The 70,873-nt window shown below is 42.9% G+C and overlaps 3 protein-coding genes and 1 long non-coding RNA gene across 5 annotated transcripts; 3 read left to right on the top strand and 1 right to left on the bottom strand.

Moving 5' to 3' along the window:
* Positions 1–4,671: 4,671 nt before the first annotated feature.
* Positions 4,672–9,063, top strand: LOC129651225 (keratin, type I microfibrillar 48 kDa, component 8C-1-like). 2 transcript variants are annotated; one of them, XM_055579926.1, is made up of 7 exons: positions 4,672–5,034; positions 5,138–5,220; positions 5,734–5,890; positions 7,376–7,537; positions 7,632–7,757; positions 7,929–8,149; positions 8,597–9,063. In XM_055579926.1, the coding sequence occupies exons 1-7, from the start codon at positions 4,687–4,689 to the stop codon at positions 8,673–8,675; spliced, it is 1,176 nt and encodes a 391-aa protein (XP_055435901.1). In that variant the 5' UTR covers positions 4,672–4,686; the 3' UTR covers positions 8,676–9,063. The 2 variants fall into 2 exon arrangements, with proteins under 2 accessions (XP_055435901.1, XP_055435900.1); XM_055579925.1 differs by having other exon boundaries at positions 4,687–5,034; positions 7,632–7,761; positions 7,933–8,149.
* Positions 9,064–16,759: 7,696 nt separating this feature from the next.
* LOC129651227 (uncharacterized) lies at positions 16,760–24,492 on the bottom strand. The gene is made up of 5 exons (XR_008714074.1): positions 24,190–24,492; positions 23,751–23,907; positions 18,890–18,979; positions 17,952–18,076; positions 16,760–16,996 (listed from the first exon to the last, which is right to left on the bottom strand). It is a non-coding gene; the product is annotated as an uncharacterized LOC129651227 (long non-coding RNA).
* LOC129651226 (keratin, type I microfibrillar 48 kDa, component 8C-1-like) lies at positions 20,934–27,366 on the top strand. The gene is made up of 7 exons (XM_055579927.1): positions 20,934–21,281; positions 23,022–23,104; positions 24,374–24,530; positions 25,386–25,547; positions 25,642–25,767; positions 25,939–26,159; positions 26,937–27,366. Exons 1-7 carry the CDS (start codon positions 20,934–20,936, stop codon positions 27,055–27,057), a joined length of 1,218 nt encoding a protein of 405 aa, XP_055435902.1. The 3' UTR covers positions 27,058–27,366.
* Positions 27,367–44,001: 16,635 nt separating this feature from the next.
* On the top strand, positions 44,002–49,688 carry LOC129651228 (keratin, type I microfibrillar, 47.6 kDa). The gene is made up of 7 exons (XM_055579928.1): positions 44,002–44,349; positions 45,340–45,422; positions 46,899–47,055; positions 48,208–48,369; positions 48,464–48,589; positions 48,761–48,981; positions 49,200–49,688. The coding sequence occupies exons 1-7, from the start codon at positions 44,002–44,004 to the stop codon at positions 49,315–49,317; spliced, it is 1,215 nt and encodes a 404-aa protein (XP_055435903.1). The 3' UTR covers positions 49,318–49,688.
* Positions 49,689–70,873: the final 21,185 nt, after the last annotated feature.

Here is a 70,873-nt window from a genome sequence, read left to right on the forward strand (position 1 = left end):
CTTTGGGATAGAGGTAAGGCACTTTCCCCCATCTTCATATCTGATGTTAAAGCCATGGTTTCAGTCCTCATTGGGGTCTGAGGCTGCTGTCAGGAAGATCAGGGCTGTCTAGGAGTGCTCAGCAGTTTCCTTTATACAAGCCCATCACATTACTTCCAGGATTCATGCCTCATCGCAAGCTTGTAGGATTGTCATTTTTTGACCCCTAGTTTACTGAGGAGCAAAGCAGTATGCAGTAAGTCTAGGTATGTCTTCCTGTCTGTACTCAGAACTGGCCTCAGAATTCATGATCTTGTTTCTGTGTTTTCTCCTAGTTCTTGTGCTTTGACACATCTTGATCTCTAAACAGTGTCTCATCTCTGATTTACAACAAGGTAAATCGGGCTGGGCAAACTTGAGACTACATACTTGTGTCATTTGCGCAAGTTAAATCTATCCCTAATATCTTAGATTCTTCATCTCTGTTATCAATGACAGTAATAGAATCCAAACACCCAGTGTTTTGGGTGAGGATGGAATACTATGTGTGAAGTGTCCTAGAAGACCATCGGACTAGAAAGATATCTATTGCTATTCATTTCCAGCCTACATCACTATCTGGTCCTCAGTTTTCTCCTTCATAAGTTCAGGTCTTTCTGGCTTCAGATTCTTTGATTCTAGAAAACAGAACTTACTTCTGAGGTGAACGTTTACAGGGTAAGGCAGGTAGACTTTCTCCCAGATTCTAAATTGCCTAGGTCATGCCATTGTGCATTTTCATTTGCTTAGATGTTAAGAAAAGGCAATCTGATTTTCAATCTGGACAGATCAATCAATTGTGCAAAAGGATAGAAATTTCTCTTGGGAAAAAGTAAATGAGTGTAACTTGGTTATTTACCAAGTTCAGGAAGGTATTATAGAGTGTAGCGGGGTATAAGGACTGCTTGAGCAGAGAGGCCTTTGGAGGACTGATGAGGTAAGGGGAGTGAGGAAGAAGCCCCCAGCAGGGACCAGAAACAAAAACTATAAAGACAGGGATCATCAACGGAAATGAATCTAAGGTTTCTTTCCTCTCACAAAACCAGAGAAGCTTCTGTGCCAAATGTTCACACTGTGTTTAGGTATTCAGGCTCAGGAGTTAGACATCTGAATAGTTCAAATCCCTGCTCTGCTACTTATAGGCTTTGTCTTAGGAAAATTCTGAGCCTTTCTCGTTCTGTTACCTTATCTGTAAAATAGGAATAATTTTATAGGCCAATCTTACTGGGTTTTTGGGATGATGAAATGAGAAATGTGCCATAGCACTTAGCACCAGTTTGGCACATAATAAGTAAATTCGTGTGTGTGTGTGTGTGTGTGTGCTCAGTTGTGTCCGACTCTTTGCAACTCCATGGACTGTAGCCCTCCAGGCTCCTCTGTCTATGGAATTTTCCAGGCAAGAACACTGGAGTGGGTTGCCATTTCCTACTCCAGGGGATCTTCTGACCTGGGGATTGAACCTGCATCTCCTGCATTGGCAAGTGGATTCTTCACTACTGCACCACCTGGGAAGCTCTAAGTATTCATGAAATGGTAGCATCATCGTCACCATCGTCATCATCAGGGGCAGCAGTAACACTATCATTATTTTATGAATGCTCACAGAGAGCTGTAAGGCTGGAGGATTCCCAGAGGATGAGAAGAGCCTATTTCAATGCAAACACCAGAAAGGAGGCTTGTTGGCAATATCGCCCCATGTGGAGAACTCTTCCTCCTCAAGAATCACCCCAAGTGAGGTAAACAAACCTAGAAGATGAGGAAGTTAGCAGACAAAGTAGGGACAATAGACCATCTGTCAACTTCTTAATCTAGCCACTAAATTAATGTTCATATTTGCATTTTTGTTGATTAACTCATGAATATAGTCCTGTGCCTCTACTATTTGTGAGATGAGTAAGGTTTGATCAGCACTGGGTTGGCTTGGACAACCTGCCCAGGTGTCTGCTCAACAAAATTGAATGTTCACAAAATTCTTCACCTGAGCCATTTGAGCCAACAGTAGGAAGGAGGAAGGTTACAGAAGTAACTGTCATCACCCCCACTCATATTCACACACAACGTCTTAGTTACCTTTCACAATGAACCCATGAGGTGGGCAGCATTATCGTTACTTCAAATTAAGAGATGAAGAAAACAAGAGTCAAAAAAGGGATCCACTTCTCTGAGCTCATACTGTCAGGAAGGATGTGCACCCAGCTCATTTAGCTTCAAATGTGGTCCTTTCTGCTCTTCAACACTGCTTTTAAAATCTGGACACATTCTTTTAAAGTGTCTTATATTGTATTCCCTGGTGGTTCAGAGGTTAAAGCGTCTGCCTCCAATGCGGGAGACCTGGGTTCAATCCCTGGGTTTGGAAGATCCCCTGGAGAAGGAAATGGTAACCCACTCCAGAATTCTTGCCTGGAGAATCCCATGGATGGAGAAGCCTGGTAGGCTACAGTCCATGGGGTCACAAAGAGATGGACACGACTGAGCGACTTCACTTTCACTTTTCATATTGTGTTCCACGAATAATCTTTTGGGACTTCTTTCTGAACCATGATTTTGTTCCTTTATGGAACAAAGGACAGCCAGAGAGGGACAGGGAATAGAAGGTGATCTGGGGAAGGCTAATTTATTAATATTTGTTACTTGGCAATAAGGGAGACTCCCTAGGGCTGGGAAGGGGTCAAAGGGTATCTGAACCCAGAGCTGATGGAGAGCTGTGTACTCATCAGGGTGGTGCCCTCTTCTTAGGGATGAGAGTCACCTGCATTCTCATGGGCTCTGACTGTCTGAGAGCATCTCAGGCTGGAAAAGTCATATCTCTAGGGGTATTCAGTGCTCTCAAAGGAGTAAGTCTATAGCAAGGAAGAGAAATTTCTAGAGGCTTTGAGATAAAGTTGCTCTGGATACAAAGATACCTCTGAGTGCCTGATTCTGGTTTTACTTTCTTATTGAGTCTGAAGTAGTCTGCTTTGTATTTATGCTTCGACACTGACCCTTGAACTCTCACTCTGTGGAATATTTCCGTCATAATTTTTCTTCTAGGTATTTCTTCCCATTCTCACTTTTAGGGAGATTATGGCTTCAGCGCAGGTTGGTTGACGTTTTTTTGTAAAGGGCCAGATAGTAAATATTTTAGGTTTTGCAGTCTAAATGGTATTTGTTGCAACTACTCAACTTTCATGTAGCACAAAGGCCGCCACAGACAACACCTAAATGAAAAGGCCTGGCTGTGTCCCAACAAAACTTGATTTACAAAAAAGAGGCTGCCGGCTGACCTGTGGGCTGTAGTCTGCAGCTTCAGTGCCATTCCCATCTGTCCAGAGGTTTCATTTTCTAACCATGAACACTCAATTATTTTCTTTATTTAAAATAATTTTATTTATTTATTTTTGGCTGCGCTGGGTGTTGGTTGCTGCGTGTGAGCTTTCTCTGCTTGTGGCGGAGCACAGGCTCCAGGCGCACTGGCTTCGGTAGTTGTTGCGGTACACAGACTCAGTAGTTGTGGTGCGCGGGGTTAGTTGCTCCAGGACATGTGGGATCTTCCCTGACCAGGAATGAAATTCATGCCCCCTGCATTGGCTGGAGGATTCTTAACAGCTGGACCACCAGGGAAGTCCCTTATTTCTTTCTTTTTTAAAAATTTTATTGAAGTACAGTTGATGTACAATATTGTGTTAGTTTCAGGTGTATAGCCGAGTGATTCAGTCACGCATATACATATACGTATTCTTTCTCAGTAGCTCAGACGGTAAAGAATCCCTGTAATGCAGGAGACCTGGGTTTGATCCCTGGGTCAGGAAGATTCCCTGGTGAGGGGAATGGCATCCTACTCCAGTGTTCTTCCCTGGAGAACTCCATGGACAGAGGAGCCTGGGGGGCTGCAGTCCATGGGGTCACAAAGAGTTGGACATGATTGAGTGACTTAGCACAATACACAGCACATTCTGTTTCCGTTTTTTTTCCTGTATAGGTTATTACGGAGTACTGAGTAGAGTCCTCTGTGCTTTACAGGAGGTCCTTCTTGGTTATCTATGTTACATATAATGCTCAATTATTTTCAGTCTCTTCGGGTATTGACAAATTCCCTAAGCCCCAATAAATACTCTCCCTGAGTAAGGCTCAGAATCCTCATAGTTAATACAGAACAAGCTTCTGCTCTAAGGATGGGTTGAACTGAACAGTGAAGCATGGGTAGACTTGATAGAAGCTGGCTGGCCATTGAAAAGACTATTCACTCCACACTCTCTTTCCAAGGAGTCCAATGGCAGAAATTCATGGGCGAGGAGTTCCTGATTCTTAAGCAACTCCACCCCATGTCCCTGACTGTCCTCCCCTCTGAGTAATGGGGAGAGCCACTTGGGGCCATGATGATTCTACCTCCTTTGAAGCCATCTGATGAAACTCTGATATCACCAGCCATGAGCACCCTGGAGGAGCCTGTTATGACACAAGCTGAATGGAATAATTTTATGAGTTGAGGGGGGACTCTTGGGAGGCACCTAAGTAGCGTATTTTGGAGAGAAAAATTAGCCAAAGCATTAGGAAAGGAAACTATGCGGAGTGCCAAGACCCCACCCACCATTATGGGTATAAAAGGACCACAGAGAAAGGAGAGACTCAAACCTCATCCACTTCCACCTCCATCAGTTCACCTGCCCTTCCATCACCTCTCCCAGCACCATGCCTTACAGCTGCTGCCTGCCCACCTTGAGCTACCGTTCCAGCTGCTCCTCCCGGCCCTGTGTGCCCCACAGCTGCCGTGGTACCACCCTTCCTGGGGCCTGCAACATCCCTGCCAATGTGGGCAGCTGCAACTGGTTCTGCGAGGGCTCCTTCAATGGCAATGAGAAGGAGACCATGCAGTTCCTGAACGACCGGCTGGCCAGCTACCTGGAGAAGGTGCGGCAGCTGGAGCGGGACAATGCAGAGCTGGAGAGACGCATCCTGGAGAGGAGCCAGCAGCAGGAGCCCCTCTTGTGCCCCAACTACCAGTCTTACTTCCGGACCATCGAGGAGCTCCAGCAGAAGGTGAGGGGCTGGGCTGTGAGGGTGCACAGCAGCAGCTTCCTGTCTTTGAGCAATAAAATGTTCTCAAGTTCAAATGGTCCTCACCATGGAATCTTGTTTTCAGATCCTATCCGCCAAGTCTGAGAACTCCAGGCTGGTGATACAGATCGACAATGCCAAGCTAGCCTCTGATGACTTCAGGACCAAGTACGTTGAGATTTTGGGGCCAGGTGACCTCCAAGGCCCCTGTGTGGGCCTAACATTGTCTGGAAGAGAAGAGAAAGCCATTTCTCCCTTTTTATTTCTCCTGGCATTTTTTTTTAAGGCCAGCTAGGTAAAATCATTGGCAAACAGAGATCTGGACTCATGTGCTATTTGAGCTTCAGTTTATATCACTCTTTCTGAAAGGCCTTCAACCCCACAAATTCAGAGACTGTAGTGAATTGTTCTTGGTGGAGTTGATTGATTGGGTGGTATATCAACCAACAAAATTGACAGGAGAGAGAGTCCACCTCATGAGTCCCCTGAGTGCTTTCTGGTGTTAGGGTGAGTCTAAGGCTTCTCCATCCTGTTTATGTAGATTTTGAAGAAAGCATGGATGCAAAGAGGCAGAAAACTGTCAGCGCAAAGACAGCTAGGCCAATCCCATGAACACAAGACATGGGGCAGGGAGCAGGGCTTCTGCCCGGCTCATTCTCCCACTCTGGTCTGTGCGTGCAGGTACGAGACAGAGCGTTCCTTGCGGCAGCTGGTGGAGTCAGACATAAACAGCCTGCGTAGGATCCTGGATGAGCTGACCCTGTGCAAGGCCGACCTGGAGGCTCAGGTGGAGTCCCTGAAGGAGGAGCTGCTCTGCCTCAAGAAGAACCATGAGGAGGTGAGAGGAAAAGAAACCATAGACTTCAGGGATAGGCCTTTAGCATTGGGAGTCAGGAGGCAACTGCTGTCAGGCCTCCTGGGCTGGGACTCTTCCCTAAAGAACTCAAGGTCAGCTCCGGGAATGGCGATGCTATCTCCATAGAGAGCAGGGGTGAGGTGAGCTGTGAGGAGTGGATGGTGTTGGAGATGCTGGGAAAGGACTTATATTCATTGAGGTCTCCTCTCTGCTGGTCCTGAATTTGGTGGTAGAGATAGAGGGGGAGAGAAAAAGGAATAACACGCTCACTAGTCTTAAGGCTGTGGAAATGATCATGTAAAAACACAGTGCATCATACAGGTAGAAGGAAATAAGTATTATATGAAGTATAAATATAAAACAGCTGCTATCATGACATCATTATTTCCTTGCTATTATTCACCCTATTAGAAAACAAAATCACTTAATTCCACAATTGTGTGTTTCTAGCTGAGTACTCCGAATGGAGAAAATAACACATGTCATTTTCCTGGTGTGCCTCTGTGCTTACAGTGGAAAGCTCTGTCACATTTCATCCTTAGTGGATGTCACCTTTGTTCCTTGTGGGTTCAATGTCTTACAAAGTGCTCGTCACATGACTTTGACATTTTGCTTTTGCACTGATAGTCTCTCCTATCACTGCTCCATGGGAACACACGTTGGTCAGGTGAAATTCTGGGAAGGAATTGGAAATACCCATTGAGGGCGGGAGTGTTGCACGGAGGTTGACTGTGATCCTGGGTGGGCATCTTGGATGGTCAGGGAGATAGTTGGACGTCAAGGAAGTTTTAAATTCTGATTCTGATCTTATTCTACCATTTTAGGCTCAAGCCCTTAGTGATGACCCACTGCTTTTAAACAGTAAAAACACATTTTTGCTACATGTCTTCCAGGATAGGCATGTAGAATGGGAAGTTTAGATTTATCTTTTGCTTGTCAAACTTGCCCAATGGGTATTTTATTACAGAAGCTTTTGTTACATAGAGACAATCTTTATATGTACATGCTGTATGAGCCTCAGGTTCTGGGAACAATTTGATCTGCCTGAAGGGAGATTGGGAAGTCTTCTCAGAGGCAAATCAGAGGAAAGAGGAGGATTTCAGCACTTTGGTCTAAGGGAAGAGACTGAGCAAAGACACAGATGTGGCAGAGCGTGGCATACCTGGGGAGTATGGCTGGGAAAGCAGTATCTACGGGGATGTAATGGGAAAGAGGTGGGAAGGACCTGCATGTGTGAACGAGTTTGGATTTAGGCTTACAGGAAAGGTGAGCTTGTTTCAGTGTTGGGGGAACGGAATGGATGTGATGCCTGTTTGGGTTTATTCCTACGCCTTATCTGTGTCAGTTTAGGGGAATGATCAGAATATTCCTTTCAGTGCGTTTTGGGCAGGGTTGTGCTCACTTCCCTGCAGCAGGAAGATTGCAGATCCATTTCTGTGGGTTCATTTCTTCTCCTCCCTCCCTCAGGAAGCCAATTCACTGCGGAGCCAGCTGGGAGATCGCCTCAATGTGGAGGTGGACGCCGCCCCGACTGTGGACCTCAACCGTGTGCTCAATGAGACCAGGGCTCAGTATGAGGCCTTGGTGGAGACCAACCGCAGGGACGTGGAGGAATGGTACATCAGGCAGGTGAGTATCTCGGCACGTGGTCTCTTAGGACCCTCAGCCCCTTGGGGCCCTTCAGGCAGGGTCTGATCCTGCCTTCTGCCCTTTGGTGTTTCAGACTGAGGAGCTGAACAAACAGGTGGTGTCCAGCTCAGAGCAGCTGCAGTCCTACCAGGCGGAGATCATCGAGCTGAGACGCACGGTCAATGCCCTGGAGGTGGAGCTTCAGGCCCAGCACAACCTGGTGGGTATTGATGAGACTCCTGGTGAGGAGGTGAGGTTGGGGAGTCAGGGGCACTGGGATGCCCTCCGGACCACCCTCTCCTGAACTCTTGGAGCTGGTGACTTGTTTGGAAGCAACAGAGAAGCCCCTGAAGGAGCAGCTCTGTGACTTTCCTCCCCTTCCCTCTGACAGAGAGACTCCCTGGAGAACACCCTGACGGAGACGGAGGCCCGCTACAGCTCCCAGCTGGCCCAGGTGCAGTGCCTGATCGGCAACGTGGAGTCACAGCTGGCGGAGATCAGGAGTGACCTGGAGCGGCAGAACCAGGAGTACCAGGTGCTGCTGGACGTGCGGGCCCGGCTGGAGTGTGAGATCAACACGTACCGGGGGCTGCTGGACAGCGAGGACTGCAAGTGAGTAGGGAGAGAAGGGATCCTGGGAAAATGTGTGGTGGGTCTACAAGACACTGGGCATGCCCATGTTGGCCATGTTTTCAGTTCATCAAAGAGCACACATTCATGGAGTGTCTCCTTTGTGATGGTTAGGCAAATGTGAAAGGTCAAAGGTGAAAGGCATTCATTCCCTGCCTCCGGGAGCTAACAGTGGAGGGGTGGTGGTAGAAACTGTTACAGTAGCAGCTGTTGGGTAAGGGAGACTGTGTTGAGTTCTGTGAGATCTCAAGAGCATTCGATAACAATTGTCCCCCTCTGCACATGGCAGAGAGGGAGAGAGATTTGGTAACAATCAAAGTTGATTGCAACTAACTTCAACCACTGAGAAATCAGATGTATCTCATAAAGTACCTTAGCACTCTTGCCAATCTTCTCCGCAACCCATTCTAAATCTCTGTGTTCTTCCAGGCTCCCCTGCAACCCATGTGCCACCACCAATGCTAGTAGCATCTCCTGTAGGTCCTCCTCTCAAAATCGTTGCTGTTAATGAAAAAACCTGCCTCCTCTTTGAAGACGACAATGAAGCCTAGAACAAGCACAGGAACGATCACCAGGTCCTGCCTTGGCTGGAGCTCAGTTACCATTTAGATACCTTGTCAAGCCAGCTCTGAAATTTCTACACGTGGACATGCTCTCCACGAGCCAAGACACACCTCATCTGCTTCCGATGTCTGGAAAACTCCCTCCTGCTGAAGGTCAAGTCTCTGTCTCTGAAGACAGTCCAGCAATCTGAGCTCCAGGTTTTACTTTAGGGTGTTTCCTCTAGGTATTGTGTTTCCTGCTTCCTGCTTTCCTAGCTTCTTTGATATTCTCTGGAATGCAAGGAAGCTACTTCATTTACTTCCCAATAAACTTTATTTCTCTGGCATAGTAAATGTGTTTCTCATACATATGCATGCATTGTAAAGTACTTGTTATGGCTGTTTCATAAGAATGACCCTTCATTAGGAGGATGAAATGAGTTCAGTGACTGTCCTAGTCATATGCTCCACTGGTAAATACAGAGGGAGAGAGAAGGCTGTCCTCCTGGGAGGCTCCCACCCAGGAAGACTATGCAGAAAAACTGGCTTTTAAAACTCATGCTTTTTTTTTTTTTTTCTTTTCTGGCCATGGCTGCAATTGTGAGCATCTTCTCCAAACCTTACACCTCTCTCCCACTCTCATCCCCATCACTCTGGAATTCTCTGTTTACATTTCTCTCTAACTCTGAAGACTAGCTCCCGTGGAGACCGTTCAAGAGGAGCTCTCCTCTCGTCTCAGCCTCTTGGCTGCACACGTCACTAGTGTAGATGCCTACGCTTTCCTTAGAATGTACCTTCAATGATTGCCATCACCCCGCACATTCTGGGTCCTCTTGTTAGACCTCTGTTTGTTCTCTGTCTTCTGATTAGCCTGCCTTCCTCTTTCTGTCTCAAGTGGAGGAAATGCCTGGATTTGTGAGTCTGCGTTTCTCCTTCTACATCTCTGCTCATGGAGAACTCACACCTCTATGCTGACCACTCCAAAATCTTGCACCTCAGCTTGAGTTCCAAGTCTTCACACATAGGACAGTTTCACTTGGTATCAGGCCATCACATCGCATTTAATAGGACGAAAACTTGTCTTTGTCCAACTGGTCCATCTTGTTACCCACTTGTTATACTCAACACTTTGTAATCTAAGGACCCTTTAATGCAGATGGGTGTATCTCTTTACCTCCCTCTCTTCAAAGTTATTCTTTCCACTAGCTCTTTGCTCATATCTGGAATGTTCTTCCATAACCTTGTTATCATTTCATTGCCTACCATTTCAAGAAAGGCCAGTGTTCATTAAGTCTCCCTACAACAAACATGAATCCTACCCCACCCGCACTTGCCTCCTCTCTGAATATTCAACACTTTCAATTCTATTGGCCACTGTCTCAATGATTCATTCATTTTGATGCTGACTGACACAGCCCCCAACAACCGTCTGTTGTGTAGTGCTATGTGTGGTACTGCAGACACACAAATAAGTGAACCCCAATCCTAGACCCCAGTGTGTTTATAGTCTAGAGTGGGTAAGACAAAGAGACAAACATCATACAGACAAATGTAAGTGTGGCTCCATAGTTCAAAAAGATACCTGCACTCCAATGGATACTGCAGCAGTATTTTTCAATAGCAAACTAAATGTCCATAACAGAGGAATGGATAAAAAGATGTGTTGCATATGTACAATGGAATATTACTCAGTCACAAAAATGATAGAAACTGTGTCATTTGCAGAGACATGGATGGGCCAAGAGAATGTCATTCAGAGTGAAATAAGTCAGGAAGTGAAAAACAAATATCATATATTAACACTTATATGTGGAATATAGAAAAATGGTATAGATTAACTTGTTTGCAAAGTAGAAATAAAGACAGAGACATAGAGAACAAATGTATGGATACCAAAGGGGGAAGGGGTGGGTGAGATGAATTGGGGCCAACATATATACACTGCTGCTGCTGCTGCTAAGTCACTTCAGTTGTGTCCGACTCTGTGTGACCCCATAGATGGCAGCCCACCAGACTCCCCCATCCCTGGGATTCTCCAGGCAAGAACACTGGAGTGGGTTGCCATTGCCTTCTCCAATGCATGAAAGTGAAAAGTGAAAGTGAAGTCGCTCAGTCGTGTCCGACTCTTTGCGAGCCCATGGACTCCAGCCTATCAGGCTCCTCCGTCCATGGGATTTTCCAGGCAAGAGTACTGGAGTGGGGTGCTATCGCCTTCTCCGCATATATACACTACTATATATAAAACAGATAACTAGTGAGAACCTACTATATAGCACAGGGAACTCTACTCAGTGCTCAGTGGTGACCTAAATAAGAAGGGAATCCAAGGAAGAGGGGCTATATGCATACACGTGGCTGATTCATTTTGCCTTACAGCAGAAGCTGACACAACATTGTAAAGCAACATTGTTGCTTTACAACAATTTTATTGTTGTTATTCAACAATAAAATTTCTCATAAAATGTGGCTCAAGAAAGGTGTAAATAAAAATGATGAATTTCCAAGATGTGAGAGTGTTAAGAGACTCTAAGAAAGTAGCACTCAATCAAAGCTTTGAAAACCCAAACATTGTTCACATAAATTTCACCTGCCTGCATCGTTGATTGTAGGTCCTTCAAGAGAGAGTATCTTCACCTAATTGAAGCCTAGTGTAAACCATGGAGCACTGTAAGTGGAATAAATAAAGAACAGTAACACTAATGAGGGTTCGTGAGAAGGTTATTAAAACTTTATGTAATGCCCACAGTTGCAACTTCAATCAACTATTACTGTATGATATTAGCATAATTCTGAAATAGAGTTTGATGGGATATGGTTAGACAGATGAATGTGTGCAAGTCTAAGAAGAGGGAAAGTTTTTTAAGCATGAACTTTGCCTGATAGGGAGATTAGAGAGCCTGAGGTGTGTTTAGAACCTGACATACCATTTTCTATCTTGGAGCAGAGGATTAATGTGGTTTAGCAGAAGATGATACTGCAAATTAGTTAGGGAGGGCCATATCTAACCGTTCTTTGAATGGTTACCTATAAGATTTGCTATTGAGGAAGGTTGACATAGGATCTATAGGGAAGCTATGTATAGGATGGATTGTAATGGGTCCTAGAAGTTTGTGAAAAAGAAGGAAGATCAATTGGGAGGGTGGTGAGAGAAAATGAGAACTGAGATGGTTGGTGGTGGGGGGGAGTAATGGGGCAAGTGGTGGGGTGGATTTCAGAGGCACATGGAAGCCAATTGCAGGTAGAGAAACAATGGAGAGAAAAGGAAAGAAACAGTACTGATTGACTATCTGGCAGTACTGATTGACTATCTAGTATGGTCAACATGAATAAAGTTTTTGAGGCTTAGAAAGTGAAGTAACAGTGGTTCTCCAGGAGAGACAGCTGGAAAAGGATGACTAGACTTGGGAGAGATGTCAGAGAGTTACCTAAATAAAGATGATAATAGAGCTGTGGGAGTTGTTTAGATTGTCAAGGAGAAGATCTTGGAGTAGGAAAGAACCTTGAGGATCATTGTAGAGGATGACAGAACAGGCCTGGAGTTCTCCAAAGTCCTTGACCTGAGATTTGCCTTGGTTTAGCTTGCCAACATCCTCTGGATCATGGAAAAAGCAAGAGAGTTCCAGAAAAACATCTATTTCTGCTTTATTGACTATGCCAAAGCCTTTGACTGTGTGGATCACAATAAACTGTGGAAAATTCTGAAAGAGATGGGAATACCAGACCACCTGATCTGCCTCTTGAGAAATTTGTATGCAGGTCAGGAAGCAACAGTAAGAACTGGACATGGAACAACAGACTGGTTCCAAATAGGAAAAGGAGTTCGTCAAGGCTGTATATTGTCACCCTGTTTATTTAACTTATATGCAGACTACATCATGAGAAACGCTGGACTGGAAGAAACACAAGCTGGAATCAAGATTGCCGGGAGAAATATCAATAGCCTCAGATATACAGATGACACCACCCTTATGGCAGAAAGTGAAGAGGAACTAAAAAGCCTCTTGATGAAAGTGCAAGTGGAGAGTGAGAAAGTTGGCTTAAAGCTCAACATTCAGAAAACGAAGATCATGGCATCAGGTCCCACCACTTCATGGGAAATAGATGGGGAAACAGTGGAAACAGTGTCAGACTTTATTTTTCTGGGCTCCAAAATCACTGCAGATGGTGACTGCAGCCATGAAATTAAAAGACACTTACTCCTTGGAAGGAAAGTTATGACCAACCTAGATAGCATATTCAAAAGCAGAGACATTACTTTGCCAACAAAGGTCTGGCTAGTCAAGGCTATGGTTTTTACTGTGGTCATGTATGGATGTGAGAGTTGGACTGTGAAGAAGGCTGAGCGCCAAAGAATTGATGCTTTTGAACTGTGGTGTTGGAGAAGACTCTTGAGAGTCCCTTGGACTGCAAGGAGATCCAACCAGTCCATTCTGAAGGAGATCAGCCCTGGGATTTCTTTGGAAGGAATGATGCTAAAGCTGAAACTCCAGTACTTTGGCCACCTCATGTGAAGAGTTGACTCATTGGAAAAGACTCTGATGCTGGGAGGGATTGGGGGCAGGAGGAGAAGGGGATGACAGAGGATGAGATGGCTGGATGGCATCACTGACTCGATGGACTTGAGTCTGAGTGAACTCCGGGAGTTGGTGATGGACAGGGAGGCCTGGCATGCTGCGATTCATGGGGTCGCAAAGAGTCGGACACGACTGAGAGACTGATCTGATCTGAGCTGAGTCTTTGAGGAGAGGGAGGCTACAGGCCATGGGATCGCAAGAGTCGGACACGACTTAGTGACTAAGCTACCACTGAGGAGATAGATGATATCTCATTATAAGCAGTTGGAGAGGGAGGTGGGGATGCAACTGAAGAAGCACAGAAGTCTAAAGAAGTCAGTTTCGACAAGGGCATGATCAATAGCATCTGGGGCAAGGAATACGGATATTCAGACAAATCCACCGGGTACAGTAACAGGGAGATCACTGGTGGGTATATGGAGAGATGGTTGGACTCTGGGTGAAGGAGTCATATTTCAAGGCTCTTTCACATCTGTCTTAGATCACCAACTCCATAGTGAACTTAATGCAAGAATTCAACTCAGTGCATTCATAGTAAACATGAATTTTACCTTGCTTTTTTCTCTGTGTTCTTTGATAAATGTTTTAGCACCTGCTCTTCCCTTTGAGGGCTTCCCTGGTGGCTCAGCCAGTAAAGAATCTGCCTGCAATGTGAAAGCCCTGGGTTCAATCTCTGGGTTGTAAAGATCCCCTGGAGAAGGGAATGGCTATCCATTTCAGTATTCTGACCTGGAGAAGTCCATGGGGTCACATGGAATAGTCCATGGGGTCACAAACAGTCAGATACGACTGAGCAACTTTGATTTCTTTTTGAGGGGCAGAGCAGTCACATAATCAGGCTTTCATTTCTTTTCTGAATGGGGCCTGAATCCAGCTCACCCAGAAGATTAAAACCATTGAGATTACATTGTCCTGGATTGTTTCACATTTTTTTAACTTTTTTTTTTTTAATTTTAGACTGGTAGAGTTAAAAACATAGGGAATAATTTTGCATTTTTCTAATTTGGCTTGTCTTTTAGGACCTCCCTGGACTCCATTCCTATTGAGAATCCAGGACTGAGTGTAAGAGAAATAATGCGTGCTCTGGAGAGGCTTTGTGGAGTGGTCCCTGAATCCTCTCTGAAGTGTCTATATCTCTCTTTGCTCAGCTCATTTTGCTCCTGAGGTGATTCATCCTCCAGGTCCTCTGCTACTTGTCCCTCAATAGAAATCCTGTGTGAGTATCTTCTCAGAGCCAAATCTGCTGGCTTAGTTCCTATATAACCATCAAAATTTCTCTCCTCAATGCAGTGAGGCTGGATAATTAGTAAATTGGTAACATGGCACCCCACTCCAGTACTCTTGCCTGGAAAATCCCATGGACAGGGGAGCCTAGTAGGCTGCAGTCCATGGGGTCTCTAAGAGTCGGACACGACTGAGCGACTTCACTTTCACTTTTCACTTTCATGCATTGGAGAAGAAATGACAACCCACTCCAGTGTTCTTGCCTGGAGAATCCCAGGGACAGGGGAGCCTGGTGGGCTGCGGTCTATGGGGTCACACAGAGTTGGACATGTAGCAGCAGTAGCAGCAGCCTTTATGGAACAGTCTGTGGAAGCCTTACATCCTGTTCTTATAAGCACCTCTAATTTGGGCTGATTTGGGTGGGCTGGTGTTGTTATTGGACACTGTTTCTGATTTTCTTGTCACTCAGTGAGCGATACTTCATCACTCTTTGGCATAAGTCAATCCCCCTGATCTGTGTGCACCCAGTGATTCCACTCCTGGCCTCTCCTTGCTATATGTAAACATTAAAATTAGGTAATTTATTTTAATCGGAGAATAATTACTTTAAAATGTTTGTGGGTTAGTCACTCAGTCGAGTCCAACTCTTTGTGACCCCATGGTCTGTAGTGCACAAGGCTCCTCTGTCCATGGGATTCTCCAGGAGAGAATACTGGAGTGGGCTGCCATTTCTGTCTCCAGGGGATCTTTCTGGCCCAGGAATTTAAGCCAGATCTCCCTCATTGCAGGCAGATTCTTTACTGGCTGAGTCACTAGGGAAGCCCTTTACTTTAAAATGTTGTGATGGTTTTTGCCATACTTCAGCATGAATTGGCTGTAGGAATACAGGTGTCCCCTCCCTCCTGAATCCCACCCCCACCTCCCTTCCCACCCTATCCCTCTTGGTCAGTAAGTGGTCCAATGTTACTTCACATCTCCCACAGAATACATTTTACATTTCTGGTGGTGAGAACTTCAGGTGCAGTGCCTGGCCATCAGGTGAGAAGGTTTTGGGAAGGAGGAGAGAGGCTTCTGATGCCTTTAAATTCCTGCCAAAGGGAGGATGCCTCAGCACATCTGCCCTGACTCTACTCCATGGTTAAGAGTTTGCGTGTGATCTCTCCCACAGAAATAGCCTTGGCTTCCATAATAAATAGTATCCTTCAACCTCAACTGCAATTTGCTCACATCTGGAGACCAGAAGCCTTACCATGGCGTCTGCCACAATTACATGAGCAGGTGTAAAACCTTTCTGTTTGTTAGCGGTTGATTTGCTCATCATTTTTATTGAAGGATCATTGACTAGGGACAAGGTCATTACTAACGCAAAGGTAAGAATTCACAGAACACAGTAAGTAGAAAAAATAAAAGGCAATTGCCTTCCAGAATTTCTGGGAAGTGAATTAAAACTTGGCTGTTTTCTTAATAGATACAGGTCCTCTCAACCATCATCTAATGACCACTATGTAGTGATCATAGTTACTTCTATGCAAGATGTGAGATGGTTGCCTTTTATAAACATTGCCCTCCACTTTTGAAGATACAGGATACTTACTTCTGGATTATTCCATCCTAACAGAGGTGAAAGCTACAGTAAAGGTTATAGGGATCCCCATGGACATATTTACCAGTCTACAACACACTATTCCTTTCCTATTCCTTAAAAAGTGCTGTTGTCTAGATTTTTATCTTTTGAAGCTTGGGGTATTGAAGAAGGGGAGAAAGAGAAAAGTTAATGAATTCAGTTATTCCCTGATGGCTCAGAGATAAAGAATTTGCCTGCAATGCAGAAGACTTGGGCTTGATTCCTGAGTCAGGAAGATTCTCTGGAGAAGGAAATGGCAGCCCACTCCAGTATCCTTGCCTGGGAAATCCCATGGACCGTGGAGCCTGGAGGGCTATAGTTCATAGGATTGCAAAAGAATTGGACAAGACTGAGTGACTAAATAACAACAAAACAAAAAATTGGCTTTATGTTATCAGATCTTGTCCAGGAATGCTTCAGTCAATTTGCTAGTGATTTTGAACTAACACACCTGTTCCACATCTCCCTAAAGGTAGAGATTCAGGCAGGAGGAGCATATTGTGGATTGTGAATGTGGACAAGGATATAATTACCTTCAAAATGAAACCGCTAGGTGGCATTTCAGGGGGCTCCGAAGAGCTCCGGTCCTTGATGTCTTAGCCCAGAAAGAATTCACCAAGAAGCAAACTGATAGATAAGAAGTGATTTATTAGAATAGGATACTTGTGAGGCTTACGAGTGGGTGGACGAGAGGGTGCTGCCCCGAGAACTTAGAGGGCTACCATTTTACAATCAGAGGAAAAAATGAAGAGGGGGAAAAGACTACTTTCTTCCTCATTCTTGAGTAGACATCGTGCTTCCAACATCAGCTCTTCCTCCAAGTTGGGTTGGGGGGTTTTCTTGTCTCTACATGGTCAAGCCAGAACTGTCATGGTACAATGGAAAATTATTTCAGGTTTCAGTATAATGAGGATCTTTACTTTGAAATATCACTTTTCCATAATTTTTTCATCTATGTAGAGAGCATATCCTAGGAGTCATTAATTTACTGAGCTCACTGGGCAGAATGTGGCTCTCATGACACCACTGTTTTGTTGTTTTGGGTCATGTCTCATGCTTCTGCTGCACGGTTTTTTTTGTTGCTAAGCATGCCTGCTGTTTTATGGTTAAGCAAACCTGCTTTCTTGAGTAATCATCAACTTACAGGGTTTACTACACTCTTTCTTTACTTATAATTCTGTAGTGGGATGAACTATATAATTACCTACTTTGTCCCTATCAAAAACATACTTTCTGGAAGAATACAAGTTTATTCCGATGCTGCTGTCTTTTATGAATACATAGTTGAAGTTCCACATTGGAAATGACTTTCAGAATCACCCAAGAAAACATACATTATAATTTCATAGTCACAATGTGTATCTCACCCACTGAAGATGCTATTCAGTTTGGTTTTTATCCAACTCACTGGACTGGGTCCCAAAATAACCACACTCTCTTGGAGATAAAGACTTGCTTTCAGTGAGGATAACCAAAAGAAAGAGCCTAGTGAGAGCAAGTTAGAAGAAGGGGTGATCTGAGTAAGGCTATATGGGAAGAATTAGCACATAGCTACTAAAAGGAACTTTAGCTACTAAAGGTAGCTACTTTAAGGCATATTTTTCATATCTTGAGCACTGATAGATTGAACATAAAACCCTCATGTTTCATATCTCCATCTGGAATAGCAAAAGGGTAGAATATGTTTGCCAAAATGTACAGATGGTCTTGAAATACCAATAAAGCATGTAATTTAAATCTAAGTGGGGCACATTGTTTACTTAACAAAAACCAGTCCTATTTAGGGGCTTCCCAGGTGGCACCAGTGGTAAAGAACCTACCTGCAATGCAAGAGTGCCGGTTCAGTCCCTGGGTTGGGAAGATCCCCTGGAGAAGGAAATGGCAACGCACTCCAGCATTCTTGCCTGGGAAATCCCATGGACAGAGAAGCATGGCAGACTGCAGTCTATGGGTGACAAAGAGTCAAACATGACTGAACACACATGTATTAGTCCTATTTAAGTCATTCTCTAGTGCCTTCTTTGAGCAGGCCTTTATCTTAAAAGACTCTTGTGTGTTAATTGATCAGGTACTTTGGTTCAGAGGATGAAGAATGTCATATACCTTATATTGCAGTCAACAAGACATCAGACACTGCAGCCACTTCCTGAGGGGATTCAGGATGGAGAAAAACAAGATACCGTCCCAAAATGTTGTTCAGTTCCTCTCAGTTGTGTCTGACTCTTTGCGACCCCATGGACTGTAGCATGCCAGGCTTGCCTGTCCTTCAGTATCTCCTAGAGTTTGATCAAACTCATGTCCATTGAGTTGATGATGCCATCCAACCATCTCATTCTCTGTCACCCCCTTCTCCTCCTGCCCTCAGTCTTTCCTAGCATCAGAGTCTTTTCCAGTGAATTGGCTCTTTGGATCAGGTGGCCAAAGTATTGGAACTTCAGCTTCAGCATCAGTCCTTCTAATGAGTATTCAGGGTTGATTTCCTTTAGGATTGGCTGGTTTGATCTCTTTGCTGTCCAAGGAGCTCTCAAGAGTTGTCTCCAGCAGCACAGTTCGAAAGCATCAATTCTTCAGATAGCTGAGGTGTATATCAAAGGAATGATTTCACTGTGCCCAGACTCTTACATCTTCCCATACGTAGAAAAGTGCTAAATTCATTCACTTGAGATATTTGGTTTTCTTTAATTAACAATTATCCTTTGATAGTCTGACTACCTGGTTTTTATTGCAAAACTCCCATACATCCTGGATCCTCCCTTACCTCTTTGAAGCAGTCTCTCAGAGCTCTCTGAGAGGCTGTCTTCTGGGCTTAAGCCCTCAGGAAGTCCACTGGATAAAACATAATTATCAACTGAAAAAAAAGAAAGCATGTAACTTAATGTGATGACTTTTTAAGAGTCACGTCCTTTGGAAAGGGCTTCCCAGGTGGCGCTAGTGGTAAAGAACCCACCTACCAATGCAGATATAAGAGATTTGAGTTTGACCCCAGGTTGGGAAGATCCCCTGGAGGAGGGCATGACAACACACTCCAGTATTCTTGCTTGAAGAATCCTATGGACAGAGGAGCCTGGTGGGCTATAGTCCATAGGGCCGAAAAGAGTAGGACACAACTGAAGTGACTTGGCACACATAGCTTGCACATCATTTGGAAAACTGGGATCAGGCATTTTGACATTGAACCCAGTAAACCTCCCTTTCCCCCCAAGCCTTAGTGGGTATTACATTTTCTTTTAGTAGACTTCCTTCCACTAGAGTAGAAGTGACCTTTGGTTCTTTGATAGAGAACAGACTTTTAATTCTTGGTCAATTATAATTTAGGAGGTGATATTGCCTAGTAGTGCATTCAATTGCACTCGATCATTTTGTGCATCATTGCATCTCAGTAGTGAAAAGATTGGAAGAGGGAGATAGTGTGAAGGAGAGAGCAAGGCCATTGGAATCAGCGAAGTGGGGGTTGTAATGCTGGTTCCACACGCAAGAGCTCTGTGACCTTGAACAACCTCTCAAGGGTTTGGTGTCCTCATTTGCAAACCCTGCAGTGTTATGTGTGGACTTAAAGAGACAGTATAAATAAGGTGCTCAGCACAGTGGGTTCTCAGTAAGCAGAAGCCATTCGAACAACATGAGAAATGGATATTTCCTGCCCTATCAGTAAACAAAGGGTGTCATAATCTTCAATGATTGCTGCCACCACTGTTGGTGAGCTGGTGAACCCTGAAGGAACTCAGGAAAGAAAGAATACCTGCCATCTAGCCATCAGACTGCAGCCATTCCCCTCGATGAGCCATGAGGAAACTCAGGATGTGAAATCATAGGATACTGGCCCCAGAGAGCTGGGATGCATATCAAAGGAATGATTTCTGTGAGCCCAGACTCTTGCACCTTCTCATACACAGGAAACTACTAAATTCCCTAACTTGGGATATCTGGTTTTCCTTTAACAATAATCTTTTGATGTTCAGACTACCTGTCCTTTGTTGCAAAATTTATGTATAACCTGGCTCCCTGCCTTGCCTCCTCAAAGCAGTTCTCTCAGAGTTACCTGAGATGGTGTATCCCAGGCTTGAAGTCCTAAAAATTCCTGCTGAATAAAACATAACCCTCAACTTTTAGGTTCTGAGTATTTTTTAAGTCAACAAATGTCATACTATGTACAAGCACAGAGTAAAATCTTCCTGAAGAGTAGGTGCTCCCAAGATGTTCTTAATGTCCTGTGAACATTGAGTAATAACAGAAATGGAGCCTGGGGGCTTCCTGAAGCCCCCTAGGAAGAGGGTAGAATTACCTCCACCTGGCAAAGGGGCTTTGGACAAGATGGCCTCATAATCCTTTCCGATCTCAGCTTCCAGGATTCCCTACTGAATAGTCTGCTTTTTCTCACAGAGTCGCTACTGAGCATGACGTAGATGAGCCACTGACCTTTCCTTGTGTAGGAGAAGAAGTGCCCCCAACTCTGGAGGACAGGACATAGCTATCACTAACTCCATAGCCCATGAGCAAGTGCTGCTGTTGGCAAGATATGGGTGGGTCACTTTGAAGCTTTTCCTTAACCAACCAGCATGATTGTTGATGAGTCCTGACTTAGCAAGAAGCCCGAGTAAAACATTTTATGAGGTAAAGGACTCGCGTGAGGTGGCTAAATAACATGGAAAAATTGGTAGACAGGGTAAAAGAGGGTAACGCTAAGCGTGGCTACCACACCCACCGCTGGCAGAATATAAAGAGCTGGAGAAGACCAGGGCTTACACCGCAGAAAGGAACCAGGCTTAGAAACGAACCTTCAGAGCTCTGCTCCCTCCAGCACCATGTCTTACAGCTGCTGCCTGCCCAACCTGAGCTTCCGCTCCAGCTGCTCCTCCCGGCCCTGCGTGCCCCCCAGCTGCTGTGGTACCACCCTGCCCGGGGCCTGCAACATCCCCGCCAATGTGGGCAGCTGCAACTGGTTCTGCGAGGGCTCCTTCAATGGCAACGAGAAGGAGACCATGCAGTTCCTGAACGACCGGCTGGCCAGCTACCTGGAGAAGGTGCGGCAGCTGGAGCGGGACAATGCGGAGCTGGAGAGCCGCATCCTGGAGCGGAGCCAGCAGCAGGAGCCCCTCGTGTGCCCCAACTACCAGTCCTACTTCCGGACCATCGAGGAGCTCCAGCAGAAGGTGAGAGGGTGGGCACTGCCAACTGATGAGCTGCCAGTTGAAGAACTAATTATCTAAATTTGACAGACCCACTTCCAAGTGGATTTAAGTTTGGTCAAACCTAATGTTGAAAATGATGAGGACAGAGACGTAGAAGTCACTGGCTTACATAAGACACATCACGTCATCCTAGAGAATCGATGTGGGATGCCCCAGAAAGGAGAGATACAGACAGGGGAGAGGGTAAGGCATTAGACCAAAGTCATAGCAACCTAACACTGCTTCTTGTTTAAAACCAGACTGACTGATGCTTTAGTCTTATTATGGTATTCTGGTCTTGTTTTCCGAGCCTATAGCATTAAAAGGGGCTTCCCAGGTAACTCTAGTGGTAGAGAACCGGCCTGCCAATGCAGGAGATGTAAGAGACGCGGGCTGGATCCCTGGGTTGGGAAGATTCCTTGGAGAAGGAAATGGCAACCCATTCCAGTATTCTTTCCTGGAAAATTCCATGGACAGAGGAGCCTGGCAGGCTATAGTCCATAGGGTTCCAAAGAGTTGGACACAACTGAAACGACTTTAGCATGCAAGCATGCAGCATGCATAGCATTAAAACATAATAATATGCACCTGAATTATTTCTTGGAGCTAGGAATTTCCTGCATGAATCCTTAGATATTTAAAGATATAACAAGAGAGTGTGTCTATAACAAAGTAAAAGAGCCACCAGCTCCAAAATCCTCCCTAGTGTACACAGAGCGGGCATGCATACACATGAGAATTCAGGGCCAAAAATATGGGAGTAGAAGTGGAATAAGTACAGAGTGAGTGTAGAAGTGGGGCTTAATGCATCGTGTAGGTCAGGGAGGGCTTCTCAGAAGAGGCACTATCTGGGCATGGTTTGAAGGATGAAGAGGAGTTTATATTCAATTGCACAAGCTCTTGATTCTCTGACAGAATTAACTGTCCACCATTCAATAGTTCTGGCAAAGTGAGTGTCAGAAAGGTGGTGTGGGATTTGAAGACCGTGTACTGATTTCTGCACATTTAGTGAGAATGAGGCACAGTGCTGGAACAAGGGATAAAGTACTGAGTGAGACAGTCTCTTTCCTTCAGGAGCTCACAGTGTAATAGGGGAGATAGGAAACAAATAACCACAGTGAAGGTGAGGAGATGTGTAACTGGCTAGGTGCAAGTTATGGTGGGAGCACCGGGAAGAAGTGACTCCTGCAGGAACTGGGGAAGGAAGGGGAATGTGGCTTACGTAGGGGGTCTTGCTAGGTGGGTGAAGGCATCCAGGCATTCCAGGTAGAGGCAGAAGCTTTGTGCAAAAGCTTTGTCCAGGGCAATGTGAGGGGAGAGTGGAGAGTGGTCAGCAGGGCTGGAATGGTGGTGTGTGAGCATAGGATAACCAACTTGTCTTTGTTTGCTTGGGTTTTTTGGGGGTTTAGCACCCCACCTCCCACTAAGCAAACAGGAACACTATGAGAGATTTGGTTCCCAGTATGTTCAGTTCCTGTGGGAAACAAGAGGCAGACCAAGAAGAGAAGAATTTATGACAAAAGGCGCATTTTCTCTTGACTGTTTTAGTTTTGAAATGATCAGTTCTATTAATGAATCCTCCCCTTATCCTCAACCTGAGAATATGAGAAGACTTGAAGCTTTTTGGAAGGAATATCTGTTTGAAAGAAAATAGTTTTTAATTTTAAGTTATGAGACATTCATTCTTACTACAACTGATTTCACAATTAATCCTGTGCCCAGATCCTGGCCAACAAGGCAGAGAATGCTAGGCTGGTGGTGCAGATCGACAACGCCAAGCTGGCTGCAGATGACTTCAGGACCAAGTAAGATTTCTCTAATGATCAGACCAATTTAGTAATGGACAGGCTGAGTTGCAAAGTGATGAACTGTCCTGGAAGCATGCAAGCAGAAGCTGTCTGCGATCATAGTGGGAGGTTTCTTGCATTCAGTGAGTTAGGTTAAATGCCAGTCTCCTCACTGGAAGCAAGCATTCTGTGTTTTAAATTTAGTTTGAAGGAGCTCAAGCAGCCATCTATTCACTTTTTCAACTTAACATCTGGATCAACTTTAAAAGAATATTCCACACAAGTCTCTTAATACAGTTGAGTTATGATCAGCCCATTGGAAAAAGTTAAATGACACAATGGGAGCCAAAATTCATTTCAGAGAATCCATCAGTTTTTCTAGGTATGACCATTATAATCATCAAGAATCCATTGCATTTTTATGAGACTTTATAGTTTGCAATGTGATTCTACCTATATCATTTTTTCATCTTTGGGCCAACCTGACACATGTTTTTTTTTGGGGGGGGGTGGAGCAAGATGAAATAGGAAAAAATAGCCTTATTGCTTTGCCTAGGGGGCCACAGAGGGCTAATGTCCTTAAAACTGTGTGTCCCTGACATGTCAGCTTGGTTCCCATTTTACAAATGAGGAAATTGAGGTTGAGAGAGATTAAAGAGCTTACCACTGTCCTCATGGCAGGGCTGAATCTCACTGCCTTCTAATCCAGTGCTGCTCTCATGATACCAGGTTGCTTCTCAGGGTGGTTGGTAAGGATGGTGAGGAGGTCCATAGCGGGCTAGTGAAGTCACCAACTCACTTGAGAACGGAGGATGACAGGGCTTAGTTGTTAGCAGCCGGTGATGGGGAATCAGAACAAATGAAGTTAAAGGTAGATTTAAACTATACAGTGGCTTCCCTGGTGGGTCAATGGTAAAGAATCTGCCTGCAAAGCAGGAGATGTGGGTTTGATAATCCCTAGGTCAGGGAGATCCCCTGGAGAAGGAAATGGCACCCCCACTCCAGAATTCCGGCCTGGGAGCCAGGCCTGGGTTGCAAAAGAGTCAGACATGACTTAGTGACTAAACAACAACAAAAACTATACAGGGGTGCCCCACCAGTACCTTCTCTGTTGGTCTCAGGGAGGAAATAGTCTTTTCACTTTGTGCAGTGGTCTTTTTCCCTTTCAAAAGACTGCAAAAATTCCAAATATTTCACAATGTAATGAATTAGACCAGGTGAGCCAAGTAAAGCCTAGGAAAAAGTCTTCCTCTTTGACCTCCTTTGACTGCTGGTTGTGTGTGCAAGGTACCAGACAGAGCTGGGCTTGCGGCAGCTGGTGGAGTCAGACATCAATGGCCTGCGTAGGATCCTGGATGAACTGACCCTGTGCAAGTCCGACCTGGAGGCCCAGGTGGAGTCCCTGAAGGAGGAGCTGATCTGCCTCAAGCAGAACCATGAGCAGGTAAGAGAGTCCCAGCCCCTGACATTCCTATACTGAGAGTCCTGTAACTGCCCTGAGCAGGGTAATATAGGTCTTTAGGTCTTTGCTTCTAGCAAAGCACATTTTGCTGGATGTTCAAAACACCCTTGGTGGGTTGTTGGGGAAGCTTACTTCTTTTACCTAAAAGGGTGTGGTCATCTAATCTATTTCCATTTGGGGCTAGAGCTTTAAAATACTTTCTACTGCTTGATAAGATTGGTTGTCTTCTGAATAGATTGTCTTCCCATTAATGACTTAGACTGAAAGGATATAGCAAACTTCTTTGTTTTATGTGTCACCTAGATAGTAGAACCCAAGCTAAAATAAATGGATGGAAGGATGGATGGATAGATAGGAAAACAGAAGAAATGAAGGCACTGAAATAGTGGTTGATTCAGACCTCATGGTTGAATGTAACACTAGGATATCAGAAACATGTCTCAAACATTAGATGTTTAGATGAAGAGGAAAAAACCCCTCATGGACAGGGTGTGATGATAAGAAGACATGAAGTAAATGGGACCAGTTAAGCCTAGTTTCTTTAAGTAGCATTTAAGTGGCAACAATTATAAACCAGTTATCATGCCAGGTTTATCACTGAGCAAAGGAAAAGTAAAAAAGAAATGGTAGAATCTTGGAGTGGGAAGAAACATTAGCAATCAAGCAGCCTCATGATACAGATGTGGAGACTCAGACAGGAGGCCTGACTCACAGGAAGTAACTTCATTGAGTTTTACATCAATATGTGTCCTGAATTCTAATGCAATCTTTCCACCACAAGATAATTCATATATAGATTTCTTTCTATGAGTTCATTCTTTCCCCTTCCTCCATCAGGAAGTCAACACCCTGCGGAGCCAGCTGGGAGACCGCCTCAATGTGGAGGTGGATGCCGCCCCCACTGTGGACCTCAACCGTGTGCTCAACGAGACCAGGGCTCAGTATGAGGCCTTGGTGGAGACCAACCGCAGGGACGTGGAGGAATGGTACATCAGGCAGGTGAGCATCTCGGCACATGGTCTCTCAGGACCCTCAGCCCCTTGGGGCCCTTCAGGCAGGGTCTGATCCTGCCTTCTGCCCTTTGGTGTTTCAGACTGAGGAGCTGAACAAGCAGGTGGTGTCCAGCTCAGAGCAGCTGCAGTCCTGCCAGGCGGAGATCATCGAGCTGAGACGCACGGTCAATGCCCTGGAGGTGGAGCTTCAGGCCCAGCACAACCTGGTGGGTATTGATGAGACTCCTGGTGAGGAGATGAGGCTGGGGAGTCAGGGACACTGGGATGCCCTCTGGACCACCCTCTCCTGAACTCTTGGAGCTTGTGACTTGTTTGGAAGCAATGGAGAAGCCCCTGAAGGAGCAGCTCTGTGACTTTCCTCCCCTTCCCTCTGACAGAGAGACTCCCTGGAGAACACCCTGACGGAGACGGAGGCCCGCTACAGCTCCCAGCTGGCCCAGGTGCAGTGCCTGATCGGCAACGTGGAGTCACAGCTGGCGGAGATCAGGAGTGACCTGGAGCGGCAGAACCAGGAGTACCAGGTGCTGCTGGACGTGCGGGCCCGGCTGGAGTGTGAGATCAACACGTACCGTGGGCTGCTGGACAGCGAGGACTGCAAGTGAGTACTGAGCAGGTGGTACCCCTGCATGGTACATGCACAGTCTTACCAAAGGACAAAACGGGGGCTTCCCCGGGTCAAGTTTCAGATGCCAATATGTCTGCAAAGACTAGAGTTTAATACTGCAGCAGTGGGAAGTGAAGGGTGTTTGCTGCTGTCACTACCAGGCCTAAAGGTATTTTCTGCTCCAAAAGATACTCCTGAGCCTTGACTGTTTCCCCCACTGGTGAGCTTTTGGAAGCTGATGGGTAAATAAAGCTTTGTACCTTCAGCAAAAGGGAAAACAAACCTGTAACCACCATCACATGTACTTGAATAATGCTTTTGGATTTAATCCCCAGTTTCACACCTATTGTTTCATGGACCCTGGCTGGGATTCCCCTGAGACAGGCAGAGTGGGGATCTGAGGATCTGGGAATCTGGGGATCAGGGCAACCACCTTATGGATGAGCATTTGAGTATCAAAAAGGGGAGGTTACTCAAACACTTCTAGGGTCCAGCACTTTTCGCCTGAGAATTTTCATGAACACGATCTGTGCAGTAGATATTATCAATCTATCTCACAGGTGAGGAGGGATGAAGGGCCTTCCCCACAACTTCAGGCTTAAAGATCTGGTTTCATCTCAAGGCTTATTTAGGAGTGATCCGAATAAGACTTGGCTTCCTAAGAATCAGACAATGGCTTCTATTTGTTCCCTGTCTCCTTGGGTTGAACTCCCTCCTTTATTTTTGTTATTATCCATCTCATGCTGATGAGCTAATGGTTCTGTGTCCCAGGCTGCCCTGCAACCCCTGTGCCACGACCAACGCATCATCAGTCGGGTCCTGTGTCACCAATCCCTGCACCCCCTGTGGCCCACGCTCCCGCTTTGGGCCCTGTAACACCTTTGGGTGCTAGACAGCCAGGGCCAGCAGGAGGACTGTGAAGACAGAGGACCACTGATGGACCAGCCCTGCTCTCTGACAGCCATCAGCCATTGGATAGTACCCCAGTCACCACCATAATTCCCCATTTGGAAAGAGAATGTCCAGGCCCACCTGATCCTCTTAATTCAAGGCCAGTTTCTTGTGACCTGATGGTCTGACAGGTTTGGGCTGGGGAGTTGTCACATGAGGAGTTTTGTGGTTCTCTCTGCTGCTTTGATCTGTCTTGCAGTTCCCCAAATCCCTTTGTTAATCTCCTAATAAACTTTCCTCTTGCAAAGCAGTGATGATTCTCATTTGTATTCATTCCTTTTTAAAGTGTTCACTCTATGTGTTCATGCTTCATATAAAAGCCACTTGAAAGTGAAGGAGGACTTGTCGTTTAATCCTCTCCTTAAGGTCTTTATTACCATTTGTTAACATTCACTAAACACAATGTGTCCCAGCAGAGACTCAGGCCAGCAGGGAACCAGTGGGACCACTAAGGCAAGAGGTCTCATCTGAATATGATAAACATGTTAGTTATGGGATCTTACTCAGTAAAGTCCAATGGCTAACATTTCTCAAACATTCCACCTTTCCTTTTCCAAAGGCCTACAAAAGGACAGGCACTAACATTTATTAAATGCCAACCAAGCACTAGAAACTGCATGACTAATTTTTTTTTCTCTTATGGTTATAGTAAGTAGCAATGTTAGGATAGAACCCAGAGCTTATTCTCTGAATGTCAGTTACATGTGAGGTGTGACTATGAGAGGGTAAAGCTGATTTTGAATAAACATCCTTCATGATTTTTACCTGGGGAGGGAGGTATTAGTACTCCCTAGGTATTAGTATTAGGTATTAGTATTATTATACTAATATTAGGTATTAGTATTGCTATTAGTACCCCAAACACATCTTTAGAAGCTCTCCTTCAGCAAATACTGAAGAACTCATAACAGTAAAAAAAGGTGATCTCTGTTTCTCGTCTCACTTGAAATTTTTTATCCACTGGATGGATGAATGGATAAAGATAAATATACATAATGGAAGGAAAACAAGAAAATCCTGACATTGAGACAACATGGATGAACTTGGAGGGCATTATGTCAAGTGAAATAAGCCAGACATAGAAAGACAAATACTGCATGATCCTGCATATATGTGAAATCTGATTCACAGTCATAAAAGCAGAGTAGAATGGTGATTTCCAGGGGCTGAAGGATGGGAGAAATGGGAAGATATTGGCTAAAGGGTACAAAATTTCAGTTATGTAGGAGGAATAAGTTCTGGTGATCTAATGTACAACATTATGATGATAGTTAATAATACTGTGTTGTATAGCTGAAATTGACTTCTGTTTGTTTCCAAGACAAGCCATTCAAATTCACAGTAATCCAAGTCTATGCCTCAACCACTAATGTCAAAGAAGCTGAAGTTGAACGGTTCTATCATGACCTATAAGACCTTTTAGAACTAACACCAAAAAAAAAAAAAAAAAAAAAAGATGTCCTTTTCATCATAGGGGGCTGGAATGCAAAAGTATGAATTCAAGAGATACCCAGAGTAACAGGCAAGTTTGGCTTTGGAGTACAAAATGAAGCAGGGCAAAGGCTAACAAAGTTTCACCAAGAGAATGCACTGGTCATAGCAAACACACTCTTCCAACAACACAAGAGAAGATTCCACATGTGGACATCACCAGATGGTCAATAACAAAGTCAGATTGACTACATTCTTTGCAGCCAAAGATAGAGAAGCTGTGTATAGTCAGCAAAAAAAAAAGACCAGGAGCTGACTGTGGTTCAAATTATGAACTCCTTATTGCTAAATTCACACTTAAATTGAGGAAAGTAGGAAAAACCACTAGACCATTCAGGTATGACCTAAATCAAATCCTTTATGATTATACAATTGAAGTGACAAACAGATTCAAGGGATAGATCTGATAGAGTGCTTGAAGAACTATGCACAGAGGTTCATGACATTGTACAGGAAGCAGAGATCAAGACTATCCCCAAGAAAAAGAAATGCAAAAGGCAAAATGGTTGTCTGGGGAGGCCTTACAAATAGCTGAGAAAAGAAGAGAAACTAAAGGCAAAAGAGAAAAGGAAAAATATATCCATCTCTATCTAAATGCAGAGTTCCAAAGAATAGCAAGGAGAGATAAGAAAGTCTTCCTCAGTGATCAGTGCAAAGAAATAGAGGAAAACAATAGAGTGGGAAAGACTAGAGATCTCTTCAAGAAAATTAGAGATACCAAGGGAACATTTCATGCAAAGATGGGCACAATAAAGGACAGAAATGGTATGGACCTAACAGAAGCAGAAGATATTAAGAAGGGGTGGCAAGAATACACAGAAGAACTGTACAAAAAAGATAGTAATGACTTAGATGTGTGTGATCACTCACCTAGAGTCAGACATTCTGGAATGCCAAGCCAAGCGGGCCTTAGAAAGCATCATTATGAACAGAGCTAGTGGAGGTGATGGAATTCCAGTTGAGCTATTTCAAATCCTAAAAGATGATTCTGTAAGGTGCTGCACTCAATATGCCAGCAAATTTGGAAAACTCAGCAGTGGCCACAGAACTGGACAAGGTCAGTTTTCATACCAATCCCAAAGAAAGGCCATGCCAAAAGAATGCTCAAACTACCACACAATTGCACTCATCTCACATGCTAGCAAAGTAATGCTCAAAATACTCCAAGCCAGGCTTCAATAGTACATAATCCAAGAACTTCTAGACATTCAAGCTGGCTTTAGAAAAGGCAGAGGAACCAGAGATCAATTTGCCAACATCCATTGGATCATAGAAAAAGCAAGAGAATTCCAGAAAAACATCTACTTCTGCTATATTGACTATGCTAAAGCCTTTGACTGCGTAGATCACAACAAACTGGAAAATTCTTTAAGAGATGGGATTACGAGACCACCTGACCTGCCTCTTGAGAAACCTTTATTCAGGTCAAGAAGCAACATTTAGGACTGGACATGAAACAACAGACTGGTTCCAAATTGGGAAAGGAGTACGTCAAGGTTGGATATTGTCAACATGCTTATATAACTTATATGCAGAGTATATCATGTGAAATGCTGGGCTGGATGAAGCACAAGCTGGAATCAAGATTGCTGGGAGAAATATCAATAGCTTCAGATATGCAGATGACACCACCCTTATGGCAGACAGAGAGGAAGGAACTAAAGAGCCTCTTGATGAAAGTGAAAGAGGAGAGTAAAAAAGCTGTCTTAAAACTCAGCATTCAAAAAACAAAGATCCTGGCATCTGGTCCCATCACTTCATGTCAAATAGATGGTGAAACAATGGAAACAGTGACAGACTTTGTTTTTGGGGGCTCCAAAATCACTGCAGATGGTGACTGCAGCCATGAAATTGAAAGACATTTGCTCCTTGGAAGAAAAGCTGTGAGAAACCTGGACTGACACTGAAGCTGAAGCTCCAATACTTTGACCACCTGATGCAAGGAGCCAACTCACTGGAAAAGACCCTGATGCTGGGAAAGATCGAAGGCAGGAGGAGAAGAGGACAACAGAGGATGAGATGGTTGGATGGCATCACCGACTCAATGAAGATGAGTTTGAACAAACTCCTGGAGTTAGTGAAGGACAGGGAAGGCTGGCATGCTGCAGTCCATGGGGTCGCAGAGTCAGATCCAACCGAGCAACTGAACTGAACTTATACTTGAAGTTCTCTAAGAGGATATATCTTAAATATTCTTAAAACAGATACATTCACATATAAAAGGGAACCATGTAGAGGTTGATAGATAAGTTATTTAGCCTGATCGTAATATTCTTTTTACAATATATGCACAAAAGTAACAGCATTTAGTTATATATCCAGCAATACCTTAACAGCCCTCTGGGTGATTCTATTACATTCAAATTTCAGGAATGTTAACAGATTTGGCAAATATTGGCAAAACATACGAGTATCATGGTATCCTGTTATTTTAAAATCCTGTTTTCTTATTCATAGAGAAAATAAGCATTTGAAATATTTTTTATTAGTCATTTGAGTTTCTTATCTGTAGGTTCAATTTAATTCCACTTGAAGTAATAGCACTTAAAATGTACCTACAACAGTGCCTGGAACTGTCTGAGGTGTCAGGACAGAAGTGAATGAAACTAAGACCAGATCTCAAGGTGGGGAGAGTTCCTTTCAACTGAGGGGAGATGGGCAGTAAAGAATCAAATAAACCTCATCGAGAAAAAAAGGGGGAAGAATCAAATCAACAAAATTAGAAATGAAAATGGAGAAATCACAACAGACAACACAGAAATACAAAAGATCATAAGAGACTACTAGCAGCAACTATATGCCAATAAAATGGACAATTTGGAAGAAATGGACAAATTCTTAGAAAAATATAACTTTCCAAAACTGAACCAGGAAATAGAAAATCTGAACAGACCCATAAAAAGCACGGAAATAGAAAATGTAATAAGAAATCTTCCAGCAAACAAAAGCCCAGGACCAGACAGCCTCACAGCTGAATTCTACCAAAAATTTAGAGAGGAACTAACACATATCCTACTCAAACTCATCCAGAAGATTGCATAGGAAGGTAAACTTCCAAACTCATTCTATGAGGCCACCATCACCCTAATATCAGAACCAGACAAAGATGCCACAAAAAAAGAAAACTACAGGCCAATATCACTGATGAACATAGATGCAAAAATCCTTAACAAAATTCTAGCAAACAGAATACAACAACATATTAAAAAGATCATACATCATGACCAAGTGGGCTTTATCCCAGGGATGCAAGGATTCCTTAATATCTGTAAATCAATCAATGTGATGCACCACATTAACAAATTGAAAGATAAAAACCATATGATTATCTCAATAGATGCAGAGAAAGCCTTTGACAAAATTCAACATCCATTTATGATAAAACCCTCCAGAAAGTAGGCATGGAAGGAACATATACCAACATAATAAAAGCCATATATGATAAACCCACAGCAAACATTATCCTCAATGGTGAAAAATTGAAAGCATTTCCCTTAAAGTCAGGAACAAGACAAGGGTGCCCATTCTCACCACTACTATTCAACATAGTTTTGGAAGTTTTAGCCACAGCAATCAGAGAAGAAAAAGAAATAAAAGTAATCCAGATTGGAAAAGAAGAAGTATTTTTTCAAACAGTCATCTCACTGTTTGCAGATGACATGATCCTCTACATAGAAAACCCTAAAGACTCCACCAGAAAATTACTAGAGCTAATCAATGAATATAGTAAAGTTGCAGGATATAAATTTAATACACAGAAATCCCCTGCATTCCTATACACTAACAAGGTGAAAACAGAAAGTAAGGAAACAATTCCATTCACCATTGCAATGAAAAGAATAAAATACTTAGGAATAAATCTACCTAAAGAAACAAAAGACCTATATATAGAAAACTATAAAACCCTGATGAAATAAATCAAAGATGACACAAATAGATGGAGAAATATACCATGTTCATAGATCAGAAGAATCAATATAGTGAAAATGAGTATACTACCCAAAGCAGTATATAGATTCAATGCAATCCCTATTAAGCTACCAACAGTATTTTTCAGAGACCTAGAACAAATAATTTCACAATTTGTGTGGAAATACAAAAAACTTCGAATAGCCAAAGCAATCTTGAGAAAGAAGAATGGAACTGGAGGAATCAACCTGCCTGACTTCAGACTATACTACAAAGCTACAGTCATCCAGACAGTATTGTACTGGCACAAAGACAGAAGTATAGATCAATGGAACAAAATAGAAAGCCCAGAGATAAATCCATGCACCTACGGACACCTTATCTTTGACAAAGGAGGCAAGAATATACAATAGAGAAAAGACAATCTCTTTAACAAGTCGTGCTGGGAAAACTGGTCAACCACTTGTAAAAGAATAAAACTAGAACACTTTCTAACACCATACACAAAAATAAACTCAAAATGGATTAAATATCTAAACGTAAGACCAGAAACTACAAAACTCCTAGAGGAAAACATAGGCAAAACACTCTCTGACATAAATCACAGCAGGATCTTCTGTAAATAAAAGCGAAAATAAACAAATGGGACCTAATTAAACTTAAAAGCTTTTGCACAATGAAGGAAACTATAAGCAAGGTGAAAAGACAGCCTTCAGAATGGGAGAAAATAATAGCAAATGAAGCAACTGACAAAGAATTGACCTCAAAAATATACAAGCAACTCCTGTAGCTCAATTCCAGAAAAATAAATGAAAAAAATTTTTTAAAATGGGTCAAAGAACTAAACAGACATTTCTCCAAAGAAGACACACTGATGGCTAAAAAACACATGAAAAGATGCTCAACATCACTCATTATCAGAGAAATGCAAATCAAAGCCACAATGAGGTACCATCTCATGCTGGTCAGAATGGCTGCTATCAAAAAGCCTACAAATAATAAATGCTGGAGAGGGTGTGAAAAAAAGGGAACCGTCTTACACTGTTGGTGGGAATGCAAACTAGTACAGCCACTATGGAGAACAGTGTGGAGATTCCTCAAAAAACTGGAAATAGAACTGCCATACGACCCAGCAATCCCACTGCTGGGCATACACACTGAGGAAACCAGAATTGAAAGAGACACGTGTACCCCAATGTTCATTGCATCACTGTTTACAATAGCCAGGACATGGAAGCAACCTAGATGTCTGTCAGCAGATGAATGGATAAAGAAGTTGTGGTACATATACACAATGGAATATTACTCAGCCATTAAAAAATACATTTGAATCAGTTCTAATGAGGTGGATGAAACTGGAGTCTACTATACAGAGTGAAGTAAGTCAGAAAGAAAAACACCAATACAGTATACTAACACATATATATGGAATTTAGAAAGATGGTAACGATGACCTTATATGTGAGACAGCAAAATAAACACAAATGTAAGTAACAGTTTTTTGGACTCTGGGAGAAGGTGAGGGTGGGATGATTTGAGAGAATAGCATTGAAACATGTATATTATCATATGTGAAACAGATCGCCAGTCCAGGTTCAATGCATGATACAGGGTGCTCAGGGCTGGTGCACTGGGATGACCCTGAGGGATGGGATGGGGAGGGAGGTGGGAGAGGGGTTCAGGATGGGAAACACATGTACACCCATGGCTGATTTATGTCTGTGTATGGCAAAAACCACTACAATATTGTAAAGTAATTAGCCTCCAATTAAAATAAATTAATTAAAAAAGAGAATCAAATAAGCATAACTGTTTCAAGTGGTAAGTGCTACGAAGAACAATAAAACTAGTGCTATGGACCAAATGTTTTTGTGCCCCAAACTCATATGTTGAGATCCTAATCTCCAATGTGACAGTATCAGGAGGTGGAGCCTTAGGCAGCTGATCAGATACAGGGGTGACGCCTCATGAAAGTTAACCGGGAAGGCTTAATGTTGAATTCACATTTGATCTGCTCTGTGACTTTAACCCTTATCTTGTCACTTTTGTTATTATGTGCTTAGTCTCTTCAGTTGTGTCAGACCCTTTGTGACCCCATGGACTATAGCCCTCCAGGCTCCTCTGTCCATGGGATTTCCCAGGCAAGAATACGGGAGTGGGTTGCCATTTCCTCCTTCAGGGGATCTTCTCAACCCAGGGATCAAATCTGTGTCTCCTGTACTGTAGGTGGATTCTTTACCACTGAGCCACCAGGGAGGCCCACTGCAGCATTTACTGTTGAATAAAATTCACATATAAGTGGATCCATGAAGTTCAAAGCCCTGTTTTTCAAGGGTCCACTGTATATATATAATTATTATACTATAAAGTTCACCTATATAAAGTATCTAATTCAATACTTTTTATATTTTATAACATTTCATCACCCATTAGTAGCCCTTCCCCATTTTCCCTACCCCCAGGCCTAGGCAAACATCATTGTTTCTATGGATTTGCCTATTCTAGATATTTGTTGTGAGTGGAATCACACAGTACGTGGTGTTTTGTGACTGACTGCTTTTATGTAGCATCACGTTTAAATTTAGAGCCCAGGAAGAGATAGCCCAGTTTTTTCTTTCTCTTTCTTTTTTAAAAAAAGTCTTCCTGTGGTAATGAGCATCTTTTAAAGATTTCTAGGTCACCTTTTCACTAAGGGTGCAGTCTTTTGAGAGATGTTTCTTCATTGGTCTGAGTTCTGACTCCCTCATAAAGACCAAAGGACTTGACCCTGGTCTCTCATTTCTCGAATTTGATTTACTCTTTTTCAATTTAGGCTCTTTCACAGATTCTCTGTGTAAGCTTGAGCAAGTCATTTCCCTCTTTGGGTCAATGTTTTCCCATTTGTAAAACAATGAGTTGAATGAGATGACCACTTGGGCTGTTGGTAGCTCCAACATTCTAAGATTCTAGGCTTCATCTGACTTAGACATTGTTTCCATAAAAGAATTTCCATCACCATCTATATGTGTGGGGGAAATCTGTTCTAAGAAAGTGGTTCATTTTCTTAGAATGGGCTTGCAGTACTTGGCAGTACATTTCCCTAAGGGTGGTGCCTCTTTGCATTCTCTTGACATGAAGCTCAGATCTTGACAAGGCTTCCCTTGATGAAGCTCACATCAGTCAGTTCATGAGCTACAGGTTGTCTGATCCCATAGCAAGCTTATTTTCCCTTCATCACTTTTTAATAACTCACCTTTGGAATTGGCAAAGTCAGCAGTAATCACAAAGGTGTGAATGCCAATCATGACCGAGACTTTATTTCCAGAATGACAAGCTTGAGTGCGATTTACTGATCGTTTTGGACTAGGATCTTTACTTGTGTCCTTTAAAAATTTTTGTTTCTTTAGAGGACTTGTAAGAATTTCCTTTTGGGGTTTTTAATGTAAATTTTATTTCTTTTTCTTGTGAGGAAGTAATTAATATATACATTTTCAGAAAAATTTGGAAAGGACAAAAGTATAGAGAAGGAAAAGAAAAGCATTCATAATCTTACCATTTAAAAGCATCCAGTGTCATCACTGTGGTGTGGTTCTATTTATCTCTCAATTATCATTGTTAAAATCATATTTTAAAGTTTGTTATGATGATATTTATTTGTGGTAAGTGTAAAGCTCTTGAGTAGGGTCACCATCATTTGAACTGTTGTGATTCTGAGTTCTTCCAAGTGACAGGATATACTTGTAGCTGAATTGCTCCAAACTGTTAGGATATAATAGTGTCATTGATGTAGAAATAATAGTTGGAATCAGGGAGACAACAAGGAACTTCAGTATTGCTGAATTCTACTTACTTCCACACTCATCCTTCATTCTTCTTCAACAGAGTCTATCTATGGATAACAAGATTTTGTTCATTTTTATTTTTTCTCACTGACTTTGATTTCTGCCCTGAGGTAATGGCAGATCAGATTGTTGTGAAATTATTCAACATTTCTGCAGCATGGTTATTGGGGCTGGAAATACAGTGAGGATCAGCAGATTTGAGTTCTAACTATATTACCCTAAACAAGCCATTTCTCCATTCTGAACCTCAGTTTCTCCATTTGTAAAATGAGAGGATTGGGTGAAATGAGCATTAAGATCCCTGACATTACTTGCTCCAAGTTCCCCCCTCTTTTAACTATTTTGGCATTTGGGATCTACCTTAGGAAGTGGAAGGGAAGAAGGGAAGAGCCAAGTGCAAAGCAGTCTTTGATCAGCAGCTGTAGCAGAGATGCTTGGACTCTGCTGCAAGCATCCTTCTCCAAATTCTGTTCTGTCCCTGGCTTGGATGACAATAAGGAGCCTCTCCTCTTCCTGGGCAATGTATATAGGCACACAACTGAATTCTTTCCTCATTGCCTCCCTTTAGGATATCAAATACGTCTCATCTTATGCTTTGTGACAAAATAGAAGTAAAGTTATACACATGGGCAGTTCCAAGTGCTTATGCGTCCTGGGTAATTAGTCCCAAATCACTATTATGAATCATCAAATCCAAACAAGCTTGACATCTTTAAACTGCTTAACACACATTCTAATTATTGTAAAAACTCTATATTGGTAAGACTAAAGCTTTATAATCAGGTATACAAAGTGATGGTGGCAGCACTTTTCTAAATAATGAACATCTCAACTCTGGGTATTTAAGTGTCAGTTTACCAAGGCTCATTTTGGGTGTTAAACAACTTGGGTGCCGTATACAGTCGGTGCACCTGTGTGAACTTAGAGATGTCCTGGGGACATAACCAAGTCTGTCCATGGTTTCATCTTAGGAGGTCTCTTTACTGCCCTTGACAATTTTGACCTTCACCTTCATGTTGAAGCCCTCTCCTCCCTGACCTTCTGTGAGCAGGTCTGCTCTCCCAGCCTGCTCTCTGGTTGGGAAATTCCTCCAAATTTGGTCCTCAGCCCCTTGTTGCTTTTTTCCTCATATACTCTCCTTTGGCTCTCTCTCCAACTCTCACATCTGTACTAGGTTTGTATCTGCCCTTTTCATCCCCAACTCATCTCATGAATTCTAGTCTAGCAACTCCAAGGACTTGTTGAAGATTTCTTGTATGAAAATATACAATGCTAATCAAAATTGCATACAATGCTTATCAGAAATAAACTACATCACTCCTGTCCTTAGAACCTTCAATGGCTCCCCATTTCCTTGCTTTGTCCTTTCCCCTTCATTTCTTCCTCCTTCCCTTCTTCCTTCCCTCCCTCCCCTTCCTTCTTTCTGTCATTGAAGTTAGTTAACCCAGAATATTGTGTTAGTTTCAGGTGTACAATATAGTGATCTGACAATCAAATACATTTCAAAATGATCTCCACAGGTCCGGTGACCATCATACAAAATCACTGCAGTATTCTTGACTCTATTCCACCATTACATCCTGTAACTTATTCAGTTTATAACTGGAAATATGTATCTCTTAATTACCTTCACCCATTTTGCCCAACCTCCAAACCCCTCCCCTCTAGCAACCACCAGTTTGCTCTTTGTATCTGTGACTCTGTTTCTGTTGTTGGCTCATTATTTTGTTTGTCTGTTTTTTTAGATTCCGATTATAAGTGGGATGGTAAAGTATTTGTTGTATTTTTTCTGACTTATTTCACTGAGCATGATAGCCTCTAGGTCTACCCAGTTGTTGCAAATGGCACATTTTCCTTTTTGTTTTTTTATGGCTGAATAGTATCTTTCACACCTTCTTATCCACTCATCTATTGATGGGACATTTAGGTTTCTTCTGTATCTTGGATATTGTAATCAATGCTGCAGTGAACATAGGGGTGCATATATCTTTTTGAATTAGTGTTTTTGTTTTCTTTGGGTAAATACCTAGAAGTGGAATTTCTGGATCTTTTGGTAGTTCTATTTTAAATTTTCAGTGATTGCTATTCTGTTTTCAACAGTGGCTGCACCAATTTACATTCCCAACAACAGCATATGAGTATTCCCTTTTATCCACATTCTCACTGATACTTATTTGTTGTCTTTCTGATGGTAGGCATCCTGAGAGTGGTGAGGTGATATCTCATGGTAATTTCTAAAAAAATTAATTTATTTGTTTATTTTAGTTTTGGCTCTGCTGGGTCTTTATTGCTGAACAGGCTTTTCTCTAGTTGCAGCGAGAGAGGGCTACTCTCTAGATGTGGTGTTTGGGCTTCTCATTGAGCTGGGTTCTCTTGTTTCAGAATACAGGTTCTAGGGCTTTACACTGTGGTGCACCAGCTTAGTTGCTCCAAGGCATGTGGGATCTTCCCAGATCAGGGATCAAACCTGTGTCTCCTGCATTGGCAGGCAGATTCTTTACCACTGAGGCACCAGGGAAGCCCTCTCATTATAGTTTTGATTTACATTTCTCTAATAATTATCAATGTAAAGCATTTTTTCATATGCCTGTTGGCCATCTATATGTCTTTGGAGAAACTTGTATTTAGGTCTTATGCCCATTTTTTGATTGGGTTTTTTGTTTTCTCATATTGGGTTGTATGAGCAGTTTATATATTTTGGGAATTAAGCCCTCATCAGTTGCATCATTTGAAAATACTTTCTTCCTGTCCATAGGTTGTCTTTTCATTTTGTTTATGGTTTCTTTTTCTGTGTAGATATTACATTTAATTATTGATTACATTTTGAGTTTATTTTTGGATATGGTGTAATAAAATGTTCCAGTTTCATTCTTTTGCATGTAGCTCCCCAGTTTTTACAGCACCATGTATTTAAGAGGCTCTCTTTTCTTCACTGAAAATTTTTGCCTCATTTGTCAAAGATTGATGATATAAGTGTGAGCTTATTTCTGGGATTTCTCTTCTGTCCCATTGATCTATATTTCTGTTTGTGTGTGAGTACCATACTGTTTTAATTTCTGTAACTATGTAGTAAATTTTGAAGTCAAAAGGCACGATACTTTAGATTTTTTCTTTCTCAAGGTGTCTTTGATTCTCAGGGTCTTTTGTAGCTCTATACAAATGTTAAGGTTATTTGTTCTAGTTCTGTGAAAAATTCTGTTGGTATTTTGATAGGGATTGCATTGAATCTGCATATCTTTGGGTAATATGAACATCTTTATAAAATTAATTCTCCTGGTCCATGAACACAGTATATCTTTCTCTTTATTTGTATCATCTTCAATTTCTTTCATCAAAGTCTTATAGTTTTTAGCATACAGGTCTTTCACCTCTTTGATAGATTTATTCCTAGATACTTTATTATTTTTGATACAATTATAAATGGAGTTGTTTTCTTAATTTCTCTTTCTGATAGATCATTTTTCATGTATAGAAACACTACAGATTTATATGTGTTGATTTGTATTCTGCAACTTTACTGTATTCATTTATTCTATTTTTTGGTGGCATCTATAGGGTTTTCTGTGTGCTGTGTGCTAAGTCGCTTCAGTTGTGTACAACTCTTTGCTACCCCATGGACTGTAGCCCACCAGGCTCCTCTGTCCATGGGATTCTCCAGGCAAGAATATTGGAGTGGGTTATCATTTCTTCCTCCAGGGGAATCCTCCCAACCCAGGGATTGAACTCCGTTTCTTATGTCTCCTGTATTGGCAGGCAGGTTTATTACCATGAGCACCACCTGGGAAGCCCGTACAGTTTTCTATATATAGTATAAAGTCATATACAAATTACAAAAGCTTTCTTTCTTCCTTTCCCATTTAGATTTCTTTTCTTTTTGTCTTATCTAATTGCTATGACTAAGACTTCCAATAATATGCTAAATAAAAGTGGCACAAAAGGCATCCTTGTCTTATTTCTGATCTTAGAAGAAATGTTCTCAGCTTTTCACCACTGAGTATGAGGTTAACAGTGGGTTTATCATATATGGGCTTTATTAAGTAGAAGTATGTTCCCCTCTATGCCCACTTTGTTGAGATTTTGTATCATGAATAGATGTTGAGTTTTGTCAAAAGCCATTTCTACATCTATTGAGATGATACATGCTTTTTATTTTTCCTTTAGTTAATGTGGTATAACATATTGATTGATCTGGAGATATTGAACCATCTCTGAATCCCTGGGATAAACCCCACTTAATAATGGTGTGGATCCTTTTAATATATTGTTAAATTTAGTCTGCTAATATTTTGTTAAGAATTTTTACATCTGTGATCATCAACGATATTTACCTGTAACTTAATTTTTTGTAGTGCCTTTGTCTGATTTTGGTATCAGGGTAATTCTGGCCTAGTAGAAAAAATTGAGAAGCATTCCTTCCTCTTCAATATTTCATAATATTTTGAGAAGCAGGTACCAAATTTCTTTAAATGTTTGGTAGGATTTACCTGTGAAGCCAACTGGCCCTGGACTTTTGTTTGTTGGGAGGGTTTTTTTTTTTTTGCTTTTTTCTGATTCAACTTCGTTACTTGCAATTTGTCTGTTCAGATTTTCTATTTCTTCAATCTGAGAAGTTTTATGTTTCTAGAAATTTATCCATTTCTTCTTGGCCATTTAATTTCTTGGTGTTTAATTTTAGTAAACTCATGATAATTTGTATTTCTGTGGTGTTAGTTGTAACTTCTCTTTCATTTCTGGCTTTTTGGGGCCTTCTCCTTTTCCTTGATGTGTTTAGTTAAAGTTTTATAGATTTTTAAAAAATATTTTTAAAAAACTGCTTTTAATTTCATTAATCTTTTCTATTTTTTTTTTTTTTAGTTTCTATACCACTTATTTTCATTCTGATCTTTATTATTTTCTTCCTTCTAGTAACTCTGGACTTTATTCTTTTTCTAGTCCTTTTATGTAGAAGGTTATGTTGTTTATTTGAGATTTTTCCTATTTCCTGAGGTAGGTCTATATTGCAATACACTTCCCTCTTAGAACTGTTTGCTGTGTCCCATAAATTTTGGATTGTTGTGTTTCCATTTTCACTTGTCATAGAGTACTTTTTGATTTCCTCTTTTACTTCTTCAGTAATACTTTGATTGTTGAGTAGCATGTTGTTTAGACTCCACATATCTATTTTTTTCAGTGTTCTTATAACTGATTTGTAGTCTCATATCATTATGGTCAGAAAAGATGCTTGATGTGATTTCCATTTTCTTTAATTTATTGAGACTGGTTTTGTGGCCTAACATATAATCTATTTTGGAAAATGCTCCATGTTGATGTGAAAAGAATATGAATCTGATGTTTTGGGGTGGAATGTCCTGTATACATCTATCAAGTCTATATACTCTAATATATCATTCAATGCCAATGTTTCCTTATTAATATTTTGTTTAGGTGATCTATCTATTATATAAGTGGGGTACTGAAGTGTCCTACTATTATTGTATTGTCGTCTATTTCTCTCTTTATGTCTGTTAGTATTTGCTTTATGTATTTAGGTGTTGCTAAGTTGGGAGCAGGTATTATATCTTCTTGCTGGATTCATCTCATTATTGTTATATAATGTCCTTTGTCTCTTGTTACAGTCTTCATTTTAAAGTCTACTTTGTCTGATGTAAGTATTGCTACCCCAGCTTTCTTTTTATTTCCATTTGTGCAGAATACCTTTTCCCATCCCCTCTGTGTGTGTCTTTAGATCAGAAGTGGATCTCTTGTAGACAGCAAGATTGTTTTTTTAAAAAAACCCATTCAGCTACATGTAAAATAATTGCTTATTTATTGGTTGTCCTGGATCTTTGTTGCTGCAGGCAGGCTTTCTTTAGGTGCAGTGAGCTGGTACTACTCTCTAGTCGTGGTGCTCAGGTGCTCAGGCTTCTCATTGTAGTAGACTCTCTTGCGGAGCATAGGCTCTAGAGTACAGGCTCGTTAGTTGTGCATGGGCTTAATTGCTGTGTGGCACGTAGGGTCTTTCCAGATCAGGGATTGAATACTTGTCCCTTGCATTGGCAGGCAGATTTTTAACCACTGGACCATTAGGGAAGTCCCCCATTGAGCCAAGGAGTGATCAGTTCCTTTAGCATTGATCAGCTAGTCAACCCTAAAGGAAATCAGTCCTGAATTTTCATTGGAAAGACTGATGCTGAAGTTGAAGCTCAAATACTTTGGCCACCTGATGTGAAGAGCTGACTCATTGGAAAAGACTCTGATGCCAGGGAAGATTGAAGTCAACAGGAGAAGGGGGTGGCAGAGGATGAGATGGTTGAATAGCATCACCAACTCAATGGACATTAATTTGAGCAAAATTTGGGAGATAGTAGAGGGTAGAAGAGCTTGGCATGCTGCAGTCCATGAGATTGCAGAGTTGGCTACAACTTCACAACTGAATGACAACTGCTTTTGTGGACTGAAATACATGGAGAGATAAGCATATAAGTCATGCAGTGTTATGCTCAAAGTGAAATGAAAGCTAAGAGATGAGGCAGAGATAACTTAGGGAGAGAGGTAGTTCATTTATTTAAGCAGCATGGTATGATGGAAAGAATAGAGATCTGTGTTGGAATCCTGGCTTCACAATATATTAATCCCTGTCCTGTATGTCTCCATTTGCCCATCTGTACAATGGGGATATAATCAGGTACCTTGAAGGGTCATGGTGAGATGGGAATAACTGCATGATTGTGAAGAGTGTCTAGTACCACTTGGGGCTAGTACAGGTATTCAACAAATATGAGCTCCTTCTGACCACAGCCCTGGTCCTGTCTTCTGTTTCTCACAGTGCCCTGTATGAACTTTGATCCTGGTGACCATCTGCTATTTTGTTGATTGACATGATTATGGATATGGTTCCTGATATGCCTATCACATTAGGAAACAAAACCACTAGGAACTATTTTAATGGTCTGAGAGGATCTTCCTTGGTGGCTCAGATGGTAAAGAATCCAACTGCAATGCAGGAGACCTGGATTCGATCCCTAGGTTGGGAAGATCCCCTGGAGGAGGGCATGGCAACCTACTCCAGTATTCTTGCTTGGAGAATCCCCATGGCCAGGGGAGCCTGGTGGGCTACAGTCCATGGGGTCACAAAGTCGGACACAACTGAGTGACTAAGCAAAGCACAGCACAGCACAGAAAGAATCTATTCCTCTTTCTAAAACCATGAATTTGGAATTTGACTTAGCGAATGATATATGGGTAAGGGTTGTTTGTCCATCTCAGCAAGAAGAGCCAGAGACTTGCCACAGAGTCAGGGCTGTCAAGCCAGAAAGAGAAGAAGCAATAGTGTCCCTGGACAGACCACACCCCAGTAATGAAGGTCAGGGCTTTCATGAGTCCAGCCCTTTGAAGCCACACCATGAAGCTCTTATTTCACTGATGCCCAGCATGGAAGAGGAGTTCTGACTTAGCAAGAAGCCCAAGTAAAGTCTTTTATGAGTTGAGGGACTCTTCTGAGGAAACAGCAAACCAAGGGGAGGGGCTTTTGACAACCAAATGAGTAAGAAAAGAAGGGTTGTCTTCCACATCCACACCCTCTGCAGAGGGGGTATAAATGCTCCCAAGAGGAAGGAGACTCACAACTCTGGCTTGGTGAACTTGGACTCTTGTGTTCAGTCGGGCACCTCGCTCCCTCCAGCACCATGTCTTTAAACTTCTGCCTGCCCAACCTGAGCTTCCGCTCCAGCTGCTCCTCCAGGCCCTGCGTGCCCCCCAGCTGCTGTGGTACCACCCTGCCCGGGGCCTGCAACATCCCCGCCAATGTGGGCAGCTGCAACTGGTTCTGCGAGGGCTCCTTCAATGGCAATGAGAAGGAGACCATGCAGTTCCTGAATGACCGGCTGGCCAGCTACCTGGAGAAGGTGCGACAGCTGGAGCGGGACAATGCGGAGCTGGAGAGACGCATCCTGGAGCGGAGCCAGCAGCAGGAGCCCCTCGTGTGCCCCAACTACCAGTCCTACTTCCGGACCATCGAGGAGCTCCAGCAGAAGGTGAGGGGCTGGGCACTCCATTGTCTCCAGCAGGAAGTTGTAGGGAGGGAATCCGAGATATGGTTAAGGAACAATATAAGCTATTCGATTGCCATTTTGCTTTTTCATTTTGTTTTCCTGAGGGTCTGTTTTAGGACCAGGACTGTTATATCTGAGTATTTGCATAGTGTTAGCCTTTGTGGAGGTAGCAGCACTTTGCATAAATAAGCTGTAATTAAAAGCTGCCTCTGAATGCTTCCATGTATTCACCAACTCTGGAATTATTACCCTGAGGTGTGAGAAAAGACTGAGCCCAAGAAGGAAGCTGAGAAAGCGAGACTTTTTGTAAGAACTGGGCCAATTTCTTTCTCCCTTATCCAGGCTTTTGGCTGCTCTGACCTCTTGTTGATGTCCTCTTCTGGGTACTTAATTATCCTGACTCCATCATCTTGACCTAGAAGCCTCTGGGCTTCTCCTAGTGCACAGTGCCCAGTGAGAGCATAGAATAGTTGATTAGAACAAGAAAAAGTGTAAGCTCCCTAGGAGGACCCAGCTATCCAGGATGGCTGGGCGCACATGGCTCTGTCTCTGACTCAAGCCCCTCCAATTGCTAGCCGACATATTTATCTTCTCCATTGAATTGAAAGTTTCTTGAGGGCAGGATTTAGTGCTTACTCATTTTTGTATCTTTAGCTCCTGCAACCATGCCAGACATAGAGTAGGTTTTTAAAGGGAAATAATGTTAGTTATTATTATCAGCTTCTCAATATTTCTTATTAGGAAAGAAAAGGAAAAACTGTGTATGTACGGATACTTTCCTGGCATATGTCTGCATTCTTCCTCCCTCAAGTTTGAGCTCTCTAATATTGAGCAACTATTGCACATGAGCAGTAATCTTAATATAAGATCCACTGTGATTTCTCATTCTATTTCTTCCATGTAAGTGAATTAGTAGGGATGCTGTTAACTAAAGATAACCAAGCTCATTCTAGAATGTTTTGGGTCTTCTAGATCCTGTGCAGCAAGTCTGAGAACGCCAGGTTGGTGGTACAGATTGACAATGCCAAGCTGGCCTCAGATGACTTCAGGACCAAGTGAGTGGGCAAGGGGGCTGTTGTCTTGCCTCTTTACTCTCCTTCCTCTTAGCCTGTCTTCTATAACAACAAACATTGACAAAGTTTTTTTTTGTTTTTTTTTAACTTATGATGAATATTTTTTTTTTAAATTTTATTTTATTTTTAAACTTAACATAACTGTATTAGATTTGCCAAATATCAAAATGAATCCGCCACAGGTATACCTGTGTTCCCCATCCTGAACCCTCCTCCCTCCTCCCTCCCCATTCCATCCCTCTGGGTCGTCCCAGTGCACCAGCCCCAAGCATCCAGTATCGTGCATCGAACCTGGACTGGCAACTCATTTCATACATGATATTTTACATGTTTCAATGCCATTCTCCCAAATCTTCCCACCCTCTCCCTCTCCCACAGAGTCCATAAGACTGTTCTATACATCAGTGTCTCTTTTGCTGTCTCGTACACAGGGTTATTGTTACCATCTTTCTAAATTCCATATATATGCGTTAGTATACTGTATTGGTGTTTTGCTAACCAGAACTCGGACAACCCTTCTCCAGAGTCAGACTCCTTGCCTGCTTTTCTTTTCAGAGGACATCTTTGAATCCCATCCAGTGTAGAAGTCATGGTCCCCTGATGCTCCACTAAGCATAGAATCCAATTAGGAGACTGGAGGAAGTATATTAATTTTGGAAATCTCATGGTTTATGGGCTTTTATCACATTAAATCCACTATCTCTTCATTTATTAGAAAATACTTGTTGTTGTTCAGTCACCCAGTCATGTTCAGCTCTTTGTGACCCCAGGGACTGTAGCACACCAGGCCTCCCTGTCCCTCACCATCTCCTGGAGTTCGCCCAAGTTCATGTCCATTGCATTGGTGATGCCATCCAGCCATCAGTCCTTCCAATGAATCAGGTGACCAGAATACTGGAGCTTTAGCTTCAGCATCAGTCCTTCCAATGAGTCAGTTCAGTTGCTCAGTTATGTCTGACTCTGTGTGATCTCATGGACTGCAGCACACCAGGCTTCCCTTTCTGTCACCAACTCCCAGAGCTTGTTCAAACTCATGTCTATTGAGGTGGTGATGCCATCTAGTCATCTCATCCTCTGACACCCTCTTCTCCTTCTGCCCTCAATCTTTCCTAGCATTAGGGACTTTTCCAATGAGTTGGCTGTTCGCATCAGGGGACCTAAATACTGGAGCTTCAGCTTCAGCATCAGTCCTTCCAATGAGTATTCAGGGTTGATTTCCTTTGGGATTGACTGGTTTGATCTTGCTGTCCAAGGGACTCTCAGGAGTCTTCTCCAGCACTGCAGTTCAAAGGCATCAATTCTTACCAGTGCCTTTTCCTCCAGGCGCTTTGGCTCCATGTTGAAAACTTGAGTCAATGAGATGGCTGTAAAAACCACAAGCCCCAGCTCCCAGATGTCTGACAAATCAAACCAAACTAGAGTGAAGGCCAGGCCTGACCCTGATTCTCTGCATCATAGGTACGAGACAGAGGTGTCCTTGAGGCAGCTGGTGGAGGCAGACCTGAATGGCCTGCGTAGGATCCTGGATGAGCTGACCCTGTGCAAGTCTGACCTGGAGGCCCAGGTGGAGTCTCTGAAGGAGGAGCTGATCTGCCTCAAGCAGAACCACGAGCAGGTGAAGCTCCCCAACAGGACCAAACTTGCTAAGGCCTGTTTTCAACCACAGTGGGGTGCGGGAGAGGCTCAACGAGCCAAGGAATGTTTTCCAAACAAAAAGGGATTTGTAGAGAATGAGTCATCTGATAGGAAGCAAGGGTTTTTCTGCTGGTGGTGAGAATAAGGGTGAAGGAAGTTGGCAAGCTCAGTAATAAGGAAAGGTCAACAGCCAAGCAGCACCCACAGCCTCTTCCATTCCCAGGGTGGAGCACATGGGGCCACAGAAATCTTTTACCCCAATTCTTCAGTTAGTCACTGGGGACACCAGCAAGACCACCCCGCAGAGAGGGCTGAGCTGGAAACACAAGCCCACTCTACTCATTCAGAGCTCCTTCTGTTATTCGCAGAAAAGCACTCACATCATTGCTTCATTAGTTGCATGATAAAGAAGACAGATATTTTGTGCAAATTTTAAAATCCAGAACAATGTAAATGGTGATAGTTAATATTAATTGAGTGCTTGTTGTGTGTCAAACACTGTGCTAAGTGCTTTAGAACTCCAGAGATAGTCCTCATCTTACAGATGAAGCACTTGAGGTTTCTAAAAGCGTCTAGTCTAGAAAGTGGTAGGCATGAGATCCAATTTGTTAGCCTTGAAATGAGCAGATAACTATTTCCTTTATCAAAAGCTAAACTGGTGAAATCAAGAAATGACCAGTTAGGTGTATTCTGTCCCAGGATGGCAGATTATGAAGTATGCATTCTTTGCTTCCTCTTTAGCTGGGCTCTATCCTTTTTTTTTTTTTTTCTTTTTAAACTCATGGCTAAGATTCAAACCATAGGCTATATGGTATACTGGCAAGAACACTAGACTGGGTGTTCGGGCTTTTAAAATTATGGTCTAGTGCATCTCAACTCAGTCCAAACCACTGCACCTCCAAGTAAGGACTGGTATACTGAGTACAAGGGTGGAAAGAGGCCATGGACTTGAAAGCACTCTGTAAAGTAGAAGACACAGGTTCCTCACTGAATATAGAACCCAGTTAATGAGAGGATCAGAGGGAATGGGGCTTCTGAAAGCTTAAGAATAATCACCAATGGAATTGCACTCTCCCAGAAGAGAGCATCAGGATCTTCTGAGATACTTTGAATTGTCCCCTTCCTCCACCAGGAAGTCAACACCCTGCGGAGCCAGCTGGGAGACCGCCTCAACGTGGAGGTGGATGCCGCCCCCACTGTGGACCTCAACCGTGTGCTCAATGAGACCAGAGCTCAGTACGAGGCCTTGGTAGAGACCAACCGCAGGGACGTGGAGGAATGGTACATCAGGCAGGTGAGCATCTCGGCACGTGGTCTCTCAGGACCCTCAGCCCCTTGGGGCCCTTCAGGCAGGGTCTGATCCTGTCTTCTGCCCTTTGGTGTTTCAGACTGAGGAGCTGAACAAGCAGGTGGTGTCCAGCTCAGAGCAGCTGCAGTCCTGCCAGGCAGAGATCATCGAGCTGAGACGCACGGTCAATGCCCTGGAGGTGGAGCTTCAGGCCCAGCACAACCTGGTGGGTATTGATGAGACTCCTGGTGAGGAGGTGAGGTTGGGGAGTCAGGGACACTGGGATGCCCTCCAGACCACCCTCTCCTGAACTCTTGGAGCTTGTGACTTGTTTGGAAGCAATGGAGAAGCCCCTGAAGGAGCAGCTCTGTGACTTTCCTCCCCTTCCCTCTGACAGAGAGACTCCCTGGAGAACACCCTGACGGAGACGGAGGCCCGCTACAGCTCCCAGCTGGCCCAGGTGCAGTGCCTGATCGGCAACGTGGAGTCACAGCTGGCGGAGATCAGGAGTGACCTGGAGCGGCAGAACCAGGAGTACCAGGTGCTGCTGGACGTGCGGGCCCGGCTGGAGTGTGAGATCAACACATACCGTGGGCTGCTGGACAGTGAGGACTGCAAGTGAGTAGGAGGCTAGTAATGTTCTCCTTGGGGGCTCGTGAGGTGGCTATGAGGATGAAAGATCTTCTTGATAGAAATTAACTTATAGTTTCAAGCTTTTGACTGGAGGCACTGGGAGGAAGTAGCAATACAATACTCTTATACAAAGTGTGTTTTGTATCTTTCTAACTCTTCATTTCACTTCCCTGTAACATGCTGTAATGGTGTTCTGCCTCCAGGCTCCCCTGCAACCCATGTGCCACAACCAACGCTTGTGAAAGGCCCATCGGGCCCTGCATCTCCAATCCTTGTGTCTCACGTGCTCGGTGTGGACCTTGCAACACCTTTGTGCACTAGAGGCCTCAGTGCCAGCCAGAGGTCAAGGGCTCTAAAGTCACATCTCAGTTCCACTTCTGGGACCAGCCTTCAACCAGCATCAGCTTCCACTGAATTCCCAGCTAGATCCTTTAACACAAGGGGCTGCAAAGTCCACCAATGGCTCAGTCTGTCTTCTGAGTCCCACGAAGAAATCTACAGCAGGATCAAGTAATGTCTATGCTCACAATGATATATTTGCTTAATGTGTTATGCTCTAGCAAATACTTATCTGTGATTTTAAATAATTACATTAAGTATGATTGAGCTGGTAGGCAAGCTGTGAAACTGAACATAATTGGAAGAAATCTTCCTTGTCACTCTTTTGGTCTTTGGAGAAGTGATAAATATCCCTTGTTAATCTCTTAATAAATTCTTATTCTGGCACAAAAATAGTAATTGTCCTTTTCATTCATTCATTTCAAAATTGGGTGTCTTCTGTAGATAAAACAGAATCAGTGTTCTTCCCATCAGATGAAGGAGTCATCACCCCAATAGATGGTCTGTTGTTCAGTCACTAAGTTGTGTCTGACTCTTTGCGACCCCATGGACTGCAGAATGCCAGGCTTCCCTGTCCTTCACTATCTCTTGGAGTTTGTTCAAACTCATGTCCATTGAGTCCGTGATGCCATCCAACCATCCCATCCTTTGTCATCCCCTTCTCCTGCCTTCAATTTTTCCCAGCATCAGGGTCTTTTCCAATGAGTCAGCTCTTCACATCGGGTGACCAAAGTACTGGGGCTTCAGCTTCAGCATAATTCCTTCCAATGAATATTCAGGGTTAGTTTCCTTTAGGATTGACTGGTTTCATCTCCTTACTGTCCAAACTACCCTCAAAGGTATCTCCCTTTGCCGTGGATTTTGTGTTTTGGAGGAAGATGATAGGAAAGGGATGACAAATCCACCGGAGAGTATCTGCAAGCATTTTCTGTCAAGTTCTTCAGAGGGAATCTGAGAGAATCACAGGAAGGGAACAAGAGCATCATGTACCACTCTGCCCTCAGGGACCAGAGTCCTGTAGGACGGAGAACAGATGTTTCTAATCTACTCCAAGATTTGAGAATCAGCCCTTTTCAGCAGAGAGGATCACTGGCTGAAATATCGGCAGAGGACCACATGCACAAAACAATTCTTTAGAATTTGGTAGAGAAGAATCAGTAGAAAATATTAAAAAAATCAACTTCCAAAATGATTAACATGGATACAAGATAGGTCTCAAATCCACATAGAAAGTCACATCATCATTATTAATAAATGTTGCTTGCTTAGAATAAGAAGAGAAATAAATGGGTCTGGAACTCTCTAGTTCTAGTTAAAAAACTCTCTAGTTTCTTAAATTGTCTTTCAGCAGCAACAAAGAGGCAGGAAGAGAAAAAGAGAGCTCTCTCACAGGTAAGGTCCTTCCATTCAACTCTGGGCTCTCCAGGCTTAAGATCAATTTCTTTCTTCCATGGGGGCCTCAGCCCACCATCACCAAGGTCGTCAGTTCCTAGACACAGTGCTGCCATAGCCCAGAAGCAAGAGTACCAGAACCTGGGAACTGCCTCCCAACCCGTCTCTTCCCTCCACGTGAAACATGCAACACGAGGCTGGGACAAGTCTTACTCACCAGATGACAGCATCAGATGTTGTTTACTTCCTTAAATTTCAGACTGTTCCTTTGAGAGAGCACCTGGGGCTGGTGTCTCATGCTATGATGGTCCCTGTACTTGGAGGCATGGCATACATACACATAATAAAAGAAAAAAAAGTCACCAGAGAAGCTCCATACATGTAACAAGCCTTAGTATTATTGCCATTGACCCTTTTAACCTTGAATACTAATTCTTGGGCTCTGGGTCTAATTTTAAGATTGTATATTCCCAGCTTCCTCTTAGGTCCTCTTTCCCTCCCTTTGACTGGTGTAACCTGGACTCCTGTTTTTCAATGTGGAGCTGGGGGTCATGCAAGACTAACTTTCCCTTCTGTAGAGATGACTAATCTCTCCCATTAGTCCTGGTGTCCCTCTTCCCTGCTTGCTCATGGAATTCTAGGGCCCAGAGTAGCATGAGTTTGACATGAAAGGAGGAATCATAGAGACTGGAATGTGATGGGGAGCCTTGTGGTGAGCAATGAAAAGAATATTTTCTGTGGGGAAATGTGGGAAGATGTGGGGTAAGGAATGTGGGATGGTCTTCCACATCTCTCCTCCTGGATGCCTGTTTTAACCTCTTGTCCCTTACAGGCACCTGCATTAGTTCCCTTTTGAGGGTAGCTATATATGGGTGGCTCTGAGAAGGAGTCACTCACAGGATGGATTATCAAGAGGCTCAAGGGAGGACCTTGAGCAGAAGCAACCTGGAAACACCTACGACCTCCACTTGACCAAGAAAATGTGGAATATCCACCTGAGGGGATTGCCGTTTGCTCTGGAAAATCCTATAGCTGCTAAGGTCCAGAAGTCTTGTTCCATTGTTCTGTTGAAGAAATTAACAGAATTGTTCTCAGTCAGTTCAGTCACTCAGTCATGTTCAACTCTTTGTGACCCCATGAACAGCAGCACACCAGGCTTCCCTGTCCATCACCAACTCCTGGAGCCTGCTCAAACTCATGTCCGTTGAGTCGGTGATGCCATCCAACCATCCATTCCTCTGTCATCCCCTTCTCTTGCCTTCAGTCTTTCCCAATATCAGGGTCTTTCCCAATGAGTTAGCTCTTCGCACCAGGTGGCAAAAGTATTGGAGCTTCAGCTTCAGCATCAATCCTTCCAAGGAATATTCAGGACTGATTTCCTTTAGGATGGACTGGTTGGATCTCCTTGCAGTCCAAGGGACTCTCAAGAGTCTTCTTCAACACCAAAGTTCAAAAGCATCAATTCTTCGGTGCTCAGCTTTCTTTATGGTCCAACTCTCACATCCATACATGACTACTGGAAAAACCATAGTTTTAACTAGACAGACTTTTGTTGGCAAAGTATGTCTCTGCTTTTTAATATGCTGTCTAGGTTTGTCATAGCTTTTCTTCCAAGGAGCAAGTGTCTTTTAATTTCATGGCTGCAGTCACCATCTGCAGTGATTTTGAAGCCCAAGAAAATAAAGTCTGTCAGGAGCCTTCATTTCCTCTCAGGAGCCTTCATTTTTCATCCAAGTCCTTGACTATTTCTAGAATAGTCAAGTCAATTTCAAGAAGCCAATTTTGCATGGTTTTGGGTGCACCCAAGGTGGGATCTACTCCATGAAGTCCTAGAATACAAAATACTGTTGATGTTGAAAAAGACTCAATCCCAACCGCTGCCTCAGGCCACTGTTTGTTCCTCATCCGCCCATTTTGAAGGTTTACCCCACGTCCATGCCTGGTGGGTGGGACAACCTTGATTATCCAACTTGCGGAAGAGGAACCTGCTCACGGGTGGGGTGGTCTGGTTCCAGAACACCTGCTTCCAGCTGCTCTCCCAGCCTGTGGGTCTTGTGCTGGTGAGGGCCCAGAACAGCAGAACTGCTGTGGGTATTGGTACTTCCTTCTCAAATATCCTCTTATCCACAGCCACATCCGGGCTTGTTCTATGTGCCAGCCGGGGATACATAGGCATCACTATCTCCATTAAAATAAAGCTTCATTGATGGATAACTGACATACAATAAACCACACATATGTAAAGCATGGAGAAGGCAATAGCACCCCACTCCAGTACTCTTGCCTGGAAAATCCCATGGGTGGAGGAGCCTGGTGGACTGCAGTCCATGGGGTCGCTGAGAGTCAGACACAACTGAGCGACTTCACTTTCACTTTTCACTTTCATGCATTGGAGAAGGAAATGGCAACCCACTCCAGTGTTCTTGCCTGGAGAATCCCAGGGACCGGGGAGCCTGATGGGCTGCCATCTATGGGGTCGCACAGAGTCGGACACGACTGAAGCGACTTAGCAGCAGCAGCAGTAGCATGTAAAGCATGCAGTTTGGTAAGTTTTGACAACTGTACACACCAGAGAAGCATCACCACACATATCCACCATCCCCCAAAGTTTCCTTGTGCTGCTTTACAGTCCTCCCACTCCCACTCCTTCACCGGCCCCTTCTCCATTTTACAAACAGGCAAATTGAGTTTTCTGAACATCTGGAGCAAGAACACAGACCGCCTGGCTCTTCCCTTCTCCCTGCATATGTGGCTCATAAGGTCAGCAAGAGGGCCAGTAGCAGCAGGGTAGGGCTTCCAATGCTTGATAAGAGAGGAGCTTTTATCTATTTACTGCCTACTTTTTGCTTTAAACCAGGGAGAACAGGGAATTATGGTCACTCCGTAGATGGAAAGCTGAGAGTAGATTAAGGAAACTTGGCCAAAATCCCAGGTCAGCGGTGGAACCAGGTTCTCATCTTCCTACCCGTGAAATCCGGCTTTTCTCCCCATTCCAGCTTGGATCTGGTATGGTTGCCTTCACCTCCATGCCTTCAATGGAGCTGTTTTTAAAAAATTGTTTATTTACAAATAAATAAATTTATTTATTTACAATAAACAAATTGTTTGTTTACAATAAATAAATTGTTTGTTTACAATAAATAAATTGTTTATTTACAAATAAATAAACAAATTTTAAAAACAGCTCCATTGAAGGCATGGAGGTGAAGGCAACCATACCAGATCCAAGCTGGAATGGGGAGAAAAGCTGGATTTCACGGGTAGGAAGATGAGAACCTGGTTCCACCGCTGACCTGCAGGTTTTGGCCAAGTTTCCTTAATCTACTCTCAGCTTTCCATCTACGGAGTGACCATAATTCCCTGTTCTCCCTGGTTTAAAGCAAAAAGTAGGCAGTAAATAGATAAAAGCTCCTCTCTTATCAAGCATTGGAAGCCCTACCCTGCTGCTACTGGCCCTCTTGCTGACCTTATGAGCCACATATGCAGGGAGAAGGGAAGAGCCAGGCGGTCTGTGTTCTTGCTCCAGATGTTCAGAAAACTCAATTTGCCTGTTTGTAAAATGGAGAAGGGGCCGGTGAAGGAGTGGGAGTGGGAGGACTGTAAAGCAGCACAAAGAAACTATTTATTTGACTGTGTTGGGTCTTAGTGGCAGCACACAGGATCTTCATTGCATCATGAGGATATTTTGTTGCAGTACATGGACTCTCTAGTTGTGGTGCATGAGCTCAGCAGTTGTAGAGAGTGGGCTTAGTTGCTCCACAGCATGTGGGATCTTAGTTCCCTGACCAGGGATTGAACCCGCATCTCCAGAATTGCAAGGCAGATTCTTAACTACTGGACCACTAGGGAAGTCCCTCCAATGGTGCTTTGACCTTCTCCCTCCATTCACAGGGGAGCTGAAATCATGATTTTTCCTAGACTGACACCTGTCCCACTGTGCCAGGCCTCCCAGGTACATGCATTTAAAGTACCCCTGCAACGTGAGTCTTCCTTCCTTTGAAACAGAATGCCAGATGACACTTTGGAGATGGTCGAGAGATTCTGGAACTTAGAGATGAATGAAATGGGAAATGGATTTCTTCTAGGCCAGGTTCATAGAAGAGACATGTCTACAACATTACTTGGGCTTCCCTGGTGCCTTAGTGGTAAGGAATCCGCTTGCTAATGCAGGAGATGTGGGTTTGATCTCTCTACCCACTCCAGTATTCTTGCCTGGGAAATCCCCATGGACAAAGGAGCCTAGTGGGCTACAATCCTGCTGCTGCTGCTCCTGCTAAGTTGCATCAGTCATGTCCGACTCTGTGAGACCCCACAGATGGCAGCCCACCGGGCTCCCCCGTCCCTGGGATTCTCCAGGCAAGAACACTGGAGTGGGTTGCCAGTTCCTTCTCCAATGCATGAAAGTGAAAAGTGAAAGTGAAGTCGCTCAGTCGTGTCTGACCTTCAGCGACCCCGTGGACTGCAGCCTTCCAGTCTCCTCCATTCATGGGATTTTCCAGGCAAGAGTACTGGAATGGGGTGCCATTGCCTTCTCCAGGGCTACAGTCCATGGGGTTGCAAAAGGGTCAGACACAACTTAGAGACCAAACAACATCAACAACATTACCTAGAAGTTCAATCAGTGGGAGTACTGAGGATGTTTGGATTCATTTGTTTGTTCAATGAATACTTATTAAGCACTTACCCTGGGCCTGTTCTTGTTCTCAGCACCAGAGTGTCTCAGTGAAGAAGACAGGAAGGATCATGCTCACCGAGACTTCACAGAACAGTGGAGGACACAGGCAGTAAATAAGATGCACTGAGTAAACCAGTCCAGCAGGAAGAGGATTTTATTTTCTTTATTTATTTAAGAAGAGGCTTTTAAACAATGGAAAGCACCTAGAAGAAAGGAAACCAAGGTGATGGATGGGGTCTGGGCAATAGTAGTTACCATGGTCAGGGCTGGGCTTTCCAAGAGGTGGTATCTGAGCTAACCCTGGAAAGTGAGAAGCTGCAGACCAGAGGAAAAGGGCATTCCAGACAGAAGGACATCAAGGGAGGGAATGAGGCTGGTGCCTTTGAAGGAGGAAGGAGGGCCAGTGATGGAGTGACAAGCCAGGGAGGAGCCATAGGACCTGGGGCTAGCAGTAGCCTCCCCAGCTCTGGGAACATCTGATTGCATTTTTAAGGGAAGAGGAAAGCCTTAGAAAGGCTAAAATGGTGCCCCTAGCACCAGAGACTTGGCAATATAATGCTATTTTAAAATACTCAGTTAGGTAAGAAGATTCTGCCTAAATCAAACATAGAGATGATTCTTGGCTGAATTTAACATTGAGAACTGTATTACCATTTAGAGATTGATTCCCAGTATTTACCTTCAATTGGCCTCTTGAGGGCATTTATCTAGTTTGGACTTTCTTCTCATTTCAGCTCTTTATAAAGTGTTTACCTTCTCTGAAAAGAGTTTGGAGCCCAAATAATAATTTTCCACAGAGATATCCAAGAACTCTTGTAGTGGCTAAAGGAATATCTGACCAAATGGAAAAGAAATAAAATGGTAAAATTATAACCCTGAAAAACGTTTATTTTGGGGTTGTCTCAAGGAGGCTTCTGGGGGCTAATCACTAAGTCATCAGCCAGGGAAATGATCTAAGCTGAAGATACTCACTATTTTAACCCCCTGAGATCCACTGATGCTTAGAAACATTGATAAAAAAAATTCCATATCTCTGATCTTTCACACAGAGCACAGGATAGGAATTGACTAAATAATGATCAAATTTCCACCTCCTTCCCCTGTAAAAATAAGACAATAATCTTTCAAATACAGTCCCATGTTTGGCAAGTGATTTCACAAGAACACTTGGAAATCTGGGGGAAAAAACAGGCTAAAATGACGGATTTGATTGACATTGATGTTAAAAGGAGCAATTAGTGGCTGAGTGGGAAACAGATCAGCTGACACTAACATTTAAAACTAGAGGGTAGTGGATGACTTCCCAGGTGACGCTGGTGGTTAAGAATCCATCTGTCCTATTTGAAAATTATCTACATTATCAGTTTCTAAGAATAAAAAGATTCTTCATAAAAAAAAAAAAAAAAAAAGAATCCACCTTCCAATGCAGGAGACTCAAGAAACGTGGGTTCAATCCCTGGGTCAGGAAGATCTCCTGGCATAGGAAATGGCAACCCACTCCAGTATTCTTGCCTGGAAAATTTCATGGATAGAGGAGCCTGGCAGGCTACGGTTCCTGGGGCTGCAGAGAGTTGGACATGACTGAGCACAGAGCACAGCAGATGATGTGCGTGTGCATGTGTGTGTGTGTGTGTGTAAGTTGCTTCAGTTGTGTCCGACTCTTTGTGACCCTACGGACTGTAGCCCACCAGGATCCTCTATGGGATTCTCCAGGCAAGAATACTGGAGTGGGTTGCCAGGCCCTCCTCCAGGGGATCTTCCTCACCTAGGGATCAAAGCCACGTCTCATGTCTCCTGCCTTGGCAGGTGGATTCTTTACCACTAGCACAGTGGATGGCAGTTCTAGTCAAATGCTTTGTTCTGTTTTGTTTTGTTTCAAAGAGTGTCACTGTGCTAACAACATCTCACAGTCCTCATCCAAAACAGGAAAGTCAGATAAGAAGTATCTAAAGTTAAAAGAACTGATAAAAAGAAGACGTGATCGTGATGAGACCTGTCCCTTGTTATTGTGAAACTCACAGACACCTTGATGAGAGTGTGTCCCAGGCAGAGAGATGGGCTCTTACCTGAGCCCACGGCAGGTGTGCTGGACGGTATTGGTCTCTTACTCTCACTTTTTGACGTGCAGGGACAAGCACGGGTCTGAAATTTAAAGGAAGTCAGGACAGATTTGTTGCTCTCTTGGTCAAAGACAGATTTATAAGACATTAAACCATGTGCTCAGCAGTGGCAAGAAATGTTGGCGTCTACGTGAGATGATTTCATGTAGCAGCAGAAATGAAATTTGTGGTGGCCCTGATGAACTAAAGCTTGGAACATGACACGCTGAAGGGTGCATGTATTTAAAGTTTTTAAAATGGTTCAAAGACCAAAAGAGGGAGAATATGAAGCAAGTCCCAGAAAAATCTTGGCTTTGAAAAAGTTTACTTCTGTTTACCATCACACATTGAGGACTGAGATTCAGATTGAGGCTGCTGGATGAATCCTAATCTGGAATCAGGATTGCTGGGAGAAGTATCAACAACCTCAGATATGCAGATGATACTACTCTAATGGCAGAAAGTGAAGAGGAACTAAAGAGCCTCTTGATGAGGGTGAAAGGAGAGAGTGAAAAAGCTCGCTTAAAATTCGACATTCAAAAAATTAAGAGCATGGCATCCAGTCCTATCACTTCATGGAAAATAGATGGGGAAAAGTGGAAACAGTGACAGGTTTTAGTTTCTTGGGCTCCAAAATCACTGTGGATGATGACGACAGCCATAAAATTTTAAAAGATGCTTGGTCCTTGGAAGGAAAGCTATGACAAACTTAGCATATTAAAGAGCAGAGACATCACTTTGCTGACAAAAGTCCATGTAATCAAAGCTCTGATTTTTCCAGTAGTCACATACAGATGGGACACAACTTAGTGACTAAACAACAACAGCAGCAGTTCTCTATCTGAATGGCAGCCTCTATCTGAACCTCAGCCCTCAGTGTGTGGCTTGACCTGTCTGAGCTTCAGACTCTTAATCTTTAAAGTGGGGAGAATAAGACCCACCTCATAGCTTTTTAAATAAGGATGAGATGATGCTGGTAAAGGTGCTTAACCCAATGCCTGATACACAGTATGTGCTCAGTCGCTTCAGTCATGTCCAACTCTTTGCAACCCTTTGGACTGTAGCCCATCAGGCTTCTTTGTCCATGGGATTCTCCAGGCAAGAATACTGGAGTGGATTGCCATGCCCTCCTCCAGGGGATCTTCCTGACCCAGGGATTGAAACCTCACTTATGTCTCTTGCATTGGCAGGCAGGTCTTTTACCACTAGTGCCAATTAGGAAGCCCCTGAAAGAGAGTAAATTCCCAGTAAACATTCATGTCCTTAGGGTCCTATCCCTGTGCTGTGATCCCCAGTTCTATTGACCAGGCCCGAGGCACAGCCTTGAGATTCAAAGGTTTTGCTGACTCAGATCTTTTGATGCCCAGATTAGGAAGCTTGCTTTAAGTTAGCTCAAGTTCAGGGCTGTAGGAAACTGGCAAGATGAAGGTAACAGGCTGAGGAATCTGAGCTGGAGAGCGGAGACTGAGAAATAAGTGAATTCAGATGTGTGTGTGTGTGTGTGTGTGTGTGTGTAGTGTTGGGAGGGAGGAGGAGGATTAAAATATCAAGCTAGTGGAACTTTCACCAATTGTGGCAATCAGGATTTCCAAACTGAAAGATAAAAATAAAGCAGAAATCTGGTGTCAAGGTCATGGTCATTTAAGTCATGCATGCAAATTGGTTTCCACTTATATCTATCTTCTACATGGGGAAGCAACATTGAAGTTTATTGTGAAAGACCTGGATAAAATTTAACATGTATCTCATTTTAATAACAATTTCATACTGGCATATGCTACCTTTATCATTGTTTGTGGAGCCTGGCTGGCTGTTGACCATGGAGACAAATTTGTGCAGAAATATTGATTATCTGCAACCTGGACACTGGGGGATGGAGGCACGTGTGGTCCATCCTGCAAGGGCACTCTCGAGCCATGTGCAGTAAGAGCAAGTACACGCCACCACGGAGATAGGGTCTGAGGAGGGTGTGCTCTGGGGGTGGGCAGAGAGCATTGGTGGGAGAGTTTCACGTCTGTTCTTGTTAGAGTCTTAATGAGGTCGGTTCTCCAAGGCAGTGTACCTTGTCCTGAGATGCAGAAGCACAGGTGGGCTGGTGGGACGATGGGTGGGGAAGTCTCCAGAATCACACAACTGAGATATGGTGAGCCCCATGCTGGCAGGACTGGCTCCTGAGGCTTGACATTTGGACTTCAAGGATTTTAGAAAAGAGAATGTCTGTTTTGTTCCTCGTGTTTATGAGGGTTCACCTTTCTGCTCTGAGGCTGGTACTGAGAGAGAAAGAGACAGAGAAAGGCAAAGAGACAGATAGAGGAAGACAGAGTAAGAGAGAGAAGAAGAAGAGGAAGAGGAAAGAGGAGGAGGAGGAGAGGGATGAGGACAGGAAGCAAGCAAAGGGCCAGGCAACCCGACTGACTCTACTGCAGCATCTTAGCCCCTCTCAGCGTACTTTACTACTCTGGTCTTTGTGACCCTGTTTCTGCTCTATCTTGGCCTAATCTCCCACTTCTAGTCTCAGGTTTGCCCTTTATTTGTTGTCATGTAGTCACTAAGTCATGTCCGTCTCTTTGTGACCCCATGAACTGCAGCACGCCAGGCTTCCCTGTCCTTCACTATCTCCTGGCGTTTGCTGAAACTCCTGCTGCCTCCTTCACTTCTTTGCCCTTTATATTTAATGGGAAATCCAGTTTTTCTAATGCTCAACTTTGGTGCCCAGGGACACTGTCTGCCCCCATCCTCCAGCTCATGCTGCTTTTGTTCTCCCCATTCAGGTCTATAATAAGCCACGTGTGCCATTGGTGAGGTGGATAAAGGCTCTCTTTCTGGCTGGACACAGTCCACAGGTGCCTGGTTTGGCAAACAGGACATAAACTGGCCTTCAGGTTCTATGCAACCCCACAGCTGGGTGCTCTTGTGCCTGGCATGACTCTTACAACTGTGTGTGGCAACCATGAGATACAACCTGCTCCAAGTCTGACCCCTGGACTCCATACAGGCCTTTGTGTCTAAATAGGCCCTTGAGTCAGATAGCTTAACAACTTTGAAGAATTTTCACATTTCCTAACTAATCCTCATGGTGCTTTGTATGGCAGACACATAGAAGACACACAACATGTGCTCTGTAAGTAACAACCTGCCTGCCTGAAATTGCTAACTCATTTAGGGCAGATGAGGCAATGAGCCCAGAGAGGTTGCCTGAGCAATGTCATACAGCAAGAAAATACTTTTTACTCATTAAGAGGAGATGCTCTTGGGTATCTCTGAGAAGAACAAGAAACATGCAGGTACACGGTTATTTTTTTCTAATGAGAAGGGAGTAATTCCCGTTTCTTTTAACCTTGGCACTGTGTTCTTTGAAGGCGGTATGTCATTTCTACATTAACAAACATGGCACTCACAGGATTAGACATGAAACTTCATTGTGAAAGAATTTTGGTGACAAGAACGGGGTACAGAGAGTAATTTTTGAAATAAGCCCAATATAAAAGAGACATTAAGTAAAGAACTAAAGTAGTTTGACTAAACAAAGATGGGATTAATGCCAAGAGTTTTTCTTGTTCTTCTTGGAGGTGCTTAAGTAGGCCCAGAAAGGTGTCTGTGATGCTCGTAACACAGTGCTGCCTGGTGAGCCAAGACTTAAAAGCTTTGGTCTCTCCCTGTTGCTTTTTTTACAGAGGGCAGGGCTCATTCTGCTAAACAAAAAGCTGATCAACAGTGACAAAGAAAGGTACACATTCTAGAAAGGTTTGAATTTTAGTTGAGAGGGGCAGGGTGTGTCTAAAGAAACTTGTTTCTTCTTTAGTTAAGCTGTGACTAATAATAAAGGAAGACCTGGTGAAAAATGAACCTTTTGATTGAAACAAAGAGTTCTTTCAAACTCATACTAATTGCATATCCAATTAACTAAGTTGACTGAAAAATGCTAGTTAATGTTTATGTCTGTAATTTAAAAATCTTGGACTTGTATATATCTTTATAAAAGCATGAAATGCTAGAAGGACATACAATTAAATTCATGATTGTGTTTGTCTCTGGGAAGAAGGGAGTGGAATTCAAATGGCTATGAAAGTCAAAGAAGTTCTCTATTTTATCTCTGATGCTGAATTTACTTGAATTCTTAACATAGAGCAAATAAGAAAAAAAAAATATTGACACCTTACGATCAGTATCCTAAGTAGAGAAGCACAGACCTTAAGATATATTTCCTCTGCTCTTCCCTTCTTCTTCTTTTTTTTTTTTTTTTGTTTTAATGTCAAGGTCTTTAAGTTTTGTTGTTGTTGTTGTTGTTCAGTAACTAAGTCATGTCTGACTCATTGTGATCCCATGGACTGCAGCATTCCAGGCTTCCCTGTCCTTCACAATCTCCTGGAGTTTGCTCAAACTGATGTCCATTGAGGCGGTGATACTACCCAACTGTCTCATCCTCTGTCATCTCTTTCTTCTGCCCTCAATCTTTCCCAGCATCAGGGTCTTTTCCAATGACCTTTTTAAAATTCTCATCAAAACAAACCAGACACAGAACTGAGTAGAAAAGCAAGCCAGTCTCTTTATTTCAGCCAGTGCTGGCTGCGGTAATCCCGGGCATTAGACCTTCAAATCTTAATGGTGCAATTGTTTACTTGATGGAAACTTTTGGTAGAATAAGCTGAGTAACCAAGGGGATACACGTTCTTGTGCTAGGTCCTGGACTCCCAACAGCCACAAAGTGATGGCAAATGACATTTGGCCAGATCCTTGCAATTAGGTAGTCCTGTAAAGATATCTATGATTTTCATTCTTATTATAATAAGGGTAAAGGAGGGTAAGTGAGATAAAGGCCTCATTATAAAAGATCTAGCTGTTTTATGCTTTTAATCTAACTGCTTTTTCTTTATGTGCAATATCTGAAGTATTTAATATCTCAAAGTTTATTGAAATTAGAGAAATGTGAGGAGCAGAAAAGATAGTCCATGGTGAATTGTTGAATCTCCATTCTCAAGAAGTCTGGGGTTCTCCTGGAAGCACTATACAAGTTTGTACATAATGAGCATCCCTCGCTCCATGATAGACTGGGAAACACCATATTCAAGATGAATACGGAAATGTTCTCAAGCAGAGAAGCATCAGTAAATAAATGTATGGTTACCAAAGGTGACTACACGTGGGCAATCAAGTTTCTCTAAGACATCTATCTGTCTTGTGGACTCGTTATCCTTCTTGTTCAGATCAGAGAAACTTTTTTTGTTCAGAATGGAGTTTCCTTTTTCAAATACAATTCCCTGATTTTTACTAAAAATATCTTCCAATAGTATGCTTCTTTGTGAGAACTTTTACAACAGATGATTAATGTTATGTATCAACTTGATTGGGCAAAGGGATGACCAGATAGCTGGTATACATTATTTCTGGGTGTGTCTGAGAGGATGTTTCTGGAAGAGATTAGCATTTCAGTCAGTAGTCTGAGTAAAGATCACCCTCCCCAATGCAGGTGAGCATTAGCTGATCCACTGAGGGTTTGAATAGAACAAAAAGGTAGAGGATGAGTGAATTTGCTCTCACTGCCTCTGCTGGGAGATCTATCCCCTCTCGCCCTTGGACACTGGCACTCCTGATTCTTAGAATTTCAGACTCTGACTGAAGTTACACCCCCAGCTCTCCTGGGTCTCTGGCTTGCAGATCACAGATCATGGGACTCAGCTTCCATAATCACGTGAGTTAATTTCTATAATAAATTCCCACTTATCCTTATATCTATCCTTTTAGTTCTGTTTCTCTGAAGATCCCTGACTAATACATGGAGTCAGGGTTCCAAGATGGAAGGTACTAAAGTTTGTGGTGGCATGAATATGCCCCAAACACAAAGCACAGGATTGGGAAGCTTTTCCTGGGAATAGGAGACTGGGAATGGAGATGCATGTGCATTCAACATCAACCATCTTTTGTGATCCTCAGAGTTCTCTGATGTTGGAGATATTGAATTTGCCTTCAGAGCTGGATGAAAGGGCTTCTCTTCCTTTTTTTTTTCCCCAGTGTCCTTCCCATAATTTCTTGCTAATGGAGAGAGAGAGAGAAGAAATAGACTGAGATGCGAAGTATGGTTCTGTTAAAGAGTTATTAGCCAAGCTGAAGAAATGGCTAGTATCAGACACCTTTGGCTTTGGTTTTGTTGTTGGGGAGAAAGAAGGGAGAACAAGCAAAAAATAATGACAGTAGGTCATTAGCATTCGACAGGTGGTTGGGGGAGGATTGCTTTGGAGGGGAGAGAGACTGTATGAGGAGAGAACTGCAACAATGTCTCTTATCCCCTGTCTTCTTACAGCAGACTTTGCTGGTTTTCCTGTTGACATAAACCCTCTCTACGAATCAAGGTGAGTTTCTGACTGTAGAGGAAGTGACACTATGTGACTTTTTTTGATAAAACATGAACCATTTATTTGTTAAATTATTATTTACACATAATAAATTACTATTATGTGTAAATATATATAAATAATTCACAAGAAATAATAAAATATAAATATAATTCACAAGAAATAATAAAAACACATAATAAAGCAAGAAAATGCTACTTCAATAAAATTTTTTAAAAATGCAAGTCATTAGGTTAAATATTAATTTCAATGTATACAATAATGGTTACCTCTGCTATTTAAGGAAGACATTATTCTACTGTGTAGTGGACAAGCACATTTTTTAAAAAAGTATTTATTTTAATTGGAGGATAATTACTCTATGATATTGTGACAGCCTCTGCCATACATCAACATTAATCAGCCATAAGCATACATGTCGGAGAAGGCGATGGCACCCCACTCCAGTACTCTTGCCTGGAAAATCCCATGGACGGAGGAGCCTGGTAGGCTGCAGTTCATGGGGTCGCTAAGAGTCGGACACGACTGAGGGACTTCACTTTCACTTTTCACTTTCATGCATTGGAGAAGGCAATGGCACCCCACTCCAGTGCTCTTGCCTGGAAAATCCCATGGATGGCGGAGCCTGGTAGGCTGCAGTTCATGGGGTCGCTAAGAGTCGGACACGACTGAGGGACTTCACTTTCACTTTTCACTTTCATGCATTGGAGAAGGAAATGGCAACCCACTCCAGTGTTTTTGCCTGGAGAATCCCAGGGACAGCGGAGCCTGGTGGGCTGCCGTCTATGGGGTCGCACAGAGTCACATGACTAAAGTGACTTAGCAGCAGCAGCAGCAGCAGGCATATGTGTATCCTCTTTCTCCTGAACCCCCTCCCACCTCCCTCCCAAAAGGGCAATTCAGCTTCCACCTGGTTCTCCTGGACTGCTATGAGGAGACCCAAGCAGCATTCAAGTAATCCCCAGCTTAAAATCTTTCCAAGTAAGGCTCCAGACATCATGGAGCAGAGACAAGCCATCCTACTGTGGCTTTTCAGAATTCCTGGCCCATAGAATCCATGAGCATGATAAAATGTTTGTTGATTTATATCACTCTTTTTGAATTGTGTATTTTGCAGCAGTAGAGATTGGAACAAGGACTTTCTCTAGAGCCTCTGGTCTGTCTTCACTTTAAGAGGGAACCAAAATAAAGCATCAGTTACATCATGACTTCCCAAGAAATTCTAGGGGCTGGCTTTCTTTTGTCAGTTGTATTTCCAAAGACCATGCTGCTGCTGCTGCTAAGTCACTTCAGTCGTGTCTGACTCTGTGCAACCCCATAGACGGCAGCCCACCAGGCTCCACCATCCCTGGGATTCTCCAGGCAAGAACACTGGAGTGGGTTGCCATTTCCTTCTCCAATGCATGAAAAGTGAAAGTGAAGTCGTTCAGTCGTGTCTGACTGCTAGTGACTCCATGGGCTGCAGCCTACCAGGCTCCTCCATCCATGGGATTTTCCAGGCAAGAGTACTGGAGTGGGGTGCCATTGCCTTCTCCTCCAAAGACCATGCCTGTACCTGTAGGTATTTTCTAGCTTGTCTTTTCTTTCTTTAAAGATAGCACTGTACTTGATTATAATTTGTGTTTGATCATCTCAGTGTCTGAACCATAGTCTATTTATGATCTCTCACTGCTACTGGTTCTCACTCATGGTGTGCTTAGTCGTATGTATGACTGTGAGCTGGTCATTGTATCTGTGAGGGTAGGCTACATTGCAGTTATTGCAGTAATAAACAACTCTCAAATTTCCCAAATCTTATCACAATGAGAGCTTATTTCTTGCTTATGCTCCATGTCCAACACAAGTGATTAGGAGGCTCTACTTACTCAAGAACTCAGACTGACAGTAGTTCCAATTCTAGATATGCTTCCACAGATCAGCCTGAGAGGGTGAAGAAAAGGTGGCAAATTGCATATTGCTTCATAAACACATTTACACGTTATTAGACAAAGCAAGTCCCTTAGTCATGCCTAACTTCCAAGGAGACAGAGAGGTGCATTACTGCAATGATCCTGAAAGGCAGAGAGAGAGAGGAAAATATTTGGTGATAGGACTAATGATTGCCACACTAATTTTCTTTGGAACATCATTTGTGGGACTTTGTTGAGGTAGGATGATGGTATGTTCCTCCAGAAAAGATTTGCTTTTGTTTCTGCCAGTGCACTGGGACACCATCAGTCAAAGCCTTCTTTCAGTTCATGGCCTGAATTTTTATAATCACCCAGGTAATATATAAGACAAATTTCCCTAAGTGCCTTGGTGGTAGGAGTGTGCGGGTGGAGCCTGTGTCTGGGTCGAGCCTGTGTCTGGGTCACCATTGCACCAAGGGTGTGGCCCTTTGGGGGGGGGTCCCAGCTTTATGGAGGAGAGTTTCTCCTAGAGGCATCTCCACCTTGGGTAGATTCTGGATCTTCTGTTTCTGTCTGAGAGGTCATGAAAATTGTAGTTCAAGTTTTCCAACTTTAGCAAAGTTTTTGAGAGAGAAGCATTTTTAGTGTTCAGTTCACCTCTCTGAGTACCTGCTTTACTTGTTCTTTGATAATCACTTGGCACTTTGTACTATCTTGTCAGAACTTGATGCTTTTAAGAAGACTCAAACCTAAAAAAATATGGCATATTTAGTTGTTTTCATGATGCAGGTTAATCCAAGTAATCTAACCTGACATACCATCTGAAACAGACCCTTTGGGGCTTTACTGTGTAATACAGAAGCCACTGGCACATGCAATTATTTCAATATAAATGTATTAGCAATAGATAATATCAAAAATTCAGTTTCTCCATCACAAAAGCCACAGTTCAAGTGCTCAATGGCTGTAAGTGTCCAGTGGTGATCCATGTTGGACAAAGGAGATGGACATTTCTATTATTACAGAGAGTTCAGTACTGTATCTGGATCCAGGATTGAGTGAATCATTGATTGAAAATGATGAAAGGTGAGTGAGATCCCATTTGTTTATTTCCACTCCTGTTGCCCTTGCCTGAGAGACAGATTCAAAAAAGTATTCCTAAGACTGAAGTCAAAGAGTTTATTGCTTATGTTTTTTTCTTAGCAATTTTATGATTTCAGGTCCTACATTTAGGTCTTTAGTCTATTTTGAATTTATTTTCATGTATTATGTGGGAAAATGTTCTAGTTTGTTTCTTTTACATTTTCTTGTTGTTGTTCAGTTGTTCAGTTGTGTCCGACTCTCTGTGACCCCATGGACTGTAGCACACCAGGCTTCTCTGTCCTTATCATCTCTAGGAGCTTGCTCAAGCTCATGTCCATGGAGTCAGTGATGCCATCCAACCATCTCATCCAATGTCATCTCCTTCTTCTCCAGCCTTCAATCTTTCTCAGCATCAGAGTCTTTTCTAATAAGTTGGCTTTTCACACCAGGTGGCCAAAGTACTGGAGCTTCAGCTTCAGCATCCGTCCTTCCAAAGCATATTCAGGATTGATTTCCTTTAGGATTGATTGGTTTGATCTCTTTGCAGCCCAAGGGACTCTCAAGAGTCTTCCCCAATGTCACAGTTCAAAAGCATCAACTCTTTAGCCTTCTTTATGGTCCAACTCTTATATCCATGCATAATTACTGGAAAAACCATAGCTTTGACTGTATAGACCATTGTTGGAAAGGTAATGTTTCTGCTTTTTAATATACTGTCCAGGTTGTCCAAAGCTTTTCTTCCAAGGAGCAAGCATCTTTTAAGTTCATGGCTGTCTTTACAATTATTAAGGTAATATATAAGACAAATTTTATAATATTTGAAATTAAACCTTAACCCTAACCCTAACCTAACCCTAATCCATCTGCAGTGATTCTGGAGCCCAAGAAAATAAAGCCTGTCACTGTTTCCATTGTTTCCTCATCTATTTGCCATGATGAGATGGGACCAGATGCCATGATCTTAGATTTTTGAATGTTGAGTTTTAAGCCAGTCTTTTCACTTTTACATTTATCCATCCAACGTTTCCAATACCACTTATTGAAGAGACAGTCTTTCCCCTCATTGGATACTCTTGCTAACTTTGCTGTAGATTAATTGACTTAATGTGTTTGGTTTTATTTCTGGGCTCTCTATTCTGTTCTACTCATCCATGTCTCCAGTCTTGTGCCAGTACCATACTGTTTTGATTACTATAGCTTTGTAGTATACTTTGAAGTCAGGGAGTGTGATACCTCCAGCTTTGTTCTTCTTTCTCAAGATTGCTCTAACTCTTTGGAGTCTTTGGTGGCTCCATGTAAATTTTAGGTTATTTGTTCTAGTTCTGCGAAAAATGCCATGAGTATTTTGATAGAGATTGCATTGAATCTGTAGATATCTTAGGGTAGTATGGACATTTTAACAATATTAATTCTTCCAACCTATTAACACAAGATCTGTTTTCATTTTTTGTGTTTTCAATTTTTCACCAATGTCTTATTTTCAGAGTACCGGTCTTTCCCCTTCTTGGTTAAATTTATTCCCTGGTATTTTATTCTTTTTCATTTGACTGTAAATGGAATTGTTTTCTTGATTTCTATTTGTAATAGTTCATTATTAGTATATAGAAAAACAACAGATTTATGTATATAATTCGGTATTCTGCACCTGCATTCATTCATTAGTTCTAATAGCTGTTTTGTGGAGTCTTTAAGCTTTTCTATGTGTGGTGTCATAGCATCTGTAAATAGTGAGAATTTTACTTCTTCCCTTCCAATTTGGCCTTTTACAAGTCTTTTATTTGTCTGACTGCTCTGGCTAGTAAGTTTTTGCACAGTGAAGCAAACCAACAAGACAAAAGGCAGACAACCCACTGAATGGGAGAAGATATTTGCAAACAGAATGCCCAATAAGAAGTTAATATCCAAAACATACAAGGACTGTATACAACTCAATATAAAAAAAATAAACAACCAGATTTCAAAACAGGTAGAGGACCTAAATAGGCATTTTCCCATAGAAGACATGCAGGTGGCCAAGAAGCACGTGGAAAGACACTCTACACCACTAATCACCAGGGAAAAGCAAGTCAAAAACCACAATGCGATATCATCTCACACCTGTCAGAATGGCTATCATCAAAAGATAACAAATAGCAAGTGTTGGTGAGATGTGGAGGAAATGGAACCCTAGTATACTCTTGGTGGAAATGTAAATTTATGCAGCCTCTATGGAAAATAGAATGGAGGTTCCTCAAAATATAAAAAATAGAACTGCTATGTAATCCAGCCATTCCACTCCTGGGCATTTATCCAAAGAAAATAAAAACATGAATTCAAAAGATATATGCACCCCAATATTCATTGCAGCATTAATTACAATAGCCAAGATATGGAAGTAACCTGTGTCCATCAACAGATGAATTAATACATAAAGAAAATGTAGTATATCTATCTATACACAAACACGATAGAATATCAGTCAGACTTAAAGGAGAGTGAACTTTTGCCTTTTGCAGCAGCATGAATGGACCTGGAGGGTAAGCTCAATGAACTAAGTCAGACAAAGACAAATAATGTGTATATTTCACTTATATGTGGAATCTTAAAAAAAAAAAAGCAAATGAATAAACATAACAAAACAGAAACAGATTCACAGATACAAAGAATAAACTAGTGCTTACAACAGCAGAGAGGGTTGGGAGAGGAGCAAAATAGATGAAGGAGATTAAGAGGTGCAAACTAGCAGTTATAAAATAAATAAGTCACAGGTATATAACACACAGGCCTGGCGTACATGGGGTTGCAAAGAGTTGGACATGACTGAGCAACTGAACTGAACAAGGGATATAGTCAATATTTTATAATAATTTTGTGCAATGTATAATCTATAAAATATTGAATCACATTGTACACTAGAAACTAATACAATATTATAAGTCAACTATACTTCAGTTAAAGAAAAGGTGAGTGAAGAAAGGTGACAGAGACCTCATTCTCCTCTAGTTGAATGCTTTGATTGTATTGCACTGCAGGGAGTGATCTCACATTCATTTATGACTTATTTAATTCTTTAAGGAATATTGTACATGCTCACCATACAGTGGCCACTGGATGTAAACTAGTGAATAAAGCGGCTATAATCTCTGTGGTTGTGAAGCTTACAATTACTTTAAGACATTCTTACTTGAGACTTACCTTAAGACAAAGAGGGATTTTTCTGTGGTATCTATAAGAAAGCCTGACATAGAAGAGGGGATGGACTTCAGAAGCAGACAGATCTGGGTTCAAATTCAAGCCCTGCATCTTCCAGTGAAAGTTTTTGACTTTCACAGGCTTCAGTTTCCTCATGTACAAAGTAAAGATAATACTACTTATTGTATATGGTTATCTTGAGTTAAGGGGCATCTCCCGTGGCTCAGTCGGTAAAGAGTCGCTTGCAATGTAAGAGACAGAGGAGATGCAGTTTGATCCCTGGGTTAGGAAGATTTCATGGAGGAGGGCATGGCAACCCACTCCAGTATTCTTGTCAGGAAAGTCCCATGGGCAGAGGAGCCTGGTGGGCTACAGTCCATGGGGTCACAAAGAGTCGGACATGACTGAAGTGACTAAGCACACATCTTGAATTAACCAAGAAAACACATATAAAGTGTATAGTGCAGTACATGGCACACAGGGGAAGGGCTGATAATGTGCCAGTGATGGCTAATTGGACACATGATTTAAATAAGTGCTATGTAATCAGTACCCCACTCCAATACCCTTGCCTGAAAAATCCCATGGATGGAGGAGCCTGGTAGGCTGCAGTCCATGGGGTCGCTAAGAGTTGGACACGACTGAGTGACTTCACTTTCACTTTTCACTTTCATGCATTGGAGAAGGAAATGGCAACCCACTCCAGTGTTCTTGCCTGGAGAATCCCAGGGGCGGGAGAGCCTGGTGGGCTCCGGTCTGTGGGGTCACACAGAGTTGGACATGACTGAAGTGACTTAGCAGTAGCAGTAATCAGCTTCTACATCAAACCATGTTTCTGTTGAGTTGCTACTGGTGAGGTCAGAATTGGAGCATAGCTTG

This window comes from Bubalus kerabau, chromosome 4 (assembly GCF_029407905.1).
Source record: "Bubalus kerabau isolate K-KA32 ecotype Philippines breed swamp buffalo chromosome 4, PCC_UOA_SB_1v2, whole genome shotgun sequence".
Lineage (NCBI taxonomy): Eukaryota > Metazoa > Chordata > Mammalia > Artiodactyla > Bovidae > Bubalus > Bubalus kerabau.

Excerpts from the sequence above, each read along its gene's own strand:
- LOC129651225 (XM_055579926.1), top strand. The coding sequence starts at position 4,687 with ATGCCTTACAGCTGCTGCCTGCCCACCTTGAGCTACCGTTCCAGCTGC. Across the intron at positions 7,758-7,928 it reads TTCAGGCCCAGCACAACCTG|AGAGACTCCCTGGAGAACAC; the intron begins GTGGGTATTGAT and ends TCCCTCTGACAG. Across the intron at positions 8,150-8,596 it reads CTGGACAGCGAGGACTGCAA|GCTCCCCTGCAACCCATGTG; the intron begins GTGAGTAGGGAG and ends GTGTTCTTCCAG.
- LOC129651226 (XM_055579927.1), top strand. The coding sequence starts at position 20,934 with ATGTCTTACAGCTGCTGCCTGCCCAACCTGAGCTTCCGCTCCAGCTGC. Across the intron at positions 25,768-25,938 it reads TTCAGGCCCAGCACAACCTG|AGAGACTCCCTGGAGAACAC; the intron begins GTGGGTATTGAT and ends TCCCTCTGACAG. Across the intron at positions 26,160-26,936 it reads CTGGACAGCGAGGACTGCAA|GCTGCCCTGCAACCCCTGTG; the intron begins GTGAGTACTGAG and ends TCTGTGTCCCAG.
- LOC129651228 (XM_055579928.1), top strand. The coding sequence starts at position 44,002 with ATGTCTTTAAACTTCTGCCTGCCCAACCTGAGCTTCCGCTCCAGCTGC. Across the intron at positions 45,423-46,898 it reads TCAGATGACTTCAGGACCAA|GTACGAGACAGAGGTGTCCT; the intron begins GTGAGTGGGCAA and ends TCTGCATCATAG. Across the intron at positions 47,056-48,207 it reads TCAAGCAGAACCACGAGCAG|GAAGTCAACACCCTGCGGAG; the intron begins GTGAAGCTCCCC and ends TTCCTCCACCAG.